Genomic DNA, 72,089 nt, shown 5'->3' with positions numbered 1-72,089 from the left:
CCTATGCACCCCCAGGACAACTTGCCTCCCTTAAAACTGTAAGTAGGCAGGTATGAGGTTGATTTGATTGATTTACTATTGTCATATGTACCGAGATATGGTGAAAAGTGTTGTTTTGTGTGCTTCACAGGCAGATTTTACCACACAAACTGCATCAGAGTAGCAGTACAGAGTACAGAATACAGTGTTACAGCTGCAGAGATGGTACAGAGAGAGAGAGAGACAGAATTAACATTTGAGAGGTCCAATCAAAAGTCCAATAACAGCTAGGAGGAAGCTGTTCTTGAATTTATTTGTACGTGTTTTCAAACTTTTACATCTTCTGCCTGATGGAAAAGGATGGAAGACAGTATAACCGGGATGGGAGGGGTCTTTAATTATGTTGGTTACTTTCCCAAAGCTGCTGGAAGTATAGATGGAGTCAGTGTGTGGAAGGCTGGTTTGCATTGGTGAACTGGGCTATGTTCACAATTCTCTGTAGTTTCTTATGGCCTTGGAAAGAGGCAGTTGCCATACCACGCTGTCATGCATTCAGATAGGATGCTTTCTATGGTGCATCTATTAAAGAAATGGTGAGTCCTTGTGGACATGCTGAGTTTCCTTCGCCTCCTGAGGAAGTAGAGGTGTTCTTGTGCTTTCTTGACCGTCATGTCGACAAGGGTGGACCAGGACAAGTTCTTGGTGATCATTATTCCCAGGAACTAGACTTTGGGGTTAAGGTAGATGTTTTAAAAGGTTTTTCTCCCATTCATCTCTTGTTTGGAGAATTAAAATTCCCTGCTACATGTCAGCATGTAATGATGATGAAAGAAGACTTCAACAAGTCATTATTTATAATATAAAAATGCCACTGCCATGTAATGGCTAACCTTTCATAGTAAAACTCAACTACATCAATTTATTCAACAGGCAATAGAAAATAAATTCCCCGTTACAGACTTAAGCCAAGCTTTGTTCCAGTTAGGGTGTACAGCAGGTAACCCACCTCCCACTGCCTGTGTTCACCACTGCCAAACTTGAATTTTACCCCATCTACATCAGTAGTCCAAAATTCGTAACAGGAAACAATATTCCGATATATTGTAATGATGAAACTCTTGTCCATCAGGTCAGTTTGAAAGAGAGAAAAATGTGTTGACAACATTTAAAACTACAGTGTTTCAGCATTTAAATTGAAAACATACGATCATTTCATAATGCTAAATACTTTCAGTATGCCTATATTTTAAATGTAAAACAGCATTTCATAATGGCACAATATGATGCTGGTATGTAAGTGTTCATAATGGTAAAAAAAAGGGTTAATATTTATGCTCAGAAAATATATCAACATTTCATAATGGCAAAACTTCAAGAGTCAATATTTATATCGGAAAAATGTACATAATATCAAATCTTGTTGCCTTTTCAAGACATACAGTGCACTATGCAAAACTTTGATGCCTGCTCTTCCTTTTGGTCAACGATTCTTCACTCTTTCCCAAGTCAGCTTCACTTATAGAATATCACCCAGTGCCTTTAGGAGGTGCAGTTTAGTTGTACAGGCTGGTTTCATGTACTGAGTGCCAGTAACAATATTGGGCCTCTTGCTGATAGAAATGCAGCCAATGAACAGTCCAGAGAGGCGTGGCTGCTCACAGCAACTAAAACAGTGAGTAGGCCTTATGCAGTTTGTATGCTTCCTATGTTACACAGAACAGGTACAGGTTAATCATGCATTATAACAGCTGCACCCTTTTCTGGGACTAATACATTTAACCCTTTTGGTAGAATCTTCCCAGACTCTGAAAGACATGGGCATTGGGAAACAAGTTGTAATAATAGGGTGTGATTGACAGTAATAATATTCTTGGCATTGAGAACAAAATGTCCTTTTTACAGCCAAGCACTGAACTGTGGGATGAGACTGTACTGGGCTGCAAGAGGCCTATTTGGAACAATTTGTATCGTTTAGCATGTCATTATGACATAGACTTGCTTCAGGTCGGATAGAAACTAGACAGCAATAATTCCCGACATCAAAGTCAGAGTGGCTGCCTGGAGATTCCATCCTGCCACTCGCTCCTCTGGCCCTCCGTCTTGCACAGCAGTCACCAACATCTCGTGTGATGTGATGTGGTGTGGGGGTGGGGGTAAAAGATACCAACAATTATACAGCACTCACAATCTCCCACTGCCTTTGTGTGACATGCTTGTGCTGAATTCATCAATATCATGCAAGGGTCCCTGTACAGACATTCCATGGCCCTCCTTGTCAGATTCCTCTACATCCTACTGTAAGGAGGAGAATACTAAAGTGTCATTTGTATCTGATGCAAATGCTTTGTGCATACATTACTAAGGACCTATTCTGTTTCTTATATTCCCCATGGGTTCAAGGGAAGCGTAACCAATGGATCCAGCCACAGTGAGGGTTATTGTTGCTGTTGTTGAGGTGCAATGAAGGTACAGAGAAATTAAGGTGCAATAGATGTGTCAGCAAGCCCAGGAACAGCAGCAACATCTAGTAGAAGCGGAACAACCTCCACAGGAAGTGGTCACAGCGGAAGGCTCCCTTGAGATGTGCAGGAACTCCAGGAGGTCCAGAGCCTCTCAACCATGATGCTATTTCCTTCAGATGAACAAGGCACTGTGTCACTGACAGATTGTTTCAGATGTCTCTTAACTGCTGGAATGTGTGAACATGAGGAGTTGGATGTTGGTGACCATCCTCTTCCGGTAACCATCAAGTTGATAGCTGTATTGAAATTTATGCAAACAATTTTTTCCAAGGATCCAGTGGGATTCTGTGTGGAATCTCACAACCCTCCACCCACGAAAAGTTTTAAAGATGCAATTTGTACAGGATCACAACACTTCATTTTGTTTCCTTATGACAACTGCTGCAGTCCAGGCACTAAGCTTTGTTAGCATAGCCGGCAGTGCCCAATTGCAGGATGCTAGAGACTGTACACATGTTGTCTTGAGAGCACCATATCATGAGCAGCTGATTTCATCACTAGAAAAGGGCCCAATTTCATCGATAAACAAGTAAACTGTGATCACTGGTGCCACATTTTATATGTCTGTGCCAGGTACCCTGGGAGCTACCCTGTTGCCTATACCATTGAGAACTCATGTGTTCTTGCACCATTTCAAGTGCTGGATGCCTTTAGAGAATTGTTACTTGGAGACAAGGGCTACCCTCTCTGATCATGGCTGATGATTCCATGACATAACTCCGTGACTGAGACTGAGTACTGATACAATGTAGCCCATTCTTCCATCAGGGCCATGGTGGAGTAGATGATACGTATCTTGAAGATGAGGTTCCGATGTTTAGACAATCTATGGCTGCCTTGTAGCATGGTCCAGGCAGAGTGTGCTACATAATCTGATCATGCTATGCTCTACACAACTGGAGCAGAGAATGAAGGATGTGATGTATTCTGAACTGCTGTAGGAGGAGGAACATGAAGACATTCAGCAGGAAAAACATCACTTACTGCAGAGATAACACAGTGTGGAGCTGGAGGAACACAGCAGGCCAAGCAGCATCAGAGGAGCAGGACCCTCTGATGCTGCCTGGCCTGCTGTATTCCTCCAGCTCCACACTGTGTTATCTCTGACTCCAGCATCGGCAGTTCTTACTATCTCTGACTTTGTGCATGAGAGAGCTTTGCAGGTCAGGTGTGACATAAGTAACACTCAGTTCTTGTCAGTGCAAGGTGGGCGCAGTGTTCACTCATTGACTGTAGATTTAGTATTGCTGTAAAGGCAAGTAGTCCCTCTCTGTTTCCCAAAAAAAAGACAGGTTCAATTTCTTTTCATTTATTCTTCATTTTGGCTGTTGGTGAAAAAAAGTGAACATTTTCAACAGTTTGAAGGCTTTCCAGTATGTGATGGTCCCATACTTAACAATGAGAAGGTTACACTGGGCATTGGGTGGAAAGTGACATTCCCTTAGACAGAGTTCTCAGATGGGATAGGGCTAAGGATGGCTGTGTAGCTTGTTTCTTAAATAGCAATAGATGTATAAATGTGGACTTGCAGTTGCAATTAAGTGTTAGCTATGTCACTAATGTGCCCTGAGAAGTGTTTCTTTTTGGCTCCTCCCTCATTATATGGACAGTGAAAAGCAATTCCTGACTGCACGATTGGCTTTAAAAATGATCCTGGCACTAGGAATCCCAGGAGCTTCTCGGAGTGGCAAATGGAAGAAAGAACAAGCGGGCACCATAGGATTGCGGTGCATAGGTAATGAGGTGAGATTGGGACAATAGTGGGATAATTTTGCCAAACCTCGTGGACAAAAACCTTACATGAAACTCGCCAAAATTGACACTTCACCGACTTCTGGTTAAGTTCAGCCTTTGCATTTTTTGCTCAGATTATTTAGCTGGAGGCAGATCCTGCAGTCTGCATTAATGTTGTCTGCTTAATTTGTTAAAATTAATAAGTAGCACGAGCTCAAGCAAATGATGAAATGTTTTGCTTTCCATTTGAAAACAACATCTGTGTGTTGGATTTCATACTTATTTGGAGAAAGGCTTGAAATTAAATTTCTAAAATCTTGTTCAAGTTAAATGCTACAGTGGTTGTTACGCAAACCAAACATACAACAATATTGAATGAGAGGGAAAATGCACATCAGCCTATATCAATTTTTCATCTGTTGCATCTTTTGTTGGGTGAAAATTGTGAATACTGTATAACTTTCAGAAAGCATATTAAGTTGAGAGAGGTGCACACGGGGACTTTCCTCGTTCAAATATAAAGTTCTTTAAAAAAATATATAAAGATAAATTTTAAAAATAGGTTTTTCAAAACACTTGATTGTCCCTTGTCTTATGTCTGTAATGATAAAATGTCAACAGTCAAAAATCTGATGCATATCAGATAAACAGATCACAAGTAGGAAAAAAGAAACTCTTGAGGTGCAGTGGTAATGTTCTTCCCTCTGGGCTAGAAGTCCCACGTTTAAGTCCTACCTACTCCAGACATGTGTCATAACACATCAGAACAGATCAATTTAAAACAAAGTGGGAGAAAAACAAAGAGGTAGAAGAACAATGCCAAGCATCCATCGCAAAACACAACATTTTGTAGATGATTTGATATTTTGGGTAGTTACAAATCAGTGCTGATCGAATGTGGAGGCTCAAAGAGTCAAATGCCATTGGCCACCTCTTGCTTCAGCCGTACTTCAGACAGGTTTTAACATAGTGTGGAACTGGAGGAACGCAGCGGGTCAGGCAGCATCAGAGGAGCAGGAAAGTTGACATTTCGTGTTTACACCCTTCATCAGGACTGGTGAAGGGTGTAAACTTGAAACGTCGACTTTCCTGCTCCTCTGATACTGCCTGACCTGCTGTGTTCTTCCAGCTCCACGCTGTGTTGATTCTGACTCCAGCATCTGTAGTTCTTGCTATCTCCTTCAGACAGGTTTTCCCTCCAATTTGACAACATTTTTCAGAACTGTCTCAAGTTGATCCTTACTGCATTTGTTGAATGCAGTTCTTTCAGAAATGTTTAATCCCTTCAACTTCAAAGTTGCTGCTTTTCCAATAGCAGTAAATATTCCCTGAATGATTTCTATGCTGAAACAGGCCTTGAAAAGTACAGCAAGATCCCAGACCAAAACCCTCACTGTTCTCCTCTGTGCAGCTCAGACCCACTGCTTTGTTATGCCATTTGCCCATTAAGTTGACAGAACTCATTCCAATGTGCTTGGGAGACTGGTTGGGTACCTGACTTATGAGTTGCATTGCTTCTTCTGCATCGCTACTATGTTTAAACATCCTCTCAATGAACAACTTACTCAACAGCTTGGCCTCTGCTATTCCAAATTGGATGTTAGAAAAGCAGTTGTGAAGTACAGTGCCTTTCTTTTCTACATTTTGATTCCTGCACCAACTTCCTGTTAAATCAGAAGAAACTCAGTAGGTTTGGCAGCACTATGGAAAGTGAAACAGAGTTACCATTTTGAGGTCAATTACTTTTCTTTGGAGCACTCATGGTTAATTCATCTTGGCCTATAATAAGGACTGGAGAGTCATCAACTTTACTTTTGATCTCCTTATAAGGTTTCATTTTGAATTTCCCACTTTGAATGAATCAAGTCTGTAATACTTAGATGTTGCCAGCAAGATGTTAATAATTGTCATGTCGGGAAATTTAAGTTACTTTCACATTTTGAAAACTTCCAATTGGATTGAAGAAATGTTGGCAAGTGCACTGAAAATGAACAATTTTTGATTTGGAATTTCTTTATCATATTTTTTTAAAGATGCGCACAGGTAAAAACTTATTCTAGTCATACATAGGTAGCCAACTAATTAAGTCTACAAGTGACACGGTCTTTTCATTTTTTTCACAATGCTTTTATGTAATGATTGGTGCTTGCCACTACTTGTGGGGTAATCCTAATTTCATTTAACAATGGGTTGGAGACAGTAAGGACTGCAGAAGCTGAAAGCTAGAGTCAATAAATGTGGAGCTGGAAAAGCACAGCCGGTCAGACAGCATCTGATGAGCACAAAAATCAATATTTCAGGTCAAAACCCTTCATCAGGACAGGGGGAGGGGAAGGCAGCCCAGAAAGAAATAGAGGGGAGGGTGTTGCAGCTAGGAGAAGGGTAGGTGAGATGGAGATAAGTGAATGGCAGGTAGGGGGTCATTGTGTTTGGTCAGTGGGAAGCGTGATGTGGATAGGTGAATAAGAAGATGGACAGGTTGGAGTGGAGAGATTTTGAAGCTAGTGATCCAGGTAGGGGGATATTGTGGTTGATCAGTAGGAAGGTTGGAGTGGGTAGGTGAGTCGGAGGATGGAGGTGAGGAGATTTTGAAGCTGGTGAAGTCACTGTTCAGGCCATGGGGCTGTAAGCTCCCAAAATGAAATATGAGGTGTGTTCCTCCAATTTACATTTGGCCTCACACTGACCGTGGAGGATGCCAAGGATGGACATGTCACCAGGGGAGTGGGAGGGGGTGTAAAGTGGATGGCAACTGGAAGGTCGGGTTGGTCGGTGTGTGCAGAGTGCAGAAGCTCCACAAACTGGTCCCCGGATCTGCGTTTGGTCTCCCCGATTATAGAGGAGACCACATTGGGAACAACAGACACAGTAGGTGAGGTTAGATGAAGCGCAGGTGAATCTTTGCCAGATTTGGAAGGATTGTCTGGGGCCTCGGACGGAGGTGAAAGGGGAACTTGGTGGATAGGTGAAAACAGGGGTTATCCTGCATGAGAGAGAAAAAAGAACAAGCAAATCCAATAGGTGAGATAAAGAGGGAAACAGAGAAAGAACTAAATAGATTAATAAAGTGATGAAAGGATTTTTTTAAGCTTTATATTACAACAGTAAAATTTAAATGCATGTTACAGAGCAGACCGCAATATGATAGGATATAATTTGTTACATTTTCAAAAGAATACCTGTCTATAATTGAATATATTTCTAATATTGACTAGTCTGCATGAAATCTAATGATATCCATGGGAAAAAGAACAATAAAGTAAAATAATAAAATTGTATAGTTAGGTGCAATTTTTCTTTCACTTGCAAGAGAAACCTTTACAAATCATTGACACCTGCAATATGCTTGAGCACATGTTGATGAAACAACAAATGGATTAGTGCTGTTATTGGTTTCATACCGTACATTTATCGTTCAATTTTCCCAGGGTTCTCCCAGTTGTCTACTTTATTTACAATTGAAGATCTGCAAAACCTTGGGAAATTGTGTAACTGTGTTGGTGCATCAATGGGTACATTTATATGAAGTATCTTACAACGCAAGTTTATTGGTGCCACTTATGAATTATCTATTTGTCTGGATTTGATATGGGTGAATGCTCTGATCTCCCACCAAACCTTTGGCGGAAATCTGGAGAAATTATACAAATGGTTGTTTCTACAGAATATCCATCAAATTACAACAGGCTGAGGAATCATGATGAAAATTCTACCTGATTATATGCATGTGCAAAGGGCACAGATTCTTCGGTACAACTAGTCCATGCTGAACATAATGCCAAACTAAACTAGTCCCACCTGTCTGCACTTGGCCCACATCTCTCCAAACCTTTCCTATTCATGTACTTATCCAAATGTCTTTTAAACATTGTAACTGTAACCACATTCACCACTTCCTCAGGGAGTTCAGAAAAAAAATTGTCCCTCATATCTTTCTTAAATCTTTCTCCTCTCAACTTAAAAATTAGCCACCTATTCTTGAAATCTCCCATCCTAAGGAAAAGACAACTACCATTAACTATATCTATATCCTCCAGTATTTTGTAAACTTCTGTAAGGTCGCCTCTCAACCTCTTATGCTCCCATGAAAAAAGTCCCAGCCTATCCAGCCTTTCTTTATAACGAATGCAAAATATCACTATGGAATACACAGAATGCCACATAAATTGACACAGCTCCAGGACTTGTAACTTAAAGAAATTGTACTAGTTAATGAATGCAACTGAAATATATTCAGGAATTGTCTGCAGCATAGCTCTGATGCAGTAATTGAACTAATTATGGTTTGAAAGCAACTCAGATCAAAAAAATATAAAAAACAAATATAGCACATATTGAAAAAATGGAAAATGAATAGGAAATTAAAGAAACCAATAAAATTAATGATTTGAAAGACTGTAATGTAATATGACACAGACAAACTGAATGCAATGAATTTACAAGATGGGAGCTCACACTGACACAATAGCAAAATCAGAAATGATTTAGGTAATCATAGATGCAATGATGTTGGAATTCAGAGTTGTCCGGTTTTAATTTGTATCTGCTCCTGCAACAGGAGAAACATATTTCTGAGCTTGGTGATGATGTCAGACAAGGGGCAGGCTCACCATCCATTTGGGAGCTTGCGGTGGTTGGAAGGTTGAGTGATAGTTCTGAATGGAACATTGGTGAAATATGGCCACAGTTTTGATGTGAGTGAGTTGGAGGTCATGTTGCAGGAGGGCAACCGATCAGTTAGCCCTACCTGAGACAGAAGGCCATGTTTCAGTCCATCCTAATTGCAAGCTGGTTTACCAACCAGGGCAATGCAGTCACTCAGATTTCTTGTGCAAATATGAGCTGAATTTTACCTGAACAGCTGAGATCCCTCCACCCAGGCTGAAGCAGAGGGTTGTTATATAATGCAGTTAGTACTTGAAAAGGTTAACTTAACATCAGAAGAACGTTCTGCCCATCAGGCTATAAATGGTTATTCCTGGGAGAAGCAAACCAGTGCTGGAGAAGGTCTCCATGTATTGACTGTGTTTCCCAACTAGTTCCTGAGTGACTGTTCTTAGAATTGACAGTAGTCACTCGATGTTGAAATGCATATTTACTCTGAGGTTGAATCTGATGAAAAGGCAGCCATCTATCTCAGATGTAACATAACTGACAATGAAGTAATATGTTACAAACCTTTACTGTTTAATCTGGGCATATCTTCTGTTAAGTACATCACATGCTTATGTTCCCTGCTTGGTATCAGTAACTTGACTAATACTATGAATAAGGATTAGTGACAGCAAATCATAATAGATGGGTGGTGCAGGCAACCAATACCACCGGAGAGGCCATCTCACTTAAGCTGGTGGCAAGAACTAAAGAGCTAGAGGAGCCAGTTGGTGGCCAGAGTTGAGTCCACCATTCTTATCACAGATGGTGAGTTTCCAGACACCATTGCCAAAGGAAACCATAGTCACTTCTGGAGTGGCATCTGCAGGATGAGGGTACATTGATGCCCAAGAAACATTGAAGGGATATGAAGACACCAGAGTCAGGTTGGCAGGCACCCATGGTGATCATGGCGAGCTGGGGGTTGTACATGTATGTGGATAGGGAGGGATAAGGTGGCCTTTGCTACTAAGGGTACACAGGGTGCTCAAAAAGGATATCACAACACCATTATATATATTGGGATGGCCTAGTTTCTCTGTCTGTTCTCCCAATGCTGAAAATAGCTCTCTTCCCCCTCAGTACTGCTCATGAAATACCTGTGGAGGTGAAAAGAGGACCTTAACTAGCCAATTAAATGGCTGAACTGCTGAACGCACATCTGTCAACTTTCCTTCTCCTGTGAACATGGCAAGGCAGCTGGAAGATGTTAAACAGCATCCCACCCACCCCTCACCAACACCTTCCCTATACCATTCTGCCAGCCCAACTTCCAATAAGCCCATCGCCAAGGGACTGGTAAAATCCAGTCAAGCAGTTAGTTTGCTGTTATCAAGAATCAGGAGGAATCAGAATTCAGTGCCTAATCCTTCCACTGGCTCATGATACAAGACTAAACAGGGAATTTTGCAGTTTTTTATATTAAAAGTACAACTTTCAACTCAAACATCATTTTCAAGTTCTAAATTTAAAATATAGCATTGCTCTGACATTTGCAAATGGTAGCCATAATATCAATGCAAAAGAGTTTGTTGTTACTCTGAAAATGTGTGTACCAGATAACTGCAGGCTGAATCTGAAGACAGGGCATGATGGGATATCAGACCAAAGAATAGTGAGACATTTTGCTTTGAAGTCAGTTTGTGCCTTGACATATCACTTAAAGCCGTATGCAGAAAAGTGATTCAGTCTGCAGGGGTGCATCTTAGGTTGCTGCAGTAAATAAAAAGTGGAATTTCACTGTAAAATTGTAGAAGTTATCACCAAAGGTGCTTTCAAGCTGCATTTGCTCAGCAGTAATCTGCTCACTGCCACCCAGTTTAGGATTTCACCAGAGCTTCCTAGCTCCTGACCTCATTCCAGGTCATTTGTGAACAAGGAGCTGAATTCCAGAACTGAGGTAAATTTAACAGCCCTTGACATCAAGGCCACAGTTGACCAAATGTGGCATCAAGGATCCTGAGCAAAACTGGAGACAATTGTAATCAGAGGAAAACTCTCCACTGGCACAAAGGAAGATGGTTGTGGTTGTTCAAAGTCAGTCATCTCAACTCCAGGACATCTCTGCAGGAGTTCCTCGGAGCAGCATTCTCAGCCCAACCATCTTCAGCTGCTTCATCAATGACCTTCCCTCCACCATAAAGTCAGGAGTGGGGATATTCACCAATGATTGCACAATGTTCAGCACCATTTGTAACTCCTCAGATACTGAAGAAACATCAACATCAAAAAAAAAAGCAGAAATCAACAAACAGTAGCTGCATTTTCTTCTCAGAACAGAAACAGAAACAGAAACAGAATCAGACTGTTTGCCATTTTAGTGTCAACAAATTTAAATCAATGAATGATTACTACACCCAGCTCTTATCTCCTGGATCATGACGCCACCACTGAATATCAAGCTGTTGTTTCCAGGACTGACACTGACCTCATGTCCTTTAGAGATCTTTCATTCACAACTTCCCATTAGCACACGCAGCTCACTTCTACCTGCTTTCCATGTTGCACATTGTAGCCCTTGTCTCCACAGTAACCATCCTTGCAAAGCATCTGGCCCTTGAAACACAGCAAGAACGTAAAGGTTCTTAAGCAAATAGACATCATGGCAGCTTCAAGAGTACTTGGGACACACTTCTATGAAGTCATATCAATGATCACAGATCACTTTCATGTTGGTGGAATGGCCTTTTCTACTGATGAAATCAGACGCATTTTCATTTGGGCCTCTCAATTTGATGTGTGTATTGTCTATCCTGCCCTACACCGCGAGAAGCCAACTGTGTGGTCAAGACCTCCTGCCCGGGCTGCAGCACTGACCTCATTACAGGGAAATGGGATGAAGTGGTGTGATCTGGCACAAATGACGTCTGTCAAGCTTTGATTTATTTGTGGGCAGATCCCACACACATCCCCAGTGGCACCTCGGACAGAGTCTGTTGTATAAAAATGCAATGGAGTTGTCACTTTATTGGCCACATACTCCCTCACGTCATGGGTGCCACACCAGCAGTTGGCATTGTTCTGAAGCAGTGTCCTAGTACTTTCTTAGTCTGCAAAGTTGCTGGAAATGCTCTACAGATGTGGCAGCATCTGTGAAAGAAAGAACAGAGTTAACGTTTTGGGCCCAGTGACCCTTCCTCAGAATTGGTTTTGACTTCACAGATGCTGCCAAACCTGCTGAGCTTTACCTGCAACTTCTGCTTTTGTTCCTGATTCACAGCATCCACAGTTCTTTCCATTTTTACATTCTCAGTCTACACTGACACTGTGCCTCACTTATTTGGAGGAAATGGAATCAAGGATGAAACCCTTTGACCATTATGTATCTCCTGTACATTCTGAGGGGACCTTCAGTTGTGAACTCTTCACAGGAGGCTGTTCAGCATCCATTACAGGTTACTACTGGTCCTGGACTTGCTGGTGCATCTGTTGCCTCTTGATTTTTCTGCACTTTCATTGCATCGCAGCATCAGCAACGATAGCCACGATTGTGCCTGGATCCAGTAGTCATGTTTGCAATGAACCTGCACTGGGGACATAAGGAACAGAACAGATCCATCATAATGAGAATGGTCAGCAGCTATGTCATTCACAAATAATGTTTAACATACTCCTTCAGACAGTGGATATGAGCACTCAGACAGGGATGGCCATGGAATGCCTCTGCATGATACTCTGACCTTAGACCTTATTTTGATGAATGAGGCACCAGCCATGTTGCAGAGAGACGGTAGTGCTGAACACTTGTCCTCCAGGTCCCAACCAAAAGGCTTAAGAGCATCTTGCATAATACTTAAAGTTCACGTTGAACAGCCTATGAGGCCTTGCATTAGATTTGTGAATTGTGGCTCATGGGTTTCAGTTTTAAGTTTGCCTCTGGTCACTTCTGCTTCAAAGAGATGGCTACCTTTAATCTGTAATGACCAATGACATGGTCGAGATTGCTTGTGACCAGCATTTGCAGCCCACAGAGTTGGACAATGCACCCTGTCACATACACAATGATGTTGTGATTGTGCATGACTCCAACCTACAAACTGCAAGTGCATGATTGATACAATTGCCTCTTGATGGGCCTCACATCTTTCAGACGTGCAGCCTGTGTTTTGGCACAGCAAAGATACACTGACTGTACCTATTCTGGGTGTGGTCACAACTATCTTCCATTCGTGAATCACAATTGGGAATGGGGAAATCACAGAAGGTAATGCAGGTCATGCTGGGCACCATGAATCCCAGGTTCAGCCTGATCATCAGATTGCCCCCCTTCTACCTGGTGCTCCCTGAGCCGCCCACCACTACTGATTGCCCACATTCTGACCCACCACCTGGAGTTATAGCTGCAGCTTGTATCCTTAGGAACCTGCCTCCTCAGCGAGCCATGTCCTGGCAATTTAGTCATGCCCAACACTGTGATGCAAACTCCTTCTGTCAAGGCTACAGTGGTGGTGACTGTTGATTAAGACTCCACCCACTACATCCCATGCACTGTCATATCCTCACCCATATGTTAGATTTCCATCTGTCACTGTGCTTGTCCTCTCTGTAGCCAGGCCACTGCCTTCTATCCCCAGCACTGAGTCCCCTACTTGGTGACCACAAGTGTGTCCCCTGATGTCCCCACCTTTACATTCATTCTGCCGATCCTCAGGACTGGACATGGCCAATGCCACTGACAGACTTGGACAATGTCCTCTAAGTTAGCAGTCCATATAGAGGCATTCCATGGTCTGTCTTTTCAGAGTTCTCCATGTCCCATTTATGAATGACTATGCTAAAACTGTCAGTTTTGTGTGCTGTAAATGCTGACTGCTCACATTACTAAGAATGTGTTCTGTTTCTGATGTTCCCTACACAGGTCATCCCATCATTTAAAAGAAACGGGATGAAGGGATTATTCAGGAAGTTATAGACAAGTCAATTGAAGCTCAGGGATGGGAAGTTAATAAAAGGAATTTCTGGGGCACAGAGTACATTTGCACTTGAAGAGGCACAAATTAATCAAGGACCATTAGCATAGATTTATTAAGAGAAGGTTGTGTTCAAAAAACTTAATTGTATTTTTGAGGAGGTAATTAGAAGTGTTAATGAAGGTAATGCATTTGATGTTGTGTGTATGGATTTTAGCAAAGTTTTTGATAAGGTGGTTCATGACAACTGCTCAAGAAAGTAAGAGTTCATGGGATTCAAGGCCAAAGTGACACATTATCTTCTGCCTCTCTGTCAATTTTGGATCTAGAGGGTAATGGCAGAGGGATGTTTCAATGCCCAGAAGTCTGTTACTGGGAGTGGGGGATGGGTTCTGCAGGGCTCGGTGCTGGGGCCCTTGCTGTTTGTTGTTTGCACTAATATGTTGAACATAAATGTAGAGGATATGCTCAACAAGTTTGTGAATGACACAAAAATTCATATAGTTGTAAATAGTGAGGAAGATAATCATAAACTGCAAAAGGATATCAATGGACTGGTCAGCTGGGTACAGCAGTGGCAAACAGAATTTAACGCAGAAAAGTGTGAGATAAAGCCATTTGGGAGAGCTAACAAGGCAAGGGATTGCACGATGTATGGTACAACCCTAGAAATTACTGAAGATCAGAGGAACATTGGTGTGCATGCCCACAGATTCCTGACATAGCAGGGAGGTAGATAAGGAGGTTGAGAAGGCATATGCGATACTTGCCTTTATCAGTTGAGGCAGAGAGCACTAGAGCAGGTAATCATTCTGGAATAAAAGATAAAATTGCTGAAGAAACTCAGCAGGTCTCAGCAGTGGTAGGGAAATGTTCAGAAAATGTTCAACGGGTCAAAAACCACGTTGACGGGCAAGGAATAATTCAATGAAGGGCAGCATGGCTGTGTTGTGGGGGGGTGGTCATGTCTAGTAGCTTTGATTGGGTTGTTCGAGGAGTTTGACTCGGTGTTTAGATGAATGAAGTTGATATTATCTATATGAAATTCAGCAAAGATTTTGACAAAAATGTTGCATGGGAGACTGGTTAAGAAGGTAAATGCCCATGCGATCCAGGGCAATTAGTAAAAGGGTCAATAACCAGAGGCCATAGTTTTAATGTAGAGGGGAGGAGATTTTGAGAGGATTTAAGGAAAAATTCTTTTACCAGAAGCAGCTGGGTATTGGGAATGAATGGCTTGAAAGGGTGAGAAAGACAGTAACAGCCATAACACTTAAGAAGTATTTAGATGAATACCTGAAACACTGTGGCATACAAGACTACAGGCCAAATGCTAGAAAGTGGGACTAAGTGCTTTATAATTGGTACATACACAATGGTCCAAAAGGCCTCTTTATGTGCTGTAAAAATCCATGACTCCCTCTCCATGTTTCAATTTTTGATTCCTTTGGAAATCTAGCATGTTGACATATTCCTCTACCATAAATATGGCTGCAAGTGTGTATTATTTCATTCTTTTTCATAGACAGTATTATTATTATTCATTTTCAAGGGTCCACATTATTCCTGATCATCTTTTTTTTCGATATAATAGCCAAATTTATCATGCTGATTTTGATTTCTCTTGACATGATCTAAATACTATTCTGATTGCCATTGTCAAAAAAAAGTGCTATTGTGTTCAGGATTAGGCAAGTAATCACTCAGTAGTTACCCATATCTAAGGAAGAGCTCTATTTTATAGCAATCTTTAAGGTGCTCACTGTTGATCTATTGAGAGTTTCTTGCTTGAATGTAATTCTGAGTAAGCAAATGGAACTTATATCATCACAACGTTGAAACAGTGCTTTAAAACATTGAGTGCTGTGACCTGCTATCAGGTTTTCTATAAATTAAGTAACCCAAGTCTCAGCTTTTAGTTTTTTCTTACTTCTGATGGAGTTGATGTAATACTGCAAGTAGTTTTATATACCAGACACAGTTAGGTGCCAGTAGGCTAGGTCTCGTAGATCACTCAGATTGAATGGCCTTTTTCTGTGCTGTAAGTTCTATGTATCAGCAAAAACGGTTCCATTTCATCCAGTGGATATTGAGTTAACAATAGCTTATGGTGTAAAGGTTAAACAGCTTCCAGCTATATTACAAACATCCATGATTCCTGAAGATCTTCTCTCTGAAGTTACAAGAGAGCTGGTATGCAGAAGAGAAATTTCACATTTGTATGTTAGAGAGCACCCAAGTAAGGCATATTGCTAAGCAAAGTAGAGAGAGCTTTATTTGCTATTTGCCTATACTACCACTGATCTGAAAATACTTAATACAGACCATAAGGAAAATCAATCCTAATTTGATGACATTGATGTACGCACCAAAATTTGTATTTTTTTCTTAAATATCCTAATTGTTATCAGCTTATTTCGGGATCCAGTAACTGATTGGGCAGGGCACAGTACAGAAGCATCCTGTCTATTTTGGAAACTGCAAGGCACTATCAACCTGTGTTACAGTAATTTGTAAAACAAATGTTGTAAGTTCTTTGTAGAACCACAGAATACATTTTTAATGCTTCTTGCTGAAGATTTTTTAATCACATTTTTCATTGAGCTGAACACTTTGCATTGAAATGAATGGAACTGAAAAGTAAGTCAAGCAGAAATATACAATTGTATATGATTAAACATATCTAATACATTTGCAGATGTAATTATTGCAAATTTGACAAATATCAAAAGCAAATTTTTTTAACTAATGATTTGAAGGATATATAAAAACTTTAAAATAATATTTTTTTAGAACAAAACTATCAAATCCACAGGTCTTCCCAAAGTTACTGAGTGGTTATTTTTATATCCATTTCTTCCAGTAAGTGGAAGCTTTGATATGAAGCAATTTATTGTCTGGAAAGTTTACTCGTCCAAAGTGAATCTCAGTGAGATAAGTGTTAAAAATTTTATTTTGTTTGTCACATTGTCACAACCAGATAGGAAATGAGACAATATCATTTCAACCCACTCATGTGATTGAATGATAAAAAATATCAAAACAAAGAGAGCAGAAAATGGAAGTATAGAATATTGTCAATAAATAAATTGCATGCCCAGGGTTCAAATTTCATGAAACTTAAACAACATTCTTCAAATTACTCTCTTTCATTGTGTTTATTATGGGCTTAGGAAACAACTTTGGGGATGGTATACACTCGCAGTTTATCCATTGAATGATATTATCGGGAAAAAGTTTAGAAAATATAAAAATAGTTAAGAAAATATGCAAAATCACAGTGTTCTTCAGAAGCTAAATACTCAGTGTTCTGTCTTCTATTGTTTTTCTGTATTGGTTCTACTTCTGATCACTTGTTTTGATCCAGAAAAAAAAACAGATAGAACTGATCTGAAAGTAATGCTAAATTTTTGATCTAACATATATATGTGACAAAATATTTGTTCTTTTTATAAATAGAAAATTAAGAAAGAAATATGTTTCAGCATTGAATCAGTTAGTATGACATTTTTAGAGGGTAATTTGGAATAAAAACCTTAATTAATGTGAGCAAAAGCAATTACTCAGATTTTGCTATGAACAGCAAACAACTATTTCAGTGATATGAAAGGCTAAACTTGTGCATGGGCTTTGCAAGGGAAATTTGGGTGGCAAGTTACTGTTAGTGGTGCAATACTTGCTAAAGAATACTTGAGACCTATTTCAAATCGGCAAGAGTGTAGATTTTTAACAATTCTGCTTAAGGAATCCTTATTGAATAACACAGAGCCTTACCCAGGAAATATAAGCTAATATAAGAATTCAATCTCAAATAAAGCGGAGGAAATGAAAGTTTTAAAAAAAGATTGGATCAAGGGAGACAGAAATAAAAAGTTGAAAACATCTATTTTCTTCTTCGAATGAAATGCTGTGTAACTGCTCATTTTCAGTGCCTGAGAGGTTGTTAGCAATAATGACATTGTTAACAAAACCACTCTCATTAATGATGACAATGAAACAAGTGTATTTTTGTCAAAATACATTTGGTATGCAATTGATTTTTGGGTACGGAAATCTGCTGTTCTTGCCTGGTCTGGTCTCTATCTGACTCCTAACACATAGTGATGTGATTCTTGACTATTCTCCAAAAAGGCCAAACCATCGAACTATTCGTATCAAACCACCATGAAAATGTCTAAAACATAAAACTGGATGGACAACTAAGTTTTAATGTAGGCGTTGAACACGACAGCAGCCAGTTTCATTAGCCTTGAAAAATCCTCCTCACAAATGTTTGGGGAGTAGTGCCAAAAATTTGGAGAGCTGTCCCAGAGGAGAATCAAGCCAAGAACGTGGCATAATCATATTCACAAAACCGTACATTTCACCCAAGGATCCATTCTCCCATTCATCTCTGAATACATCCTGTTCTACTGGCAGGAGAACACAACAGCAGACAATGAGAAAGAGAGGCCCTGGGAGACTGCAGCATTGGCTTCAAACCTCATGAGCAAGGAAGTTGTCTGCTAATACCACCTACTTATGAATCAGTGCTCCTCAATGTTGATAGAAAAAGCATAAAGCACACTCTGGGTGGGATGCTTCAATGTCCATTGCCATGGGTGTCTGTGTACCACCAGCACTGATAGAGCTGGCTTAATCCTGAAGAAGATATCTGCCAGAATGGCTTGCAGCAAGTGGTTCTGGTATGAATAGAGGAAAGCACACTTGACCATGTTGACAACAAACTACCTGACTCAAATGTATCCATGATCGTACTGGTTGGAGGGCCCACCACAAAGAACTTTCAGAGCTAAAGTGTAGGAAAGTATGTAAAGATCAGCACCAGGCGTACCTGAAAATGAAGTGTCGAATTGATGAAGCTACAACTCAGCCCTCTATGCATGAAAACAAGAGAAGCAACATCTACAGATAGACCAAAGTGACTCCGTAACCAATAGGCCAAATCAAAGCTCTGCAGTTCAGCCACATCATTCATAAATAGTAATGGGCAAACAACTCAGACCTGGAGGATGTTTCCAAAACATTCACATCCTCACCGGCAAGGAGCATTTATTGCCTATCCTTAATTACCCTTGCGAAGGTGGTGCTGAGCTGCCTTCTTGAATCGCTAAAGTAGCAGTGGTGTAGGTACACTCACTGCTGTTAGGGAGGGAGTTCCAGCGTTTTCAACCAGGGACACTGAAGGAACAGCAATATATTTCCACGACAGGATGGTGAGTGGATTAGAGGGAAAGTTGCTGATGGTGGTGTTTTCAAGTATCTGCTGTCCTTTTTCTAGATCACTGTTCTTACCTGCGTATCCAGCCCAGTTTAATTTATTGATAGATCTATGCTCTGCCTATGAAGAAATATATATATTTATAAATACGAACATACATTTTGACAAAGTAGTTGGGAAGGATTGCACATGAATTTCGTTAATGTAGCTTTGGTCTGGATTGATATTCTAAATGCACTAAATAACTTTTCTTATTCTTTGTGATCTTGGTGCTTGACGATTTCCCGACTTATGTGCACCCCCCACCCCCCGCCCCCGCTCACAATATATCCAAAAAAAACTCTTTTCATTTATAATTGTAAATATAGCCGCGCTTCAATGGATTCACGCTATGGATCTGCTCACATTAATTTGCTAAGTTTGCTTATACTAATCATTTTAGTGAAATGCCAGTTATTTCACAGAACTCGGCACAACGAACCAGATAACCTCGCTGTAAAACAATATACAGTTTGGGCAATGATATGCTTTAGTTCAAATCATTCTTCTTTAAAAAAATATGTACCAGCTCAGGTATCCATGGAAAAAAAAATCATGAATGCACTGCTTAATACAAGAATTGTGACCAGAGATTTTAGCACGGAGAACCATGTTGCTGACAAATCACACGAAACTCACATTTTGAACTGGACTGAAATGTATGTATGCAACCTTTGTTTGCTTGCACCGCTGAAATCTGACGGATTGACCACACGTTCAGACTGGGCTCTTCTCATCACCACCCGCGCATCGTTTTACATGGTCGGGAAGCCACTGAAGTTGTGAAGTTGAGGTGCTGTGTGCTGGAGGCGTTAGGACCGGAGGAGGCGCTGACGCTCTGCGCTCCCCCCCCCCCCCCCCCCCCCCGAGGAGGAGCTGACTCACACGGTGACGGCAGAAAGTCCGACAGACCTGGGAACGGGAGAAGAGCAGCGAGAGAGAGCCGAGGGCGGCGCGCAGTGAGTGCACACTCGCTCGCTGCTGGAGTGGGCAGTGCCAGGCGAGTCTTTCGGCCCCCATCGCTCAGCTGGATGATGTCTACGACGGAGGAGAGTCGAGTGGCGACGGTCACCCCACTCAAACTGACCGGGCTGGTGTGTGTGGTCCTCTCGCTGTGCCTGGACGTAGTGGCCTTACTGAGTCCAGCCTGGGTCACGGCCGACAGTCACTTCTCACTCTCCCTCTGGCAAAGGTGTTTCCGACCGGTCTCGTCCCCCGACACCGAGTGGGACTGCAAATGGGCATTGGGCAGCGGTAAGGAACGGCGAGATTCAATCCGCCCGTGCGTCGTTCGTGGGCTCTGGGACCAGACACAAATGACTGGAAGAGTGAGTTAGACAGAAACTGAGACAAGGTTGTAAGGACACTGAGAATGATTGACAGGGGAAAAAAAATCACACTGCCAACTGAGTAACAGACAACTTGACAAAAACCCAGAGGCAGCTCACTACTTATTAGCAATTCGAGAAATTGACTGAAACATTGCTGTGAGGAGTTAAACAGCAGAATGTTAGGTGGACATAAAATGAATAAATAGAGCTTTGTAAACATCTGAAAAGTCTTAAAACAGATGAAGAGTTAAGTAGGATGGGCAATATAAAACGAGAAAGGAATTGTGCACAGGCATTAAGACAACTGGGGAGAACGATTAGATAGAAATATTGAAATTTAGAACCCGTTCCTTTCACACCGACTCTTATGGGTTGAAATAGATGGGTGGAGATGGGGGGTGGTGGGGGGACGACAAGCAACGTTTGTTTTGCGGAGACATCTTAACATTTATGCTTGCATCACAGAAACACAAATGTTCAGGCAGAAACAGATATGCATTGGGACATGTTATATTCTGACAAACACAAGACACAGTAAGACCTGCTTTACACTGATAGAAGCGTAGTCGATTACAATGGGACATGGTGCATAGTTGCCGAAGCATTGACACGGATGTCGGTACTGAAACTTAACACACTTCGGAAAATGATTCTGAGATTTGTTTTAGTCTCAGACATGCTTTAGGACGTGTACAGAAGACAAAACACACAAAGAACTCCACGGGGGCAAATTATATAGCCCAAATCTGACAGAAATTAGACATGAAGATATGTATAACAGATAATGATAAACACCGGGTTACACTGATACATATTCACAGGTGGTGAAATGAGACTAAAACAGACTAACTGGAATAACTGCTATCAACTTGATGGTTGGACACAATACAGTATTAAATACGAACAAACCAAGATTAAAATTAAGACATGACCAAGTGACTAACAAACAATTAAATACCTTCAGACACAGTAGGCTTACAGAACTCAAAACACAGACAAATGATAATCATACTGGGATAAATGCTATGTAACTTTTCATCTGGACACTAATATAGACCTTATCCATAGCCTGACAGAGGAGGAGAGAGTGAGAGAAATTTAAAACAAAAAGGAGGCAGGAAGGAGATGGATTCTGCGAATGGCACTAATCCAGTATAAAAACTCACAAAATAAAACTGTAGAGGTTGAAGGAAGTACTTGGAATGGAAACGAACTACAAATGGGAGAACACTTTAAATGGGGAAATAAAGAATGTGGGAAAATTCAGAAATCTAAAAGAAACAAACTGCAAGATGATTTTAAAAAACAGTTTGAGAGAAATATAAGTAACAGATATTGAAAACAGTGAGCAAAAATAGAATAATGAATAATAAAATAAAAACACTGGTGCCAGATGATAAAAATGGAACTAGAAATAGAATTAGATAAATACAAGAAAAAAATAAGTGACGGAGAAATACCGTGAAAAGATGGACAAAGTAACAGGAGATGAGTGCAATTTGTGTTATAGGATCTTGTACTAATGTGAGCTGGTGTGAGGGTCCCGGTGCTGTTGGACTTAGTAGTTTGCGAAGTTTTTTTAAATGTAAACGCAGAAGAGAAAATGTAAATACAGGTTTAAGGGATCCTTCTGGCAGTCTTATTTGTGGGAGGCGACGTAAAAGCTGTTCCAGAAGAAAGATAGAGTGGCTGATGTCAGGAATCCAGAAAAAAGAGCAATTGCTGGCAATAACATGAAAAGATATACGTCACTACAGCTGCTGATCTGGTTCTGTATTTGTTTTTACATTTTAAAATATTTATTGTAGTCAGTTGTCAACAAGTCGTTATAAAATACACCCCGTGCACGGGAAGTTATTCAGTTTCGGTGGCTCTGTTCTATCTTGCTTTCATTTCGTCTTTGTGTTGTTGGTTAAAAAGTGCCTTCATCAACAACAATTTATTTGCTTCTAATCGTTGATCGGAGCTCACGGGAGAACAGTGAAGGTCGCTCAGAGTCCGATCAGCTGCGATTTTTACTTTCCAGGTTTGCTGGGGAAACAGTTGCCGATTTCTCTGAAGCTGTCTGGGCGTTCGAGAAACATTAACACAATTATGTGGGCTTTAGCCCTGACAGTGCGGCGTGCTGCTCTCGCTGTGGCTGTCTTTTAACAGTTTGGCTGTTTTGTTTTGTTTAAAGAATCGTGTTTGATGATTATCTCCTAAAGCTTGGCGGTTAGCAAGTTTGTGGTGCCTTTGTGGAATATGGATCATGCGCTCTTCCGAGATTAAAACTTTCAACTGTATATGTGGGGAGGAGGGGTGAGTTGAAAGGAAAACAATTGGCAGCGTTTGTTTCACAGTTTATTCACTAATTGCAATGAGCAGGGGAACAGTCAACCATCTCTCCAGCCTACTTGCCAGAGACAAGCTCCTGACAGCTCCTTTTAAAGGCATATTATGTGATAGCCACATAGTGCTGTTTGCACGGCCCTTTCTGTTGATGAATTTTTAAAAACTGCAGTGGGGAAGGAAGGTCTCAGAACGAGGACGATGCGACTCGCGCGAACTCTGGTGCTCAATTGGGCACTGCGCCTATTCTTAACAATTCGCGCATGATGTTTCAAGGATTAAAAAAAGTCTTGTTTCCGTATTTATTTTAATCATGTGCAAATTCGAAAAAGGGAGAATCCACGAACTTTATTTTGTACAAGAAGATGTTTTTATTTAACCAAAGTCATATTCCTGGTGTTTCATGACAATTGTATGAAAGATAAAAGGTGAACATTGTGTTGGGCTATGCATTATTGTGCATTGGACCGGATATAGAGTCTGCTTCACAGGTTTCAGATGTTTTACTCAGTTTCCAGTGAGATTGGGTTAGCAATCCAAAGGCCCAGGCTAGCGCTGCAGGGACATGAGTTCAAATTCCTGTTAGAATTTAAACATAATTAATGATTCTGGAATTGAAAATTGGTCCCTGTAGTGTCCTGAAACTATCGTAGATTGTTGTAAAACCCATCTGGTTCATTACCGTCCTTGAGGGAAGGAAATGTACCTCTCTTTACTCGGTCTGGTTTACTTATGACTGCAATGTTGCAAATGTCTCTGGCCAGGTCAGCATTTGTTGCCCCATCCAAACTGCCTTTGAAATAGCCTGGCAACCGTTTTAGTTCAGGGGCAATTAGGGATGGGGCAACAAATGCTGACCTCACCAGAAATATTTACAACCCATGAAATGAAACACATCCCCTGTATGTAAATTAAGTCATTTCATACAAATTAACAGTCCCAGATGTTTCAGTGATACGGATAAGATCACCAAACATTAATGTTATTCTTCTGCAGTCAGCTATTTACATACATTAGCCCTGAATTTGCCCTGCAGAATTCAAGCTTAGGTACAAAGTGGCACTCTGGACAAGTTCTGTGTTCGAACTTGCCCATCATCATTTTATTCTTCAGTTGTAACATGAGTTTTGTAATGTATTTGAGTAGGAACTGTTCCAATGTTCAAATGTTTTATATCAGTATAGACTGATGCTTTTAGAATGACAACAAATAACACTTTTTTACCTGTCTACTGTTGTATTAGCTCACATTTTTGAGTTTGTATGTCAAATAAGATGTATTACAGTTTGGTTTGTTGCAACATTCATGTAGAAGAGGCAACGTAATAAATAGAGGGTGCAAAGGAAATGAAATATTCCATAATTCCATCATGAATGGTTATTTTAAGGCTGTTTTAGTGGGCAATATTTTCTGTATGTGAGGTTTTCCAAGATCAATATTTTATTTAATGTTGTGAAACATTTAAAGTTTTCAACCATTTTTAATGTTGTCAGGTGCATGTTTCTGGAATCAAACATAGAAACATAGGAGCAGGAGGAGGCCATTTGGCCCTTTGAGCCTGCTGTGCATATATCACGATCATGGCTGATTGTCCAACTCAATAGCCTAATCCTCCTTTCTCCCCATAACCTTTGATACTATTTGTTCCAAGTGCTATGTCTAGCTGTCTGTCAAATACATGCAATGTTTTGGCATCAACTACTTCCTGCAGTAATGAATTCCATAGGCTCACCACTCTTTGGACATCCTAAATGGTCTACCCTGAATCCTCATACTGTGACCCCTGGTTCCAGACAGACCCACCGTCAGGAACATTCTCCCTGCATCTACCTTGTCTAGTCCTGTTAGAATTTTATTAGTCTCTATGAGATCACCCCTCATTCATTTGAACTCCAACAAAAACAATCCCAACCTAGTCAATCTCTCGTCATACGTCAGACCCGCCATCCCTGGAATCAGCCTGGTATACCTTCGCTGCATTCCCTCGAGAGCTAGAGCTTCCTTCCTCAGAGAAGGAGACCAAAACTACACACAGTATTCTAGGTGTGGCCTCACCAAGGCCCTGGACAACTGCACTTTTGTCTTCTTTACTGCCTGCTGCACCTGCATGCTTACCTTCCGCGACTGGGTGTCCTTGTGCACCAGGTCCCGCTGCACACTCCCCTCTCCCAATTTACAGCCATTCAAGTTGTAATCTGCCTTGTGTTTGCTTCCAAAGTGAATAACCTGACATCTATCCCAATTATACTGCATCTGCCATTGATTTGCCCACTCACCCAACCTGTCTAGATCATGTTGAAGGATCTCTGCATCCTCGCCACAGTTCACCCTCCCACCCAACTTGGTTTCATCTGTAAACTTTGAGATGTTACATTATGCTCCCTCATCCAAATATATATAGTGAATAGCTGGGGTTCTGGCACGGATCCCTGTGGCACTCCACTAGTTACTGCCTGCCAATTTGAAAAGGATCCATTAATTCCTACTCTTTGTTTCCTCTCTGCCAACCAGTTTTCTATCCATCACTATACACTTCCCACAATTCCATGTGCTTTAATCTTGCACAATGAACTCTTATGTGGGACTTTGTCTGAAAGTCCAAATATGTCACATCAATAGGCTCTCCTTTGTCAACTCTACTAGTTTCATCTTCATAGATTTCCAACAGATTTGTCAAACATGATTTCCCCTTCGTAAATCCATGCTGACTCTGTCTGATCCTGCCACTGCTTCCTAAATGCTCCGGTATAAAATTCTTGATCATAGATTTGTGCATTTTCCCCACTACTGATGTTGGGCTTACTGGTCTATAATTCCCTGTTTTCTCTTTACCTCCCTTTTTGAATATTGGAGTGACATCAGCTGCCTTCCAATCTGCAGGGATAATTCCAGAGTCGAAAGGATCCTGGAAAATGGCCACCAATGCATCCACTATTTCTAGAGCCACTTCCTTAAGTACTCTGGATGCGGATTATCAGGCCCAGGGGATTTATCCACTTTTAATCCCACCAATTTGCCCTGCACCATTTCTCTACTAGTATTGATTTCCCTCTCACTAAATCTTGCATTCTCCAACATTTCTGGTATCTGATTTGTGTCCTCTTTTGTGAAGACAGAGCCAAAGTATGTATTCATTTGCTCAGCCTATTATTTGTCCCCTATTATACATTCCCCCGTTTCTGTCTGTAGGGAACCTACATTTGTCTTCACCAATCTCTTTCTCTTCACGTACCTATAGAAACTCTTAGTGTCAGTCTTTATGTTCCCTGCAAGCTTACGTTTGTACTGTATTTTCCCCTTCTTAATCAGTCCCTCGGTCCTTCTTTACTGAATTCTAAACTGCTCCCAATCCGCAGGCATATTATTTTTCTTGGCCAATCTGTATGCCTTTTCCTTGTATCACATATATATCTAATTTCCCTTATAAGCCATGGATTGGCCCTCTTACCCATTTTGCTTTTGTCCCAGACAGGAATAAACAGTTGTTCCAGTTCCCCCGTGCATTCCTTGAATGTTTGCCATTGCCTATCCACTGTCAACCCTTTAAGTAACTCTCCCCAGTCCATCACGGCCAACTCATGCATCATATCTTCATAATTTCCTTTATTAAAATTCAGCACCCTTGTCTCCAAATCAAGTACCTCATTCCCCATCTTGATTAAAAAAAAATCTATCATGTCATGGTCGCTCATCTCTAAGGGGTCTCGCATAGCTAGATTTGCAATGATTCCCTTCTCATTAAAAGTACCTGGTCTAAGATGATCTGCTCTCTAGTTGGTTTCTCCTCCTATTGGCCAAGAAAACCATCCCGTATGCACTCCAGGAATTCCTCCTCTACTGCATTATGGCTAATTTGATTTGCCCAATCTATGTGCAGATTAAAATGATCATTGATATTCCCTTTTCACACACATCTCTAATTTCCTGTTTAATGCCATTCCAAACATCACTGCTGTTTGGGGGTCTATATATGACACTCACTAATGTTTTTGCCACTAGGTATTTCTCAACACTACCCATACAGACTCCACATTGTAACAGCTAATATCCTTTCTCACTATTGTGTTAATTTCCTCTTTAACCAGCAATGTCTCTCTAGCACCTTTTTCCTTTTTGTCTGCCCTTCCTAAATACTGAATGCCCTGGGACATTCAGTTCCCATCCCTGGTCACCCTGCAGCCATGTCTCTGTAATCCCAATTATATTGTACCAGTTTAAATCTATTTGGACGATTAGTTCATCCACTTTATTGCAAATGGTTCATGCATTAAGGCACAAACCCGTTAAGCTTGTCTTTTTAACATTGCTTGTCTCACTCTTATTTTTCTCAATAGCCTTGTTTGGATTTTGTCCTTGGTTTCTCTCCCTATCACTTTTCTCATTAGCTTTTCTACCTTTTTGTTTTTGTCCTTGCTTCCTCCTCCTCTGACTCCTTACATAGGTTCTATTCCCCTGGCACATTAGTTTAAACCCTCTCAATCACTCTAGCAAACACTCCTCTGCCGTGGACCACCCCCCCGCCCAAACCCAGGTGTAACCCGTCCAATTTGTACAGGTCCCACCTCCCCCAGAATTGGTCCCAATGCCGCTGGAATCTGAAACCCTCCCCCGATACCATATTTTCAGCCACATATTCATCCAATATATCCTGTTATTTCTACTCTGACTAGCACACGGCACCACTGGTAATCCTGAGATCGCTACCTTTTTAAGGTCCAATTTCTTAACTTTCTTCCTGGCACCCTGTATTCTGCTTTTAGGACTTCATCCCCTTTTTTACCTGTGTTATTTGTACTGATGTGTGCCACAGCCACGAACACTGGCTGTTCACCAACCCCCCCACCCCCACAACCTCCAGAATGTCCTGTACCCGCTCTGAGACATCCTTGACCCTAGCAACATACCATCCTGGAGTCTCGTTTGTGGGCATAGAAACGCCTGTCTATTCCCCTAACAATTGAGTCCCCTATTACTATTGCCGTGGCAGACTTTTTACCCCTCCCCTCTTTCGCAGAACCAATTGTGATGCAGCGATAGTAAGAACTGCAGATGCTGGAAAATCTGAGATAACAAGGTGTAGAGCTGGATGAACACAGCAGGCCAAGCAGCATCATAGGAGCAGGAAGGCTGACGTTTCGGGCCTCGACCCTTGGCTGCTGCTGGTTTCCCCTGTTAGGTAATTCCCCTCAACATTGTCCAAGTGATATATCTGTTTTGCAGGGGAATGGCCACAGGAGTTTCCTGCACTACCTGGCTATCTCTCTTTCCCTGTCTGGTGGTCACTCATTTCTTCCCTGCAGAGTCTGAGCTTGCGGTGTGACCATCTCTGTATACCTGCTATCCACGATACTCTCTGCCTTGTGGATGCTCTACAGTGTCCCCAGCTGCCACTCCAGCTCTGAAAGTCGAGCCTCCAGGAGTTGTAGCTAGAGACACTTCTTGCATATAGGCTGACCCAGGAGATTGGAACTGTCCCCAGCCTGCCACATGGAGCATGAAGAGCAACCCAAGACTTTGAGCACTCCTGCCATGGCTTAATTCTTTAATCTAAACCTTGAAGAGTACTTTATATTAGATTAAATCAAACCCAGTTATCTGTGGCCCTTCTTTCCTGTTCCATGTACTACCCTTATAGATTAGAAGCCAAAAAAGCAATGGAAGTTGTCAGGAATTACCTACCTTACCCACTACTCACCAATCAGCTCCCTTCACAACATTCCTTCCACAAAGCACTGTTTGAGTGTAGTGGCTGTGCCAATGCACATCTTCGCTCTGATCGCCAGTCAGCATCGTTGCAGCCCTCTGCTGGACTATGCAAAGGAGAGAAGCGCTTGACAGTACCGTGTGATAGCATTAAACACAAAATTGCACATGGCAGCTGTGCGACAGTTTTCAGTGGGTGATATTTAGCAGTTAACAGAGTAAACAGCAAAAAATAATTTCAAGGAGTTGCGAGCTCTGAAACTGAGAGAATCTATGAGTAGCATTAGGCCTGTCTGTGAGTGGACCTGAATCATGAATTCAGGTGTCTTAGTTTGAAGCAGGATTGAAAAAGACATGGGAGGTTGTGCTGCTGGCTAAAGCCAGCTTACTTGCGAAGAAGGAATGATGTTAATGAGGTGTCATGCTGAAATTTGCATTGTTTGGTGAGCACTAGACCAGTGTTTCACCTGCCTTAAGTAAAAAGTCATAGCTAACCCACTTATGTGACATGCTGAAATTCAATTGCTAAAACCAAGTTACTGCGAACAAAAATTAATTTTTTTGTTGTGCGTGGTGCCATTTTGTTAACATTCTTCACCATATTTTCATACAACCAGTTGTTGCTGCAAATATCTTGCAGGAAACAAAGTGATGAGGATAGGCATTCCTTTGAGGTTTCCTGTACTCATGATTTAAATGAGGAAGATGAATCCACAAGGGGATGATGAATGCAAGTAGAATGCAATGTGAGGAATTATGCCAGCAGCAATCACCACTCTGGGACTTTCACTTACAGATGCTGGTAATTTTAAGTAGGCATGTCAGTGGAGAGCTGTCTTCACTGCCTTCACTTTGCATGAGAGGCTATCACTGAGTTATGCCATATGCTCCAGATTGACCTTCAGAAAACTGCTGGAAAAAGGAGGTCTCTTTCTATAAATATAAAGGTTATTAACACAAGAAGGTTTTATGCCATTGAATTACTCCAAGTCACAATGTGTCCGATCACCCATGGTGTGATGCAGTAAGCATCCACAGATGTGTCAAACAGGTGACAGATGCTGTGTGTGCATAATGGGCAGCATGCTCATTAGTTTTCCTGTGGAAATTGGCATAAACTAAAGGGAGAAAATGACAGGCTTTACAAGAGTGCAGTGTATGGTAGATGGCACCCATCTGGGCATCAGAGTTACTTGCATCAACCTGGCGACTTACATGAGTGGAAGTGACTTCAACTTAGTTAATATGTCAATGCAAATGATTATCTGTTATTCAAGGTGCCTCCTTTATGCAGAAGTCAAAGATGCCTGCACTATTTGACAGCTCAAATATATTGGATGAATAGTTGCTAGGAAACCATGACAATGCTTAGCAGTTGTAGTTGATGCTTTACCAAACTCTGTTAGGGTATCTTGTTTGTTCACTTATTAGACATGTCAACGCCAAAATGTATTGCCCATTCCTATCCCATATTGCCCCACATGAGGTGATGGTGAGCCACCTTCTTGAACTGCTGATGCACATGTAGTGTAGTAATACCTATTGTGTTGTTGGGTAGATAGTTCCATGATTCTGACATAATGACAATAGATGAAAAACGATATATATTCAGAGTTATCATGGTACGTTGGTCAGGAAGGAACTTGCAAAAGGTGGTGTTACCAAGTGCATGCTGCCCTTGCCTTTATGGATTGAAAGGCTGCTGTTTTGGATAATACTATTGAAGAAGTTTTGGTTAGTTGATTAAGTGTGTTAAAGAGATGTTTGGGATGCTGATCAACTAGGTTGTGTTGTCCTGGATGGCATTGAGTTTTTTTGAATATTAATGGAGCTGTATTCATCCAATCAAGTGAGAAGTATTCCCTTGCAGTCCTGACTTGTGCCTTGAAGATGATGAGGTGGTTTTGAGAGTCCAGGAGGGGAATTATTCACCTTGGAATTTCCAGCTTTGACTTGATCTTGTTGCTATAGTATTTATATAGATGATGCAGTTTGGACTTGTTTCATGAAAATCCTGAAATCGTTGGTGGTGAGAGACTCAGTGACAGTTAACATGACTCAATGCCACTGAATATGAAAGGGAGTGATTAGATTATGTTTTGTTGCTCACTGCCTGGCTACTGTTGGAGATGATTGTTACTTACTAACAACCGGTGCCCAGGTGAAGATTCACGTAGGTGTGTCTTGCTTCATTAACCACGGTGTTGCAAGACATACCATTATTTTCCTTTGTGCTAGGTATGAGGAGTTTCTCCCCATTTCCATTGACTCCAATTTCATTAGTGTTCCTTGATAGCACACCTTGTTATGCTTGAAATCAAGGGCTATCACTCTGAAATTCATTCTACTCAATTGTTAGCATTGAGTTAGGTAGCATTGTAGACCGTGAATAATAATAGCATAAAATCACAATGGGACATTAATAGACTAATTGGGAACAACTGTAGCAGATGGAGTCCAAACTAAGCAAGTGTGAGTTTGTTCATTTAGGTCCAAAAAAGAATAGGTAAGGGTACCTTGTAGACTGTATGAAGTTTAATACAATGGCTGTCCAAAGAGACTTGGGGATCCAGGTGTACAGGTTTTTGAAATGTCACAAATAATTGCAGAAAATAATCAAGAAAGCTATTGGAATGCTAGACTTTATATTGAAAGAGGTAAAGTACAAGAATGCAGCAGTTATGCAAAACCCTTTTGAGACCCCGTTGGAATCCTGTGAATAGGTGTAGGCATCACATCCTAGGAAGGATATATTGGCCTTGGAGGGTATACAACTTAGGTTTACAACAACGATATCTGGACTTCAGGGCTTAATTTATGAGGAGAAATTATACAAAGTAGGCCTGTCTTCTCTAGAATTTATAAGGTTCAGAGGTGATCTGATGAAAGTCTTCAAGATATTAACAGGAAAAGGGTGTATTAAGAAAAACTATTTCTGCTGGTTGAGAATTCTAGAACTAGGGGGGATTGTCTGTCAGTTAGGACCAGAGCATTCAGGAGAGACGTTAGGAAGCACTTCTACACGTAAAGGTTGGTAGATGTTTTGAACTGTCTTCTATAAACAGTAGTGGATGATGGATCAGTAGTTAACTTTAAATTTGAGATAGATCTTTTCTTTGTTAAATAAACATATTAAGGAGTATGGGCCAAAAGCTGGTTTATGAAGAAGGGTCCAGACCCGAAAAGTCAGCTTTCCTGCTCCTCTGATGCTGCTTGGCCTGCTGTATTCCTCCAGCTCCACACCTTGTTATCTCAGACTCCAGCCTCGGCAGGTCCTGCTATCTCTGGTATATGAAGTTAGGCCGCAAATCAGCCATGATCTTTTTGAATGGCAAAACAGGCTTGGGGCTGAAAGGCCTACTCCTGTTCCGATGATTTTGGCCTATGTTTAGATTAGGGCTGTAATGAGGTCTAGAGCAGAGTCGTCCTCACAATAAACAAACTTGAATGGGTTATAGTTGAGTAAGCGCTGCTTGACAGCTCTACCAATGACAAATTTATCACATTCTTATGATTGGAAGTAGACAGAAGAGAGATAATTGACTGTATTTCATTTATCTTGCTTTATGTAGCAGTGCATCTGTGGGTAATTTTTTCACTTTATCAGGTAAATATCAGTGTGTCAGCTATAAGAATGTCAGAAAAAGAAGCAACACTATGCCATACAACTCACTGATGTGTCTTTGCCATTCAACATAATCACGCTGGCCTGATTTTGCCCTTCACTCCAGTCCCCCTCCTATTCTCTGTAACCCTTGATTGCCCTATAATTTAAAACTAAGTCTATAAGTCATCTTGTTCTGAAGTACACGTTTTCAGCACTGCAGCTTGTTATGCCTTACTAGGGCAGACAGCTGAAAATCAAGCCCCACTGGTCACTTTCCAGCATTGTCAAAGATTTTGAAAGTACATAGAATTCCCAATTTTACCTGTCTTTTACATTTGGGTTGACTAACATGGACCAGATTTCTGTACTTAACAGGAATGACCATTTATTACAAATAGACTGTAACTGCAATATAATTAGAAGCCATCAGCATACAATTGTAATTGTTAAAATTCTAACTCACTTATAAACTTTCCTTTACACACACATACATACACACAGATGGACACAGACAGGAAACAAATAGGTGTTATGGGAAAAGGGCAGACCTGGGAAAGCAGTTCAGTGGTCCCTGTTCAGAGGACTAGCTGAGATGATTCTTGTTGCTGATTGGAATATTGCTTCTCGATCTTCTTTCTCCAGATTCTTTCACTTATTTTCAAGAGGCATCAGGTGACTTTTCACACTTACAAAGATCTCTGACCTATTAATCAAAAGTCACAGCATATAGCAACTGCTGAAGGGAATTTCTTTTTTGTCCTTCAGGCTTACAGTAGTTTTTAATGCAGAGACCAGAGATAGCTCCTAAGTCTATGGAGATCTGATGGCTTTTCACAATCTTCTTCACAGCCCCAAGCTGTTTAACAACCTGGAAGTCAATCACATTTTTGTTGATAGGCAGAAAGTCTTTGGTCTGTGGACCTGATCAATTGTCAATCACTTATGTGTTGCCAGCCAAATCTCCCACACACTCCTTCGGCTGCTCTGCAAGCCACAGGAACCAGCAGCTGTGTAAATAGCACTTACTTTGATTGTCATGTTACTTCTAAAAAGTTCTGTAATCCAATAGTCCTTGGTTTTTGTAAACAATTTTTATCCCTTTTCAGTCCACAATTTAAAACACAGAAAATGACAAAATGACTTACTGTATGAGCTCATAACCTTTGCTGCATCAAGAGTGCACAGACATTTTTGATGTCGTGTAAAATGGATTAAATTGTCTGAAAATTTGCATCTGTAATGCTAGGGTGATCAGAAGGAAGCATTTGGCTGAAGGTAGTTGCAAGTAGCTCGACCTTGAGTATTGTACTTTGGTGCTGAGCTGCACCTCTTAGTGAATGTGGATGTTCATCCCTCTATTTGTTTACATTTCCACCTCCAATCAGACTCTATCTGATAGAGATGCAGAGCTTTGATATGATCTACTAGTAGTAGGATGACTGAACTCTGTCATTAGCGTGCTTCTACTTCTGTTCCACATTTTATCATTCTGTATTACTGACCACACTTTGTGTTATAATGTGGTGTGCAGAGTTTATACAAGTTGCTTGCATTGGTGTTGGATAGCCTTTAGCACAGAATGTAAAACATCCAGATGATATAAATTGGCACTGCTCACATTTTGCTAGCCCTGGTGCACATAACATCTGTGGAATGTAATCTGAAACCATGTGCATGTAGATCCTGGGGACAGTGCAAATCTAGTAAACCCCTTCCAGTGTTTGTGTCACTGCAATGCATTTATATGCCAATCAAAAATTAAATTGCGCACTTTTACTGCAATCACATGGAAATTTATAATGTGTATTTAGATGCATTAGGTTGGTAGCTTGCTGTGGGTGCTGCAGCTTATATTTTTGACTGATCTGATGCATATATTACCTGACATTAATGAATTGAAGAAAGCTGTATGGTGAATTTTCAGCATTTATCAGTGTTTAGGCTGTACTGACCTGTGTCATTTTATTGCCTCTTCTATCCATCAAAATGTGCAGCTTGCATTTTTGATTTCATGAAAGTTTGGTGCTCTTCTCCAAAGTATCTGTTATCTTTGCTGCATCTCTTGCATGAAGAACTCCTGTGTCTCCTCTTGTGAAGAAATTCCTGTTTTCCTGTACTCCATTGAAGTTTGCACAAAGACATTTCACGGGAGTTATGTAAACCAAAACTCCCTATTAAGCAAGTGGTATTCCTTTAAGACCTATCACTATCAAACTCTCCCAGTGCTTTCCTATGAGGGAGGACTTAGGTCTAATGTGTCGATTTGCTGTAAAATCAACTGCCCCTGTGGCAAATTAAGGGCCTCTTCCTACCATCAATGGCATTTTAAAAGTGGTACATCTGTTCTCTGCAACATGGGCAAGAACAAAGAACAAAGAAAATTACAGCACAGGAACAGGCCCTTCGGCCCTCCAAGCCTGCACCGATCTGGATCCTCTATCTAAACCTGTCGCCTATTTTCCAAGGATCTGTATCCCTCTGCTCCCTGCCCATTCATGTATCTGTCTAGATACATCTTAAATGACGCTATCGTGCCCGCCTCTACCACCTCCGCGTTCCAGGCACCCACCACCCTCTGCGTAAAGAACTTTCCATGCATATCTCCCTTAAACTTTTCCCCTCTCACCTCGAAATCGTGACCCCTAGTAATTGAGTCCCCCACTCTGGGGAAAAAGCTTCTTGCTATCCACCCTGTCTATACCTCTCATGTTTTTGTAGACCTCAATCAGGTCCCCCCTCAACCTCCGTCTTTCTAATGTAAATAATCCTAATCTACTTAACCTGTCTTCATAGCTAGTGCCCTCCATACCAGGTAACATCCTGGTGAACCTCCTCTTCACCCTCTCCAAAGCATCCACATCCTTTTGGTAATGTGGCGACCAGAACTGTACACAGTATTCCAAATGTGGTCGAACCAAAGTCCTATACAACTATAACATGACCTGCCAACTCTTGTACTCAATACCCCGTCCGATGAATGAAAGCATGCCGTATGCCTTCTTGACCACTCTATTGACCTGCGTTGCCACCTTCAGGGCACAATGAACCTGAACACCCAGATCTCTCTGTGCATCAATTTTCCCCAGGGCATTTTCATTTACCGTATAATTCGTTCTTGAATTGGATCTTCAAAATGCATCACCTTGCATTTGCCTGGATTGAACTCCATCTGCCATTTCTCCGCCCAACTCTCCAATCTATCTATATTCTGCTGCATTCTCCGACAGTCCCCGTCACTATCTGCTACTCCACCAATCTTAGTGTCATCTGCAAACTTGCTAATCAGACCATCTATACCTTCCTCCAGATCATTTATATATATCACAAACAACAGTGGTCCCAACACGGATCCCTGTGGAACACCACTGGTCACAGTTCTCCATTTTGAGAAATTCCCTTCCAGTACAACTCTCTGTCTCCTGTTGCCCAGCCAGTTCTCTATCCATCTAGCTAGTTCACCCTGGACCCCATGCAACTTCACTTTCTCCATCAGCCTACATGGGGAACCTTATCAAACGCCTTACTGAAGTCCATGTATATGACATCTACAGCCCTTCCCTCATCTATCAACTTTGTCACTTCCTCAAAGAATTCTATCAAGTTGGTAAGACATGACCTTCCCTGCACAAAACCATGCTGCCTATCACTAATAAGCCCATTTTCTTCCAAATGTAAATAGATCCTATCCCTCAGTATCTTCTCCAGCAGCTCCTCCACCACTGACGTCAGGCTCACCGGTCTATAATTACCTGGATTATCCTTGCTACCCTTCTTAAACAAGGGGACAACATTAGCAATTCTCCAGTCCTCCGGGACCTCACCCATGCTCAAGGATGCTGCAAAGATATCTGTTAAGGCCCCAGCTATTTCCTCTCTGGCTTCCCTCAGTAACCTGGGATAGATCCTATCTGGACCTGGGGACTTGTCCACCCTAATGCCTTTTAGAATACCCAACACTTCCCCCCTCATGCCGACTTGACCTAGAGTAATCCAACGTCTATCCCTAACCTCAACATCCGTCATGTCCCTCTCCTCAGTGAATACCGACGCAAAGTACTCATTAAGAATCTTACTCATTTTCTCTGACTCCTCGCATAACTTCCCTCCTTTGTCTTTGAGTGGGCCAACCCTTTCTCTAGTTACCTTCTTGCTCCTTATGTATGAATAAAAGGCTTTGGGATTTTCCTTAACCCTGTTTGCTAAAGATATTTCATGACCCCTTTTAGCCCTCTTAATTCCTTATTTCAGATTGGTCCTACTTTCTCGATATTCTTCCAAAGCTTCATCTGTTTTCAGTCACCTAGACCTTACGTATGCTTCCTTTTTCCTCTTTGCTAGTCTCACAATTTCACATGTCATCCATGGTTCCCTAATCTTGCCCTTTCTGTCCCTCATTTTCACAGGGACATGTCTGTCCTGCACTCTAATCAACCTCTCTTTAAAAGCCTCCCACGTATCAAATGAGGATTTGCCCTCAAACAGCTGCTCCCAATCCACATTCCCCAGCTCCTGCCGAATTTTGCTGTAGTTGGCCTTCCCCCAATTCAGCACTCTTCCTTTAGGGCCATTCTCGTCTTTGTCTAACACTTACGGAATTGTGATCACTATTTCCAAAGTAATCCCCTACTGAAACTTCAACCACCTGGCCGGGCTCATTCCCCAACACCAGGTCCAGTATGGCCCCTTCCCGAGTTGGACTATTTACATACTGTTCTATAAAATCCTCCTGGATGCTCCTTACAAATTCTGCTCCATCTAAACCCCTAATACTAAGTGAATCCCAGTCAATGTTGGGAAAATTAAAATCTCCCCTCACCACCACCCTGTTGCTCCTACATCTTTCCATAATCTGTCTACATATTTGTGCCGCTATCTCGCGCTTGCTGTTGGGAGGCCTGTAGTACAGCCCCTACATTGTTACTGCACCCTTCTAATTTCTGAGCTCTGCCCATATTGCCTCACTGCTCAAGTCCTCCATAGTGCCCTCCTTTAGCACAGCTGTGATATCCTCTTTGACCAGTAATGCAACTCCTCCACCCCTTTTACCTCCCTCTCTATCCCACCTGAATCATCTATATCCTGGGATATTTAGTTGCCAATCTTGCCCTTCCCTCAACCAAGTCTCAGTAATAGCAATAACACCATACTCCCAGGTACTAATCCAAGCCCTAAGTTCATCTGCCATACCTATTACACTTCTCGCATTAAAACAAATGCACCTCAGACCACCTGTCCCTTTGCATTCATCATCTGCTGTCTGCCTACTCTTCCCCTTAGTCACACTGACTTCATTATCTAGTTTCTAACAGGCTTTAGTTACTATCTCCTTACTGTCCACTAACCTCCTCATTTGGTTCCCATCCCCCTGCCACATTAGTATAAACCCTCCCCAACAGTGTTAGCAAAAGCAGCCTGTAGGACATTGGTTCCAGTCCTGCCTAGGTGTAGACCGTTTGATTTGTAATAGCCCCCACCTCCCCCAGAACCGGTCCCAATGTCCCAAAAATCTGAACCCTTCCCTCCTACGCCATCTCTCAAGCCACTCATTTATCCTGCCTATTCTTTCATTTCTACTCTGACTAGCACGTGGCACTGGTAGCAATCCTGAGATTACTACCTCTGAGGTCCTACTTTTTGACTTGGCTCCTAACTCCCTAAATTCTGCTTGTAGGACCTCATCCCGTTTTTTACCTATATCATTGGTGCCTATATGCACCACGACAGCTGGCTGTTCAGCTGTCAGACTAAAAAAGTTTGAGAAACCAGGCAGGTTATTTGGAAAGCAGGAAGGAGAGACCTCCTGATTGTGCTCTGTGTGGAAGAGCCCTCCGGTATCAATGACAGCATCTGCACAACAGCAATCTCCTTGACTTCAAGAACCAACTCTATGCCCTACCAAGGACTGCTTCAGTGGTACTGGCAATCCCCAGCCCAACTTCCCTCGGGAGAACCGACATCCATCAATGAGTCTTTCAGTACAGACCCAGCAGTGATAATCTCTCCCAGTAGCACTGTTGGCTTTCCAATTAGCTGAGAACACCAGAAGGGAGAGTCCATTCCTTGCAATGTCAGGAACCCCATTGGGAACTCAGCTGCTAAATTGTTATAGAACCTGACTTGGACACCCCCAAATGACCAAGGATGGTTTTTCCAATTTTCTAGCCAGTCGTTGGGTTTACTGTCACACTGACAAAATCCAGCCCCTCTGTATGTAGCCAATATCAATATGTTGTAGTCAAAGCAGCATTATAATTGGAAAACACGGTGCTTTGTGAGAATAAGAGTTCTTTTATGATTCTTCCCAGATTATATTTGACTTCCTATCTGAGCTATTTGATTGCCATACTAACCAGTGTCATCACTGCATTTGATGCATTTGGTAGATTTTTTTTTGATAATTACAACTGGTAAGGTAGATAAAAGAGAACAACTGATGTAATTTACTTGGATTTCTGAAAAAAAATCAATGAGGTGCTGCACGAAAAAAGCCTAATATATAAGTTAAAGGCTCATCGATTTGGTGGTAATATATTAACTTGGATCAAGAATTAGTTTATTGACAGGAAGCAAAATGGGGATAAGCAGGGCCTTTTCAAATTGGCAGCCTATAGCTAGTTGAATGCTATACAGATCAGTGCTAGTGCCTCGACCATTTACAATTTATATAAATGAATTAGAAAAGGAAACAGTTTACTGGTGATATGAAGCTAGGCGAGAATGCAATAAAAATGCAACATACTGAAGAAACTCAGTAGGTCTGGCAGTATCTGTGGAATTTTTCAAGCAAGTGTCAGTTTGGAATCTATGTCAACTCTTCTGCTAACAGATGCTGCCAGACTTGCGCACTCAGTTTTATTTCAGATCTCTGGCATCCAAAGTATTTTGTTTTTATTTAGGAAAGAGTGCAGAGTGTTAGAAGGACACAACGGTGCTGTAAAGTGCCATAAATAAGAATTTTGTAACACGGTAGGTTTAAACCATCACTGTAATTTAAAATAAAACTGAACAATTTGAAAAGGAGGTTGGTAAGAGGTTATGTGTAATTCTGCCCGACAGTAGGCTGGGTTGTTTGGTTACCATAGGGACAAGCGAGGACTTGCTAAGCAATGTGCACACCCCTCACACCCAAAATAAAGGAAAAAGTAGCTGGGCAAGCTGTATAACTCATAAATTTAACATACCAAGTAAGTAAGAGAGAGAAAGAGAGGAAGGAGTCTCATGGTAACACAAAACACTTCAGAAAATGCGGTCAGCAAAGAGGAGACTGTGTCCTTTTGGAAAGCTACCAAGCAGAATGTGGGAGGGAGCATGGTCCAAGGGAGCACAAAGATTCATTCTGCTTTGCTGGGGTTAGGATGGAAGATCACCAGAAGAGGCTTTAATATGGTAATCAGGACTTACTGCTGGTAATCAGGTTGATGTTCTCCAGAAGTTGCTGGTGCTTCAATGTTACGATTCAGCAAAATTTGAGAAAACCAACCCAATGGAAGCAAGGAGGATCTTGTGAAAACTCTCATTCTGTGGCAAGTGAAATAGTGTGGGATTTTCAAATGTCTTAAAAGGTAAAGTGGAGATGTTTTTCCTATAGAGTATTTGTTGCCTACTAACTATACTACATTACTAATCTAACCTGTGACTAGTGGGATGTAAAGGATAATTATGGTGTGGAATTTTTGGTTGTGTTAAAAGGTAATATCTTCTTGTAGTTTTATAGCCTACACAGTATTGTTTAGTTAGTTTTAGTTTTAGTTGGCTTGTAACTGGAAAAGTGCTAGACCTTTAATTTTCAATTGGAGATTTGAATGATCTCTGTCTCTCCAGGGATTATAGCAAAGTACATATGGAAAGTTAAAATTGAAAGCAAGGTGACTGATGGAGTACAATGTGGAAAAGTGTGAGATTATTCCCATCGGTTGTAGGAATAGAAAAGCAGGATTTTTTTTAAAAAAACTTATAAATGTCAACTTTTGGAGGGACTTTTGTGTACTTGTATAAAGAACATAAAGTTATTCGGAAGGTTCAGCAAGAAATAAATAAAACAAATGACATGTTGATATTTATTGTAAGGGGGTTAGATTAAAATAATAAAGTTTTAAAATAAAAATGTTTTGCCAGTATTGCGCGGAGCTTTGGTGAGACCATACCCGGAATTCCATTTGTAGTTTTATTTTCCATATTTAGGCAAGATAATACATACACTGGAGGAGAGACAGCAAAAGTTCACTGGGATAACTCCTGGGACAGGAAAGTCTTGAGCAGCTGACTAAATTGTGTCTATATACTCTGGAGTTTATAAGAAATGAGAGGTTGTCTCATTGAAACACAAAAGACTCTGGGCTTGACAGGATAGATGCTGGCAGATAGTCTCCCCTGTCTATGGGGTCCAGAATGTAGATGTACAGTTTCAGGAGAAGAGACAATCACTCATGGCAGTGATGCGGAGAAATGTCTTCTTTCGAGTTACGAATATTTGGAATCCTCTACCTGAGACCATTATGGATGCTTCATTGTTAAGATTGAGGTGCCATAGTGCACTCATTATTCCCAAAGCCATCACAAATGTGAAAGTCTGATTTGACCTCCAAATGACCCAATTTTACTGAACTGTCAATTCAGGTTGAAAGAATATGTGAATCAAGTTTTTAATTAACAAGAAAATTACCACGTATTGTAATCAAAATGTTTTTAACCAATGACAAGAAAGAAACTCTACACAACTTAAACTCCACTCCTTTTTAAAATTCCCGTACACGTACAAAAAGATATAGGAAGAGATGAAATATAGGAAGGGAGGCTCTTAAGGATGAAGAAGGGTATAGGGTATGTTTTTGGTGGGGTTGGGGGGAATGGGGAGAAATAATTTGCCAGTACCAATTCAGACAACAAGAGTCCATGAGTTATTTGTTTTATTTTTTCCCATTTTTGTGATGAGGGTGACACGGTAGATCAGTGGTTAGCAGAGCTGCCTCACAGCACCAGGAACCCGGGTTTGTTTCCACCCTCGGGCGACTGTCTGTGTGGAGTTTGCACATTCTCCCCGTGTCTGCGTGGGTTTCCTCCGGGTGCTCCGGTTTCCTCCCACAGTCCAAAGATGTGCAGGCTAGGTGGATAGACCATGCTAAAATTGCCCGTAGTGTTCAGGGATGTGTAGATTAGGTGCGTTATAGGGCGATGGGTCTGGGTGGGATGCTCTGAGGGTCAGTGTGGGCTTGTTGGGCTGAAGGGCCTGTTTCCACACTGTAGGGATTCTGTGATGAGGTTACTTGTATCTGACGTTGTCTTTCATTCACTGGTTTAGCAATTGCCCCTTTCAGTATCTCTGGTTTACCCCTTTTTCCTTTGAACAGACAATTTACAGAGAGAGCTGTTTAAAGGAAAATACCGTGCATAGTTACTGGGATATTTCCAGTTACTCCATCTAGTAGTGAGAGAGAGATTGAAGTGCTTTCTCCTTGCAGGATGGATGGTACTACAGTTGTCCATGTACAAGGCTGTAATCACTTACCCAGGAACCAATAAAATGATTGTTACTATGCGGAGTCCTTCTGAATCCACAACAGTGGATTAATTGAAAAATCAATCAAAGGACTATCTCTGGGCAAAACTGCGCTGAGTGTCACACACAAAGCCAAAGTGTCTAGCATCCGTCCCCTGTTTATGCTTGAATAAACATATTGTAGATACAACTCAGTTCCATTAAATTGTTCTTAAAACTGCAAGAGTTTCTTCATTTAAAAGCAGTATACTTTCCAATTCTTTTAGTCCAGGGTCCGAAGAAAGTGTCTTTGCACAGGGAGTCGGTAGATATAGGGAGCAGGCTTGACAGATCCTGTGATTGACTTCTGTTCCTTTTTCTTAGGTTCTTATGAGATGTCAAATCAGGGATGGGCAATAAATGCTAGTCTAGCCAGTGATGTCTACATCCCATGATTGAATAAAAACAATGCATAATTCTTGTAAGAACTAATTTAACCACCATGCCAACTTTTATTTCTAATACTATGGTTGTTTTCCTTAATTTTACCATTTTCCTGTCTTTTTAATTCCTCTGTCAACTAATGCATCATTCTCAGACTGAGGTGGAAACAATTGGCTCCAAAGGACATGGCAAAGCCCCTCCATAAGAAGCCCCCAGGGAACTGCAATAAAATGATTCAGGTGTTTTCATCTTTAACTAAATCTGTTAGCCATGGTTCAGAACCTTGGTGTGTATTTTAGCTGCCATGTTTCTTACATCACAATAATAACTACAGTTCAAAAGTACTAATTTGCCTATATATTGCTTAGTAAAGACCTGATGTTTAATCCCTACCCAATGTGCAACATTGTTCTGAAACTGAGTCATACAATTCTCTGCTGCAGCAAACTGAAAGATCAAGAGTTAAATTGTAAACCAACTGAGATATATTTTGTAATAAAGCAAAGAACTGCGGATGCTGGAGATCTGAAAGATACATAAACAGAAGCAGCTGGAGAAACTCAACAAGTCTGGCATTATTTGTGGAGAGAAATCAATTAAATACCACCTTTTCCTAGCTTCTTCCAGTTCTAAAGAGGGGTCATTGGACTCAAAATATCAAGCCTGTTTTCTCTCCACAGATGCTGCCAGACATGCTGAGTTACTCCAGCAATTTGTGTTTCAGATATCTTTTAGTCTGTCCTTTTTATGAAAATTTCTCCACTCTTTAGATTCTACCTTGTGTCATCAGACATTCCCTGGCTGAGATGGAGGACAATTTGCAATCACTGTTAAGATACTGCAAAATACCATTAAAGTTTAAAGAGAAAATCAATCACCCCTTTACTAACAGACAGAACTACACAACAGCAAAATACTTAACATTTTTATTCAGAAACATATTCTTTTGTATGTTTAAAAGAAAGCAAAAAAGCAGTGAAACATAACACTATTGTTTACAGCTACTGAGACTATGAACTCAGTTCTTTTTCCTTTCCCCAAAGATTTCTCTTATACATGTCAAGAATCTTAAAGGTTTGTTTTGTCTGGGACTAGTCCAATGTATGCCACAGCCCTCCAGAATTTTTTAAAACTTTTCCTCAGTATTCTAACTTTCTCCAAGTACAAAATTTCTGGACAGGCCAGGCAGCATCAGGGGAGCAGAAAAGTTGATGTTCCGGGTCGGAACTCTTCTTCAGAAATGGTGAGGGGGGAAAAGAGAGAAGGGGTGGGCATGGGGAAGGTAGGTGGGATGGTGATAGGTGAGTGGTGGGGATTGGTCAGTGGGTGGGTGGTACAGATAGGTGGGAGAGAGGATGGACAGGTTGTGTCACGACAAGGAGGCGGGGATGAGAGGGAGGGTTGGACATAGGATGAGGGCGGGATGTGGGGAGATTTTAAAACTGGTGAATTCTATGTGTAGGCCATTGGGCTGTAGGCTCCCGAGGCAGAATATGAGGTGTTGCTCTTCCAGTTTGTGGGTGGTGTCGTTGTAGCACGGAAGGAGGCCCAGGATGGACATGTCACCCAGGGAGTGGGAGGGGGAGTTACAATGGTTGGCAACCAGAAGGTGTTGTCGTTTGTCACGTACAGAGTGCAGATGTTCTCTGAAACTGTCTCCGAGCCTACGCTTGGTCTCACCGATGTAGAGGAGGCCACATCCAGAGCAACAGATACAGCAGACCAAGTTGGCAGATGTATAGGTGAACCCTTTCTGATATGACAGGTTTGCTTTAGGCCTTGAATGGAGGTAAGGAGGGAGGTGTAGGGGCAGGTGTAGCACTTCCTGCGGTTACAGGGTGTGGTGGGTTTAGTGGGGAGTGTGGAGCAGACGAGGGAGTTGCGGAGTGAGCAGTCCCTCTGAAAGGCAGATAGGGGTAGGGAGGGAAATATCTCTTTGGTCATGGGGTCAGATTGTAGGTGGCAGAAGTGGCGGAGAATGACAAGCTGGATGCAGAGGTTAGTGGGTTGATGTGAGGACCAGGGAGATTCTGTCTTTATTTTTCGTGGGGTTGGGGAGGAAATTTGAGGGCCCTCAAACCTCACTCCGCATCTGCCAACTTGGTCTACCGTATCTGTTGCTCCCGATGTGGCCTCCTCTACATCGGTGAGACCAAGCGTAGACTCGGAGACAGTTTCGTAGAACATCTGCGCTCTGTACGCAACAAACGACAACACCTTGTTTTAACTCCCCCTCCCACTCTCTGGGTGACATGTCCATCCTGGGCATCCTTCAGTGCCACAATGACACCACCCGCAAACTGGAGGAGCAGCACCTCAAAATTCCACCTCGGGAGCCTACAGCCCGATGGCCTAAATGTGGAATTCACCAGTTTTAAAGTCTCCCCACACCCTGCTCTCCTCCCATGTCCAACCCTCCCTCTCATCCTCACCTCCTTGACCTGATACAACCTGTCCATCTTCTCTCCCACCTATTGAACCCGCCATCCCACTAACCAATCCCCACTACTTCCTACCTGCACTCACCTAACACCATCCCACCTACCTTCCCCACCCAGCCCTCCTCTCTCTCTATTTATTTCAGAGCTCCCTTCCCCCTCCCCATTTCTGAAGAAGGGTCCCAACCCGAAAAGTCAACTTTCCTGCTCCTCTGATGCTGCCTGGCCTGCAGTGTTCCTCCAGCTCCATACTGTGTCGTCTCTGACTCCAGCATCTGCAGTTCTTGCTATCTCAAGATTTCTGGATTTCCTTCCTTAGCTTCTAGCTAAGTGATCCTGCAACATCTTGAAAATCTTGTTATTGTGGATTCCTCAGCTGCCTATCCTGTTTGCTGACTGCTTTCTCATAATTTTCCAAACTAATTCTGCCAGTTGCTTTCTGACAAGGCACTGTGAGAATGATTGTTTGCTTCTTTATCTAATTGCAAATTAGGCATCTCTTTCAACTTTGTTCTTCAGAAATTTCAGACTGATTTTGAGCCCCATCTGCATTCTGCACAGTGACTGATAACTTTAGTATTTTCTTTGCTTAAAGTGCAGGTGCTTGAATAATGATCATCTCCCATTGCCTCTCTCAGTCCAGTGAGGTACAGTGTCCATGAAGCTAAGAATTACAACTGCTTTGGTTGTTCCCAAATTGAGCAGCTTTATTCTGTCCATGAACACCATAGACAAATTAAACAAAGGGTGTAGGTGTTCCAACACCCATACTCCTCTCTACAGTAAAGTAGCGTGCAACACAAATGCAAACCAATTATATTTTACCCTCAACACAAATATTTGATTCCTTGACCCATACGAATAACTTACAGACTTACACAAAATTCCCGTTTCCAGACTCTCTCTAGTTCCATTGAGAAGCCCAGAGATGCATCACCCATTATTTAACTTCCATCTGTGACCTAGTAAGATAAATACTGTTTGTTTTACTATTTACCTTTCAATTTTAGAAATTAAAGTCGTCTAAAATGTGAATTACGGACTAGATTTTCTTCATATCACTAACCGCACACTAAGTGTAAGAGATGAAGGTAATGTTGAAGTGACAGATGTGCTTGGGAACCACTGTGATTTCCTAAATAAAAACCAAAAGAACTGCGGATGCTGTAAATCAGGAACAAAAACGAAGTTGCTGGAAAAGCTCAGCAGGTCTGGCAGCATCTGTGGAGGAGAAAACAGAGTTAACGTTTCGGGTCCGGTGACCCTTCCTCAGAACGTTGTTGTTGTTGACTGTGATTTCCTATCTGTAGTTTTTGCTCTCAGCTTCCCCACCTAGACAACATTGTTAAGATCGATTTACAATGGTTTTGGACGCAACCATTGTGCGCTGTACTTTATTGTTGTTTTTAACAAATTGTGGAAAGTTTGTATAATTTTTATAAAAGCACGAATCCATTGTTCACATTTTTGTATTTTGCTTGCTAGTTACAGAGTTTCTTTTATATGTTGGCTCATCATAATAGAAAAATAGAAAAATGCTTGCTTTTCTTTGTATTTAATAACTTGAGCGAAAATAAGGTTTTAGAAATGGAACTTTTTCAATTCCATGATTGGTTTTAAGATATTTTCTAAGTTTTCGATAATGCAGGAGTTTCTGGTCTCAGTTAAAAAGCAAGTCTGAGAAAGGATGAAAGTCACCTTAAGTAAATGGACAGATTAAAATATTCTTTTTATCAAACAGTTCACAACAATAGTCTGAAGAATAATAACACATTTTCAAAAGTTAATTTAATTGATTAATCAGTGGATAATACCTAATTCAGTTTACTTATGGAAAAGTACCTTGCAACTAACTTGTGATTTTGGTCACTTGTGGATTCTGTGTCTTTTCAAATCAAAGTTTAATCTACTTGCAGTCACTTAAATGTTAGTACGCAGACCCATAATATCATAGCTTTTTACCTGGCCTGGTATAAAATCAGATCAAATTTTGATACTTTGCATGCTGTGGAAATTCCTGTTTAGTGAATACCAGATTCATCCATGTTGGATTACATCCCAAAAGTTAGATTTGAAATTAGGTAATAGATGTTTATATTTTTAAACTGCTCCTCTGCTTTGGAATTGTTGACCCCTGCCAAATGCAGGAAATAATTCTTGTCAGATTTTGCTGTCTTTTCATGTAATATATGGGCAAAGTGCCGTTGTTTTCTTTTTGCATTTTACAGATTTGAACCTGCTGTTCAAATGTTACTTTTTCATACACTGATTCATTTGTACACTTACTTTGTGAATATTGGAACATGACAGTTTTATGTTATGTGATTTTATGTATATTCAGATTGTTCCACTTTTATGTTCTGTGTTATAGATTGGGAGATTGCTACAGTTGCTTTGCTTCTGGCTGGAGCAGCCATCATTATCATTGCCTTTCTGGTGGCTCTGATCTCAATCTGCCAGGGAACTCGTCGGAGATTCTACAGACCTGTGGCTGTCCTGTTGTTTGCTGCAGGTAATTCATTAATCAGTCTGAATCCTATACAACTTGTATGCTCATATTAAGTATGAAGAGATGTTGTAGAGTGTGGAAATGATTCTGCTGCATGCAGTCTTTTAGTTCTTTGTTGCACTACCAAGTTTCAGCTGCATATGTTTTTAAAAAAAATGTTGATTTTTAGAAATGTGAAATAGAAAATATGTGGAAAGAAAATTGGTCATAAGATAAAATTAGTTTGTTTTTCACTTCTGTTCATGGAGCATGGGTTCACAGGTGCTGATGACATCCTTGACTAAGGAGCCATTCATACAATGTGAAACAAGACAATGAGCACTGGCGGATAATCAAGTGTCAGAGAATCACAGCTAACTCCAATCCTGTCCTCACTCAACATAAACCCATGCTCTTTTGCAATAGTGATTGGGAGCCGTTGTCAACTTTCAGAGCTAAGGTCTGTGATGCTGTGTTGCTCCTTTCTTGGTCAAGAATTCAAGTATACACTGTTATGTCTGCAAATACTACCATCTTCAAGCTCCCCTCTAAGCCCTTCAGCATCCTGCCTTGGAAATATATTGTAATTCCTTCATTGTCGCTGGGTCAAAATGCTGGAATTCCCGCCCTAGTGACATTGTGAATCAACCCACAGCAGGTGGATTGCAGCAGTTCAAGGGGGCAGCTCGCTACCGCCTTCTCAATGGCAACTAGGGACGGGCAGTAAATGCTGGCCAAGCAGCAATGCCCACATCCCACAAAAATGAATTTTAAAAAAAAAATTATTTGGAACATTATAGTGGGAATTCCTCTTCAACTTGTGAAACATAAAACTGTCTGAGCTAATATATTTGTTTAATAGGCACCATATTATTTGTAGGACCCTGGCAGAAAGTTGCTACTTTTCATTTCACACTTGTTGCAAAATTGTCGCACAAATATTGCACAGGATTACGGTAGGATAAGTGTTGAGCTGTTACTTGTGTGAAATTCATGATGTACCTGCAACGTACTTTCTGTGTCAGAAATACGTTCAAGTACTTGTATGAAAGATGTCAGAGCGTCTCATTCAACAGCCCACACGTCAAAAGTAACCCTGCAGGTTTTTATTGCTGAATTTTCAATGGCATTTGGCTTCATCTAAAAGCCTACCAATATTTTTCTCCAATATACTGTGCCATAGTGCCCTGTATTATCAGCCCCAGTGTGAGTCCTGTATAATGCACATCGATGAAATAGAGAGTTTCCATCACCATTATGGATTTTGGGTCCTTTTTAATGTTGCTTTTTAGCAACATTCAGCAAAGCAGAAGCATGATAATGCTACCCTCCCTCCCCCCGCCCCAGCACACTGTCAGGAGAGCTGTGCAGTCAAAAAGATACCAAACAAAGATAAATGGAAGCATTGGCCAGAGATACAAACAAAGGAATAAGGGCAATAAAATTCAAGGAAAGCACAATAAAGGACAGATATATAGAGAGAAAAACTGTTGATGGAACCAAAAAGATCAAAATGAGAGTGAAGGAGCAGCAAAGGTTGAAGAAACCAAAGCAAATATTACGTAGCGTGAGACAATGGGAGCAATTTTAACTTTTGGGACCAGTACAAATATATCAGATCAAAACTCACATGGCACCAGGTTATAGTCCTACAGATTTGTTCAAAATCACAAGCTTTTGGAGCTTTCAGGTGCAGTGAGAGGACAGCACAGAAACACAGTTTTTAGGCAGAGAGATGAAGGGCAGAGAGATCAAAGGTGTGAGTGGAGTGAACAACCTTAAAATGGCTGGCTGACTGCCTCCTGTTGAATCTTTAATCATTCATATGTTCTTGCATTCTAAAAATTGCAGAAGCAGGGCATGGAGAACTCTGTTAGAAAGGAGACACAAGTTTCGATCGATTAAGATGCAAATTCCAGAGTCTGTTTCAAGTCACTGCCCGGGATATTTAAAGGTTTCATTAGGGTCTGCTTAACTTTCCAAACTTCAAACAGGCAGAGCGATAAGAATACACAGTAGGTGACATCTCAGGTCAGACACTGAATTGTAGGTGCGAGGCCTTGTCCAGAAATGTCTCAGAGTTTTAACCTGGAATCAGGCTGGTTTTATTCCGAAAGCAGGAATTTATAAAGTGCCACACTGACTGTGACAAAATAGAATGTATCTGCAAATAACCAAAATCTTGGATGAAATGATTCACCCCATAGGTTTATGTGTGTACCTGTGTGTGCTTGAGAGAGCGTGTGTGTTTGAAAGTAATAATTAATCCAAAACTGTACAAACTAATTAAGGTAGAGAGATGATAACAATTTATCCAGGTGATGGTGTCAAAACAGAACAGCAAGGAAGATTTTAGAGATACAGAACAATGTGGTGGGGTCACATGTAGCATGATATGAACTTAAGATTACGGTTGAGGACGTCTTCATCGGTATGGAACTTGGCTATCAGTCTCTGCTTGGCGATTCTGCGTTGTTGTATACCCTGTATACCACAACAGGGTGGAGAACATGCTTCAAAATTTTCATATGCAGTTTTGGAGACCTAGAAGTTGCACAGGAAGAGAAAACCCTTTCGAGAGACACTGCAAAGGCAATGGGAATAGAAACCTGTTGAGATTGATGATAGCAGTATGGCTCAGAGAATTCAGATGCAGTGCGCTCGATACTGTGCAGGTGGGGTAAAACAGATTTGCAAGAATATGGCTGCCCTGGCCCATAGGAAGTACCTACATAGCCTCCTTTCATAATCCAAGTTTTCTAAGGCCCTGAGAATCTAGTCAGCGGGTGTTGACGATAACAGTACAGTTAAAATGCAACTGCATGGCTTTGTTAAAGTATTTAAATATACAGTTACCTCAGGGACATGGATTGGTTGCCTGTCACCCAGCTCACTTGGTTTCAAGCAGAAGGGGACCGGTTATGTTTTTTTTAATATTTCTAAACTGCTATCCCATTCTAAGGGGAAGGGGAGGTATAAATCAATCCCTTTGCTTTCTCCTCACTTAACATGCCTTTTTCCACATGTATCTTTCCTCTTGCTTTTATTCTTCATATTTTCTAAATCCTCGTTGTAAATATGTTTCTATTCCTGTCTTATCTCATCCCTTCTATAGTGTCTGGCCTCCTGTTCAACACCAGCTTTGCATTATTTAAGAGGCTTTTCTATCATGTTTCCATTTCAACTTTTAATTGTCAATTTCTTTTTCCATTGTGTTTAGCCTGATATATTCTTTTTTAAATTATTGAATCATTTCTGAAAGGTGTTTTGCAGAAAATGTGGCTGTTTGCACTCTTATTCTTCCATATATGTTGTAACCTTGTGAACTGTTAATTTTATTTTCAATTGCCATTTCTATTTTTGACTGATTTAGCCAATGTTATTATTTAAAAATAACATATAATATTAGAATAGTGATAATACAGAAATGATTTAATGATGACTAAATATGAATGAATAAGCATTAAAATAATAAGTGAATAATATCACATTAGAAATGTTACAGCTTCTTTGCAATTTTTTTAAAATTGCAGAGTATGCCCACTGTGTTTTCTTCTGGCCTGAATTGGGCAGCATTTTACTTTTCACAGGCACTTGTACCTTGCTAGCTGTAAACTTGAACAAGACTACTCCTTATCCCTGTGCTGTGTTTTGTATTGAGAATTCAGCTGTAAGACAGGAACACCTGAACAAGCAGCTGCTTTAAGTGGTTGGCTTTGAAACAGTGGACAAGATATGCTGGGTGGTGAATAACTCATTACTCAGCTGTTTAATGACCATTTTTGTTTCTCGATGACAGATCACCTGCTACCAATGCAGTATTCAAATTAGCTATCAGTGAAGTTACAATTTACAAGTAATTGAAATAGATCTCCGTTTCTTGTATTCAACCCACTGTTCCATGAGGTAGAAGGTACGCATATTTTGAATCACAATGTCATTTACATTTCAGTATGGATAGATTGAAAGTGGTGGCACAATTCTGAAGGATATGATCAATTTAGCATTGTAGTCATTATCAGTTATGACTTAGGCTGTGATCTTTATTGGAAATTTCAAACCATTTTTAAACATTCAAAAAAAAACAGATAATTTACCTCTAGGCTTTGACCATGCAGATGATAATGTTTCTCAAGTTACCCAACTCATTTGCAGGAAAAAAATAACTTACGGGATGAGTAAAACTATTCTAAAAATTCTCAAGCTTAAAATAATGTCTGAAAATTGATGTGACCACTGCTGGAATATTTCTCCATGCTTTCTCCTCATGCACCTGTGAGATTAACAATAACAATATGCGATACAGACGCGAAGGAAGGGTACAAACGTAAAACTTACTGTAACTTTATTCTCTCAACTTATTGCTTCTTCTCTTTCCAGGTACTACTAGTACAAATTGTCTGTGTTTGAATGGATACACCAGCAGATAATTATTTGTTTAATATTTTATTAGTTTAGGCCGAGACTATTTCATTTCATGTCTCCCCGAATAATTTAACCAGCTTTGTTTAAGTGCCAGTATTCATTATGTCTGAAATAAGTACTTTTTAAAATATTCACTTAACCTTTCAAGTTAATGATGTGTTAGTGTGGAGAAGAGTAGAGAAAGGTACAAAATTTAACTGTGTACAGTGGAAAAATTACTTGCCAGTGAAAAATTGTTGCCTTTAGTCCTGCAAGTTAAGTTTTTCTGTAATCCAAGAATTAACTAAAGTGCCATTTTAATTTGCAAATTACACATTTTAGCAATTCATATTTTTGAGTGAAATGATTTTCAAATTCATTTTTTGTGCAGACGGGATATTCCTTCAGGTGCTGCCCAGCTCCTGGAGACATTTTGTGTTAACCTCTGAAATGAGGATATAAGCCAGCCGAAGCAATACTGTAGTACCTGTGAGCAAAAGAGTTGAGTTGCAGTCGTTAAGTAATTTCACTTTGGATATTTCTCTACAACAGCAGTCCTGTTTACACCTCTCCTGATTGAAATCTATGTCTTGGGGCATACCTCGTAAGCTTGGAGTACAGTTGCTGATGGTTGCAACAGATCCATCATTGTCTGAATATGGCACAGGTTCAGTTATTGCTTTAAAATGGCAAAGTTACTAAAGCAAAATGATTTGAGGTTAAAAAGGTATGTAGTTCATCAATGCTAAAAGAAACATCCCATTACTGTGACCATATGGTCAAGAACATTACTGAGTAGCCACAAAGCACCCAGAGAGTGGAAGATAAATAGCCAGCATTCATTTTCCATATCAGTACCCATGACATTTGTGAAAAGGGCTGTGGTCAGAACTAAAGTTAATTAGAAAATTAGCAAGCTGGACCTCAAGTAGTAAACTCCATATTCCTCCCAATACTATGGGTGAGTGTGAAAATAAGAGGAAAAAGCAGTTGAATGCGTGACGAGTAAGATGATGTAGGAGGGAGGGCCTTAGATTCTCAGGAAGATGGAATTGATACAAACCAAATGGGTTTCACCATCACAGAGCCAGAACTGAGTTTCATTGTGGAAAATGATGTTAATGCTACTGGGGAAGATTTGAACCAACTTGGCAGGGATGTGGGAACCAGACCATAATATCAGACAGGTATACCAAGGTTCAGAAAATATTGGGAGCAATAGACAGCTCTTGAATAGAGAACAGTGAGCTAACAGGAGGGGTCAGAGTAAAGAAGAAATTAATAACGTTTAAATCTGGTTACTGTACATGCATGTGAAAGATGAAGTGTGCTAAATAAGAATGATGAATTATAGATGCCCACAGCCATCTGGAAATATGATGATGTGCCTACAATAGAAGCAATTACACTGCTCAACGTAGTCTATGCCAACGAGAAGGAAGAATGTTGGAGAACAATTTTGCAAGAATTGCAAAAATTACAGAGTAGATATAACGGGGGACTTAAGTTATCTGAATAGAGTTATGATAGTAATATAAAGAGCGGAGAATGTTTCTGGATTATGCTCAGCAATATTTTCTACAGCATAACATTTACAATTCAACAACAAAGAGCAAGACTTGGTTCTTGGGTTTAAGCTTAGCCAATTAGATTTAATGTCTGTAGGAGAATATTTAAGAGGTATTGATCATTTTATCAAAAGATTTAGGCTGACTAAGGAAAAGGACATTGCAGAATCTACAGTAAGAATAATTAACTGGTAGAAAGCCAGCTTTGATGGAATAAGAATGAATCTAGGCCAAACAAATTGAAGTCAAAGCTTAGCATGAGAAACCGTAGAAGAAGAGAGAGTTTACGGACAATGAGGGTATATTCCCTTGAAAGTGAAAGGCAGAGCAAACAAACCTAGAGCATCGTGGATTTTGAAAGGGATAGAAATTAGGATGAAGAAGAAAAAGTGTGCTAATGACAAGTCAAGTAGAAAATCCATTTGAGAACCATGCTAAATATACAAAATTCAGAAAATAGGTGAAAAAAAAAACAAATAAGAGAAATCACGAGATTCAGGGGCAGAGGTAAGTCTAGTGGCCATCACTAAGGAGGAAATGTTGGGAATGTAAAAACGTCTGAAGGTGCATAAATCACCTGGACCAGACAGACTACACCCCAGGGTCTGGAGGAGATAGCTGTGGAGGCATTGGTGGTGACCTTTGTGATCACTGGAGTTAGGAAGGGTCCCAAAGACCTGGAAAATGGCTAATGTAAGAAGGGAGGAAGACAAAAAAACTGGAAATTATAGGCCAGCTAGCCTAACCTCGATTGATGGTAAGATTTTAGAGACTATTATTAAGGATGAGATTGCGGAGTACAAGTGCATGGCAATATTGGGCTGCGTCAACACGGCTTTGTCAAGGGGAAGTCATGCCTAACAAGTCTGGTGGAATTCTTTGGCGAGGTAATGAGCAGCTTGGACAAAGGAGAGCCAATGGATGTGATCTATTTGGACTTCCAGAAGGCTTTTGACAAGGTGCTAAATTAGACAAGAGCCCATGGTGTTAGGGGCAAGGTACTGGCATAGATAGAGGATTGGCTGACTGACAAATGACACAGTAGGGATAAAGGGGTCTTTTTCAGGATGGCAGCCAGTGACTAGTGGAGTTCTGTATAGGTCAGTGTCAGAACCACAAATATCCACATTTGTCGTTAACAATCTGGACAAAGGAACTGAAGGCATTGTTACCAAGTTGGCAGATGGCTTAAAGATAGGCAGAGGGATAGGTAGTGTTGGGGAGGCAGGAAAGCTGCAGATGACCTTGGAGAGGCTAGGCCAGTAGGCAAAGAGGTGGAATATAATATGGCAAAGTGTGAGGTTAGGCACTTCGGTAGGAAGAATAGAGGCATAGAGTATTTTCTAAATGAATCTTAGTTCAGGATTATCTTCAGGTTAACATGCAGGTTCAGTTGGCAGTTAGGAAGGCAAGTGCAATGTTAGCATTCATTTCAAGAGGGCTAGAATATTAGAGCAGGGATGCACTGCTGAGGCTGTATAGAGGTCTGGTCAGGCCACATTTGAATATTGTGAGCAGTTTTGGATTCCATATCTAAGGAAGGACATGCTGCCTTTGGAGGGGATCCTTTGGAGAGGAGGTTTATAAGAATGGTCCTGGGGATGAAGGACCTGTCATATGAGAAGGCATTGAGAACTCTGGGTCTATACTTGATAATGTTTAGAAGGATGAAGGGGGAGCTTATTGAAACTTGCAGAATACTGAGCAGCCTGGATAGAGTTGACATGGACAAGGTGTATCCATCTTATGAGTGTGCAGAAACATGAGTCAGAAAGCTCCATCTTCCTCAGTATCAGGAATAATGCCAGAGAACTGGAGAACTGCAAACTGTACATTCATGTTAAAAAAAAAATTGACAAGATAAACCCAACAGCTACAAGCCAGTCAGCTTAACGTCCATTAGTGACGGTGGAACTTCTAGAAACAATAATTTGGACAAAATGAAAATGGCATAAATGAATAATTTGGACAAAACAAATGCAGGTTAATCTTTACTTCTTTTCAGACAATGTTTAACGAGCTCTCTGTCATTTTTTTAAAAGGTAACAGAGGAGGGTTCAGCAGGATGTTGCTGCTGGTGATATAGACTTCCAAAACACATTTAATCATTGCCACACACCAGAACTGTGGGCAAAGTTATAGTTTATGGAATAAAAGGGAAAGGTGCCATGTGGAAATGAAATTGGCTGAATGACAGGAAACAGAGAATGATGGCTAATAAATGTTTCTAAGATTGGACAAAGGTACAGTTTTGAAGGGGATGCAGAAACAGAGGGACCTGGATATGTATATGCATGGTGGCTGTAGTGATTGAGGGTGGTTAATAAAGTAAATAATATCCTAGACTTGATTAATGTGACCAAGAGTACTACAGCAAGAAGGTTTTATTTAACTTACATGAAATACCATACAATTTGGGCAAATATGTTTACTAAAAACAGCACAGGTGTTGCACGTCAGTATGATACATGAATTCTGCAGATACTTATCAAAGTACCACCTGCAGGAGTAATGCTTACTTCAAACAGTTAACTTTCAATTTATTGTGAATCCAAGTACTGAATGTGAAAGATATATACTCAAATAGATAATGGTATGCTTATGGTGAATCAGATGGTACCATGATTTCTGACATTGATGTGACGCACATAATGGATTCAATTACAATGTGACTGATTTACTGTGATTGGGGGAAAAAATACGTGATATGAGATTAAACGCTGTGACTGTCCATTTTTGACTGAACTGTAAATTTATTTGCCTGGTGTACTGTGTACTTTTACTGGCTTCAATTATATCGCTTACCTTTTAAAAACACCAGAATTACAATAACATTACAGAAAAAACAGATGATGATTTAGGAGTGGTGAAGTGATTGTAGAATATAGACAGAAGTAGTGAGTTCCAATGTTGTGATTAACTTAGTCAGAGTCTGGCAGCAGAAAACCAAAGCAAAATCCTTTACACTGTTATGCAACCAAACAGATAAGTCATCCAAAACGATGCTACCTACATCTTAACTCGTGCCAAACCCATCACCGTTGTATTCAATGAGCTACCTTCTGAGGAAGGGTCACTGGACCTGAAACATTAACTCTGATTTTTAGTCTTTCTTATCTCTGTCTTCAAATCCCATCCCAGCCATACCTATGATATCTGTTATCTTCTCCAAATTTATAGCCCTCCAAGATATGTACTCCCTTCAATTCTGGCCTCGTATATCCCAAATTTTAGACGGACGACAATGGTCGGTCATACCTACAGCTGAGAAGGCCCTAAGCTTTAGAATGATCTCCCTAAATCTTGCTGCCTCTTTTCCACTCTTTCCTCACTTAAGACATTCTCTAAAAACCTATCTCTTTGACCAAGATTTTGGCCATCCATCCTATGTGGCTTGATGTCAAATTTCTGCACCCTCACCAGCTCAGATTCTGATACCTTGGTGGGTACTCTAGCTGGATCAGAGTGGGAGCACATGCTGGTGAACAGATCACTGCTACCTCTCTGCAACTGTCTGATAAAACGCCTCATGTCACTGGCATTCGGAGGACTGCCAGAGTACAGGGATCTGCTCAGCCCCAGGTCAGAGATAATCTTGCAGTGCCAGCCATTAGCAACTTCATACAACTGCACAATCAGACACAGGAACAGCAGGCACATTTGTTGGTGGCATTGGGAAAACAGACTGAAAGTTTGGAGGGCTCCACCAATGCTTTTTGTATTGTCCTGCCTCTGGCATGAGAGCATCTTGATGCCTCAATGAACAGGTCAGCAGCTGCACTGGAGAGCCAGGTCCAAAACCCACACTGTCTGATGATTATGGACATAGGTCTGCACTCTGTCAATCTAGCTGTTGGGTGCTCAGCACACACAAAGACCACCACAGCTTTTGTGCCTGGATCCATTGAGGATGATCCGATGAGCCTCTGTGGGCAATATCAAAAACAAAGCAGCTCCTCAGCACTTGCAATACACTTGCAAATAACATTTGGAAGAGTATACTCCAAACACTGGCACATGGAAACACCTCATATGGAGGCAGACGGGCTGCTTCTACATGTATGTTGCACATTGTATCAGAGTCTCAGAGATCTATTGCTCAAGGCTTTTGGTGCACATCCAATCAGAGATTATTGCTGCCACACATAGAAGGAGGACTTCTCCCACTCCCAAACCCTACTGTACTCAAGAGAGACAGTATTACACATAGGATAATGGTGTGGAGGTTTTATGGCCAAGGTGTGAAGGGAGAAACACCCGTACAGTGTGACGGCGATAGCACTGTGTAACTTTGTTACTCTGACAACTCGGGTGAAATTTTCCAGGATGCAAACCATTGCTTGCACTTCCCAGCAATTGGTAAGATTGGTTCCTAATATTGAATAATGTGGTCAAGTGTTCTTGGGCCAGAATCTTTAGCCAACATGAAAAGTCAATCCTTAAAACTCTCGGAACATTTTGTGCTCATCCATGATTTTCATTAGATAGAGGTCTGTTTCATGCTATTGTCCTTTTGAAGGGCCTCACATTGATATGAAACTATACCAATTCCCTCAGAGAATGAAAAGTTTTTTCTGGCCTCTCTGGCTATGGTAGCAGCCATTTTTATTTCCATTGTGTACTTATGATTTGGGTGAAAATGGAAGGAAACTTGACTGAATCCACTTGGAGCCTTGACTGCTTTCTTTTTCAAATGCATTTTGCTTTCATTTTACAAGTTATTTCTTTGTTTTGCAGGTACTTTATGGCAGTTGTTAATAAAGTTTGACTTTCTACAAAGTTTGTGTCAGTTCTTATCTACAATTCTGAACAGGTTTATGATCATTGAATGAGTCAGTTGCCATATCTCCAGTCACAAACGTATGTGTCTAAACAGATCTTCTTGCAGTTTCCCCAGTGTGTGACCCATGCAGTAATCTGCAGATTCCTGTCTGATAGTTCCTTTCTTTCAGCTAACATCTGGCTCTGATAAAGCTGTTTGAAATTCTCCAAATTCGTCTAGCCTGGAACATTGATTCATAAGTAAATCTCAAACTACGAACTGCTCCTAAGAATGACAACCTGCCTGATTAAACCGGAGATCTCAGGAATTGAAGATGAATCTCCTGCACAGTCATTTGAACAATATAAAGGAAAATCAGAAAGACCCAGAAAACTGTGTGTTTAATTTAATTGCAGTTGTGTGCTTACATTTATTAATAATAAATATTTTGGAGAAGTTGGGGGAAGACTATTTGACTGGTAAGGTAGTTGGATGTATGGTCACCTGCTGAAATATCCAGGAGTAATTCCAACACAATTAGCAACTCTAGCTGTTTCCCCTTCCTTGTTAAAGAATTGCCTTTGATTTACTCTGTCTCTGTTGCTTTCTTTTTTTTTAATAACTTGCCAGATCCATGTAGCTAGTGTCAGCCATCTTCAGTTGCTTCATCAATGAGCTTCCCTTCATCTTTGGGACAGAGGTGGAGATGTTCACTGATGATTGTCCAGCACCATTTATTTCTCCTTGCACGCTGATACATTTCAGGTCCATTTACAGCAAGGCAACATTTGGGTTTGGAATGCGAAGTGGCAAGTAATGTTTAAGCCACACAAGTGCCAAGCAATGACCACAAGAGAATCTAACCATCACCCTTACTCCTTGACAGTCAGTTGCATTACCATTGCTGGATTCTCCTTACTAGCAAGCCTGAGGGGTTACCATTGACCAGAAACTGGACAGTCACACAAATACTGTAGCTGCAAGATCAAGTCAAACGACAGGAATTCTGTGATGAGTAGCTCACCTCCTGACTGCCCAGTACCTTTTTGTCATCTCCAAGGACTGGCGTGCAATGGAATAGCCTCTCTGGATGAGTATAGCTCCAACAACCAGCAGGAATGTCTGCACCATCCAGGACAGAACTGATTGGCAGCCTATCCATTACCTTCAACATTCACTTCCTTCACCGCTGACACACACAGGCAGAAGTGCAACATTTACTAACTCAACAAGGTACCTTTGACAGCACCTTCCAAACCCAGGACCTCTCCCACCTGGAAGGACGTGGTTTGGAGCTGTTCCTTCACTGTCATTAGGTCAAATTTCTGCTTGTCTCCAGGGCAGTTGGGGAAGGGCAATAAATCATGGCCCAGCGAGCAGCACCAGCATCCCATGAATGACTTAAAAAAACAATCAACTTCAGGAACCTAGGACAGAAACAGAAATAGCTGGGAAATCTCAGCAGATCTGGCAACATCTGTGGAGAGAAAGCACCGTTAACATTTCAGGTCCAGTGACCCTTCTTCAGAACTGAATGTTCTTCTTTTGAATAGGGCTTTTTTCTTTACATCATTTGAAATACTGACTTACATTTGAGTAATAAAAGCAAATTGGCATCAATATGTGGGTGTGTTAAATTGGCATTAGTTTGGTTCCATATCTATGTATATATACATAGAAAAAGGCAGGGAACTACAGACTGGTGAGCCTGACATTCATGGTGGGTAACTTATTGGATAGTGGAACTGTAAGGAGCTGCCAAACGAGGCTCATCAAGTTGCTGCAGTGCATCATGTATGTGATACATACTGCTGCCACAGTGCAGCAGTGGTGGAGGAAGTGGATGTCTACCCTGGTGAATGTGGTGCCAGTCAAGCATACTGCTTTGTCTAAGATTGAATTTAAAAAAAAAACACTTTCATGAGATGTGGACAAAAAGGACAACGGCAGCAGCAGCATGGGAATGCCATCAGCTGCAAGTTCCCCTCCAAGTCACATGCCATCTTGTCTTGGAGCTATTTCATTGTTCCTTTGATATCACTGGGTTTAGCTTTTTGAAGGTTGTTGCAGCTGCACTCTTCCAAACAAAAGAAGAATACTCCATCACATTCTTGATTTATGCCTTGTCAGTGATGTGGATAGGCAATGCATTAAATTTATGTTCAAAGGAAACCTTCAGGAGGTTGATGGTAGAGGGTTCAGAAATGGTAATTGAATTGAATGTTAAGGGGAATTGGTTAAATTTTCCAATTAAAGACAGTCAATGGCCAGTTCTTGTGCAATCCAAAAGTTCCTCCTTAGTCCAAACATGAATAGTGTTTATGTATCATTTGCATATGGGCAATGACTGGTTCATTATCTGTGAAGTTATAAATGGTGCTTAATACTACACAATATAAGCAACTTCCCCACTTCTGACCTTATCCTGAAGAAAAGTCATTGATGAAGCAGTTATATACTTTGTGCTTAGATTACTATCCTGACAAACTGGTGCAACTATGACTTGGGGCTTGAGATAATTGTCCTTCAACACTCACAACCATATTTTATTATGCTGGGTATGACTCCCAACCAGTGGAGAGTTTTACCCTGATTACCGTTGACATCAGTTTTGCTGGGACTCCTTGATGGCACACTGATGCTTTGCTGTAATGATGTTTGGAGCCAAGTTGTCTTGATGGAATAGAAACTGTGCATCAGTGAACGGGGTCATTGCTGAATAAGTGTCACTGATTGCATTGTAGATGACGTATTCTGTGATGGATGCTGATGGCCGAAAGTAACTGATGGGGCAGTAGTTGGCTTGTTTGGATTTGTCCTCTCTTTTGTAAACAGGACATAGCTGGGCAATTTTCCACAATGTCAAGTTAGAGTCAATTCTGCCTTTGGGTGATGCTGGGTGATTCCACACTGTTTTATTTTTATTTGACTTCCGATGCTCACATAACTGGCTTGTTAGAGACTTTTGGGGCAGTTAAGTGTCAGCCCCATTTCCATGAGTCTCATTTAGATTAGATCATGGAAGGATGACAGAATTTCTTCTGTAAAGGGTATCTGTGAGCCGGGTGGGGATTTACAACAATCTTGTAGTTTCATGATTACTGTCACTAAGACTAGCTTTATATTCCACATTTATTTAATTAAATTTAAATTTCCCCAGCTGCCATGGTGCAATTTGAATTCATGTGCCCAGCCCATCAATCAGGAATTCTATGGATTATTAGTCCAACAACGTATATTACAACAATACTCTCTCTTCCTTGGAAACTTTGAATATCTGTTGTGATTTTTATATTGGTGAAAACAGGGGAAAAGTTTTGTAATTTGCTTATTGGAAACATTCTTTCAAGAATATGTTGTCGAATTGATTCCAGAAGAAAAAATTCAAATTATAAAGTCATAATGATAGGTTAGGGAACACATCAGATTACAAAGATACTGCTCCGTCGAGTAATTGAAAGATTCTTCACGTCTCTGAATCCACACCCAACAAATTCAGTGCTGATCCAGTAAATAAAAACAGGAGGAGCCTGATAAACTTGAGCTGTCTCCTTAAATGCATCAGTTCTGTCATGCAACAACCAGATGTCGACTGTTGAATTAGAGTTCAGGATCGATGCTAATTTGGGAGCAAGTCAACTCAGTGATGAAAATAGTAGGCCTAAGAGAAACAGGACTCAATCTTAATTCTGAGCAATGTGGGATTTAAAGGAAACTGTTGCAGGGACAGGGGGTTAGTGTTGAAACAGTCGAAACTGACAGTACTTATGTTATCTAATGAGAAGATATTTTCAAATGTGAATAGTATGGTGATGTATAAAATGCTGTAAAACTGACATCAGCAACCACATCCACTCAAGTAACTATACTAGACAGCTATAGTCTATATTATGTATAATATTCCACACATTCAAGAGTTTACTGGAACACCAAAGAGACAGATAAGTCACTTTTAGGTAAGACAGATGAAATAACTCCTCTGAGGCTGGTGTCCCATCACCAAGTCACCCCTTATTTTCATGTGGAAAGTCCTCAATATTGATCCAGCTCCCTTGAAGCCAGCTGTCCAACTGAGCAGAATCTCTGACACTCCTGTTTATATCTGTCAGCGAGGCTTCCTGATTGGACCAGATTAACAGCTCCAATCAGGGAACTCATCCAAGAGGTCCACCTGGTTGACCTTGTTTTAATCACTTTGGCAGAGAGAGAGATGTAGGTGACTCAGAGTAGGGATAGTACAGTCTCAGATATACCAAAGATTTTCAAAGAAATTTCAAAGTTTTAACCATTTTTCCTACATTTGCACCTGGTGCTACCTTTATGGTTTTAGTAGAGGTATATAAGGAACTAAATTGACTGCTCTGCTTTGACCAATAAGATGCTTTCTTTTATTCACTCATGGGACGTGAGCACCACTGGCTGGCTGGCTGGTAGTTCTCCTATTACACAATAGTTGCGTCCTTGCATGACCTTGCGCTATAGAAAATCACCATAGAAAATCACGTTATAAGAAAGTTACTGTATCTGTACAGCAGAAAGTTTGTGTTATCCATATAGTGTCCACTATTCATCAATTGTGTTACAGCCAATTTGCAATAACAAAATATGCATTTTAGCAGAACTATCTGTATTGCCTGTCCCTCGCTGCCCTTGAGAAGGTGGTGCTGAGCCACCTTCTTCAACTACTGCAGTCTACTAGCTGTAGGTTGACCTACAATGCCCTCAGGGAGGTGTGCAGATAGGCCTTAGATATGGTGTATAAGAAATGAAAGCCAGGAGGTCTGGGTAACGGCAGAGGCTTCTCCTCTTTGTGTTCCCCAAGAAAGGTGCTTGTGAGCTGGGTTGCATAAATATTGGAAGGACTGGATGCCTTGAGCCTCACTTGACAAAACGTTTTAACTGAAAGGGGGAAAGTTCCACCTAATATGTCTGAGGCTGTATGTAGTTGTGAGCTTTGTGACCTGCAGAAAGCTATCTTTAGTCCTTTGGAACTCCCTGGTATCCTGTGGTCCTACAAGAAAAGATGTATAAGTGCAATGGGATGTACTCATGATGGAAATGCATGAAACCACTTAAGGATAAAGATACCCTAGACTTAGGTGCAAATGTGCAATTTTGAAAATTGTAGATGACGTAAAATTTTGAAGTATTCTGAACTGCAAGGAAGATCATAATAAAACTTCACGAAAATGAAGACAGGCCCATATAATGACACTACAATAGACAAATTGTACTTAATCCAGAATTGCAAAGTGATTCATTTTGTAGCGGGAATGAGGAAGGCTGATATGAAACAAAGGGCACAAGTACAAGGGAGTGAAGGAGCTGAGGGATCTGGGCATATGATATATGCACAAATCATTGAAGGCAACAGGGCAGGTTGAGAAAGTGGCTAATAAAGTATAGGAGATCATGGGTTTTATGAGTAGGCTAATGTTATGGTCTCAGCTGATGTTATTACTGGAAAAATCAGATCCCAAACTGATATATGCTTCAATAGAGATAGTAAGAACTGCAGATGCTGGAGTCAGAGATAACACAGTGTGCAGCTGGAGGAACACACTGTTTCTGAACAAGGGTCCCGACCCCAAACGTCGGCTTTCCTGTTCCTGTGATGCTGCCGGGCCTGCTGTATTCCACCAGTTCCACACTGCGTTATCTCTGGTTCTGTAGAGTTTTTTTTTGTTTTAATGAGTTGATCATATGCTGAAACACGAATATGCAATGCTACAGATTTGGCTTTAGTGATAAAACCAAAGTTTATTTCACAAAAGAAATGAAGATAAAATAGTTAACCAAATTATTTACACCTAACACAAATGTAAAGAGTTTGAAACACATGGTAAAATGCAATCGCATTAATCTCAAAGCACTCTTTTGCAGTACTCAAATCAGAGAGAATTCCCTTCATTACCCCAGATCGGGTTTGACTCACCTATGTTTCACTTCCCAGTCTTGAGCATCAGATAGCCTCTTCCTTGATTCTCATGTAACTGAGCATGGATTTTCTCACTTCTGGTATGGAGCATTCAAACTAAACTCCTTACACTAAAGTAACCTCTTTCATAATGAACCTAAACCGCCTCCTTTTCTCAGGAGCAACTGTTTTATACGACCAGCTTCAACCAAGATCTCTGAAAACTGCCCCCATCTGAAACAGAAAAACTTTTTTCCCCCCAAGCTATGGGTGTTTCCCCTCATCAACAGAGAAATAAAAAAATCAATCCTTGATCTTCAAATGCACAACTGGTTATTTTCTTCGGTTGTAAAAACCTCTCGGTGTAAACAAATTCCCATTAACCTGCCAGAACATTCTCCCTCAGACTATTTAAAAAGAAAGATAAACTACTATGGCTACAGAAATACCTGCAAGTTAATCATTGAACTCTTTCAAACTTACAGAAAACCGATGTACAACTAGGTCAAAATTCTAAAATCCAAAATAAATGATATTGAAACATGTATAATTCATATACCTTACATTATACTATATGGCACAAATGCAAGAAATTTATGATAAACCAGTTTAAGGAACTGGTTTCATGTCCACTGGGTAATAAGCATAGTGCTAGGTAATACGCTTTATAAAGGATGTGAAGACATTAGAGAGAGTTCAGAAAGGATTTATAAGAATGATTCCACGAATGACAAACTTCAGTTATGTGGATATAATCAAGCAGCAGAGGTTGTTATCTTTGAAGATGAGAAGTTTAACAGGAAATTTGATGGAGTACTTCAAAATTGTGAGGAGCTGGAAAAGTAGATAGGGAGAAACTGCTTCTGTTTACGGTAAGATCTAGAATCAAAGGGTAGCGATTTAAGGTGATTGGAAATAAAACACAAAACTAATATATACAGCATGAGTTTAGGATGTGGAATGCACTGCCTGAGCATGTGGTGTAGGAAAATTCACTTGTTGTTTTTGAAGGAGAATTGGACAATTGTCTGAAGAAGGAAAATTTGCAGGCTTTGGATACAGGCTAAGGAGTCAGATTAAGTGAGTCGCTGTTTTAACGTGCTGGCTGAATGGTCTCCTTATGTGCAGTACCCAATCAATGATTGTGTGACCTATTGATCTTATGAATGATGCCTTAAAGAAGTTAAAGCACCTGTAATCATCTAAAATTAGGAACTATCTTCTTGAAATGTACAGAATTAGGCGCACAGTTGATTCCTCAAGTTCAAAATCCCATCTCTCTGTGATAGAATTTTTCTTTGGCATGATTGCATTTCACTGTTTGGCTTGTGTACAGTTACATTTCCCAAATGATGTGTGCAGTATGTATAGTATATGTACTCTGCTTGATTTTCAGATCAAAAGTGCATTTGTATTCATGACAGTATACATTTAAAGATGCGGCATTTAAAGAAGATTCATTTGTCCCACATGTTGTAATTTTTAAAAAATCAGTTCTAGGCATTGCATATATACAGACATGGACAAAGTAAATTTTAATTTATTCCTAATCACACTATTTGTATATGATTACAATGCAATCTACATGGACTGAACTATATGGACACAAAAGTTCATAGTTGAAGAACTTATTGTGATTTAACCATCTCAGATAGGGCAGCAGTGGGCATCATAAGTCGCTTTGACATTGTTGATTTAAGGAGCAGTCCAATTTCACATGGGTTTCCATGTTTGGTATCTCTTATCTGTTTTTGCACATTTGTTTGCTGATTGACAGCCAGATTGGATTCAGAAAGATGCTTTCCTGGGGTTTTGCAGCCTGTCAGGTTCACAATCCAGATTGATAATCATGAGAAATAGAGAAACATAGAAAATATGTGCAGGAGCAGGCCATTCAGCCCATCAAGCCTGTGCCACCATTCAATATGATCATGCTGAAATGATATATCTCAGCTTAACTAAGCACTTTCAACAAAAGCCTGCTTTAACACAGCAAAATCACTCAAAATGTTTCTCAGAAAACCTTCCTAATAAAATTTGATAGCAGGCTATAACAGGAGATGTTGGGTACACGAGAGGGATGTTGTAAGGAGCAACGTAATGGAAGAAGGTGAGAAGAAATTCCAGAGCACAGGCCCTTAGCAATTGAAGGTATATTCACCAATTGTAGAATGCTTATAACAACGTTGCTCAAATGGCCATGATGGGAGGAATGCAGATTTCCCCCAGAGACTTTTAAGACTGGACAAAATCAGAGGCAGATTTAAAACAGAAAAATGGGACCTTCAGTCTACACTAATGCATGAAAAACACATGGATCCTGATGAAGATTGTTACCAAAAAACACATTCTATTCGGTTTGATGACATCATTCATCTGGTGCACAGCTCTTACGAAGGACTGAGATGGTGGTCATATAACATACAAATAAATCAGATAATGAAAATCATCTCAATAGTCTGAAAATGCTCAAACAATGACACTTGATGTGCATTTTATGTTCAATGCATAAATTTCTAATTTTAAATGTATATCTACCTTGAGATGAGTGGGTAAGAGCAGAGAAATTGGACTCACTAGAGGTTATTATTAGATTTAGCAACTCTCTTGAAACAAATGGGTAATATGAAATAATAACTATGGAAATTGGTGTGTATTTAATGTATTTAGTGATCTCAACCCAACTGTTATATTTAATAGAATATATACAAGTGGGACAAAGACCAGGTGGCACCTGAAATAATGCCTTGAACATTTTTTGACAAATTACTGTAATGATCATGATATTTCAAATTCTAAGATTAATTTTTAGCCTTTGAGTGAAAGGACTGCAACTTTTCACATTGTGTTATGCACCATAGAGTACTGAAATAACAACACTAAAACATTTCTCTATTTTGTTGCTGAATGTTATAAATAAAATGTATGTGGTTGAACACAAAGTAGAGACCATAGGGTCTGCAATATCAAAATATTCCACTTTTCTTATTTGTAGCCAAAAGACAGGTGGCTGTTGCATTAACCACATGTATTTCTGTATAGTTGTTCTGCAGGTATGTGGACTCATTTTGTACCCAATCAAATTTGTGGAAACAGCTACCATGCGAACATATCATGAATTCAACTGGGGATACGGCATTGCCTGGGGAGCTACCATCTTCTCATTTGGGGGAGCTGTGCTTTACTGCTTAAACCCGAAGAACTATGATGACTACTACTAGAGTAGAACTGATTCCACTGACATACTTAAAGTAGAGCTCACTACTTATGCTTACTTGCTGTTCTTTCAGTTGAAGTGTGGCATTTAACCTGCTCTATCAATGCATTATCCACTTTGACTTCAACGAAGATAATTGCTTTAACTCCTGCACCAGGCTTTAAAAAAGTTCTGGAAAAGTTATAGCTGTAATGTTTGTACATTGGCAGTTTTACATATGGAGAGCTGGAATGCAGACTTTTGGTAATGTGTCATTATCTAAGAAGAATCACAGAAGAGCTTGGCTTATAGTGAAGAATATTAAACAAAAACCACAGCTGCAAGATGTTAATTTCAATCTGTCTGCAGAGAAAGAACTTACCCTAAGTATGATAGTTTTGTGTTCCCTGTATTGAGGCTGGGAACTTATGCTTCATTTTTGGATTTCGTTCAGATAAAGTAACATCTGCTGATTGCTCTGTGGTAACAAGAAAAAGTGCATGCTTGTATCCATTTACCATTATTCAGCAACATCTTCTGTAAACTTCTTGTGTCCTAACGCAAAGTAGACCTCTATTACTCTTGTTTATAATTATTGCAATGTGTTTGGAACAACAGTCCGACTGCTGTGCTGAAGTTCCATTTGTATTGTCAAACTAAAATTGCGGCATTTTCTCTATCATTTTCTTATGCCTAAAAATAAATTTTATGAAATATCTTTAAAGATTAAAAAACAACACATGTATGTATACCTGGAAGCCTCTTGATTCGAAACCCGGGTGAGCATTTTGGTGAGTTGGATTGTCAGAAAAGAGCTTGTATACTATTCTAAGCATTCTAATTTATTTGAGCAACTACTGTATTTTTATATGGACCTCTGCACACAATTTCCTGAATCTTGTATAGTGTTCCTTAAACTGTGCCTAAAAATACTTATTTTGACTTACGTCCAAGATAAATATCATATTTCCAGCTATTTGTTACCTCTTTCTTTCTCTGTAACTTTCCTTTTAAGAATAAATATAGATCCATAAATATGTTTACTTATGATAAAAAGACTATTTTGGGAAAGTAAAGATTTTTTGTTTCGGCTGTAAAATATGGCATCGATACAATGAATCAATAAAACTGTGCAGAATAAAAGGCCTACATACTTAATTGATCATTTTATTATTATTTTCTAATGATAATTACATATGATATTTTACAGGTTTGGTTCTATGACTTATTTTAAAACTATTCTTATGTGTATAATAGAATATGCTGCATGTTTAAACTCCCATCAATATTTCCTTCAGTTGTGCGTTGCAAAATTGATGGTCTCAGCAACAAGCGTTTCCTTGGCATACACGAACTTCAACAAACAGGACACATGAAGTAACCAATAAATGCGCTCCAAGTTGCAACAACAGTGGATGCTGCCATACTTTTTATAATGTAACATAATTATGCTCATATCACTGGCAGGAAACCTGCCTTATGGTTTATTGCAATCAGCAACTGGTAAAATACTAGCGTTGCTATTTGTTTGAAGCAAGAGTGATAGTTTGCAAAGCAATTTCACCAAATTAGTCTTACAGGAACAGGAGGTCCAACGAGATTGTTCAACCATTCAAATCAATGCCTGAACTGTGGTCTTGTTGTATTTACCCACTTTTGCCTCATTTCCTGTTAAACCTTTGTTTTTTTCTCATCAATCAATTTCAGATTTAAAACTGAACACCTGATCCAGAGAGAATGTTAGAAAAACAAGTGAGAAGATGAATAGGCAGGATGGGAAGGGGCATAAGGTAAGAAAGTAGGGTGGATGAGGGTAGGTGGGCTGCTTGGCAGGTGGATGGGTGGTGGCTGGGTAGAGTTAACAGGTGGGTCAGGGCATGAAGTGGTAAGTGGCTAACTGTGTTTGGGATGAGCTTTCCGGCGAGGTTCTAGTCAGATTGAATCAGGTACTAATTGAGTTGTGAGGCTAGTCAGGTCTATTTGAAGGGGTGTCGTTGAGTTGTGGAGACGAGTCAAGTTCTGTTGGCGGGGGATGTTTATGGAGTTGGAGATTGGGAGAGCAGTCATCTTAGGTTGGGGGTTGTCAGGAGTCTGGGGATGCTAGGGAGCTAACAGTCTAGTCAGGGACTTGATATTGAGTCAAGTGTTTGAGATAGTTACTGTCCAGTTAAGTCTACTGGAACTGTCAAAGTCTCCAGCATTTCCAAAGATTCCAGGCTACAGGGGAATTGTTCATCAGAAGTTCAAATTTCCTGGGCAATTTTTAAAAAATTCATACATGGGATGAGAGCATCATTGGCTGAACCAACATTTATTGCCCATCCCAAGGAGTCAACCACATTGTGGGTCTGGAGTCACATACATGTTAAACCAGGTAAGGATGACAGTTAGCCTGGCACATTGACCATGTGGTTACCTCAGCCTCTCCTGCTGACACCTCCGACGTCGTCACTTCCACCAACACTGTTTACATCACTTCCTGCTGCTGCTGACCATACTGCTGCTACCACCGATATGGTCACTTGGGCTCCTGAGACAGTCTCCACCCCTGCTCCCAGCTCTACCTGTACACCCAGCCCCAGCCCCTAATGCTGCTGGGTCTTCACCATCCCCCTCAGACCTCCCCCTCACTGAGGACGAATGATCAGTCCTCAGCAAAGGGCTCACCTTCATTTCCCTGCGCCAACACGTCCGTGGATTCTGTTCATGTTTGGATGTTGAACTCTTTTTCTGCCACCTCTGCACCTATTTCTTTAACTGCATGTCTAACTCACCCTCTGCCAACCCCTTCTCCCGCTTCCAACAAACACCATCCTCCTGGACACCACCCTGTGGCCGCCTACCCTCCCTCAACCTCTTTGTCTCCAACTGCTGTAGCAACATCGATCGTTTCAATCTCTCCATCCCTCTCACTCACTCCAACCTCTCCCCTACGGAACGTGCAGCCCTCCGCTCCAACCCTAACCTCACCATCAAACCCACAGATCAAGGGGGGGGCGCACAGTAGAGGTATGGCGCACTGACCTTTACATCGCTGAGGCTTGGTGCCAACTCTCTGAGTCCTCCCCCTATTGCCCCCTTGATTATGCCCCACTCCTGACCACCAAACCATCGTCTCTCAAACCATTCATAACTTCATCACCTCAAGTGACATCCCACCCACAGCCTCCAACCTCATCGTTCCCCAGTCCTCCATCACCCGTTTCTATCTCCTTCCCAAAATCCACAAATCTGTCTCTGCCTCCTCCTGCCCCACTGAACTCATCTTGGCTTACCTTGGCTCTGTTTTTCTCCCCCCCCCCAACAGTCCAGGAACTCCCCACCGACGTCCGGGACACTACCCGCGCCCTCCACCTCCTCCAAGAATTCCAATTCCCTGGCCCCCAACACCTTATCTTCACTATGGACATCCAATCCCTGTACACTTGTATCCCCCACACAGATGACCTAAAAGCCCTCCGCTTCTTCCTGTCCCACAGGCCCAACCAGTCCCCCTCCACTGACCCCCTCATCCACTTAACAGAACTTGTCCTTCCCCTGAAAAACTTCTCCTTTAACTCCTCCCACTTACTACAGACAAAGGGGGTGGCCATGTGTACCTGCATGGGCCCAAGCTATGCCTGCCTCTTGTAGGATATGTGGAACAGACCCTTTTCTGCTGTTACTCTGGCACTATCCTCCACCTCTTCCTCCACTACATTGACAACTGTATTGGCGCTGCCTCGTGCTCCCACGAGGAGCTTGCACAGTTCATCAACTTTACTAACACCTTTCACCCCAACCTCAAATTCACCTGGACCATCTCCGATACCTCCCTCTTCATCCTGGACCTCTCTGTCTCCGTCTCTGGTGACCACCTCGACAGTGACATCTATTTCAAGCCCACTGACTCCCACAGCAACCTAGACTGCACCTCCTCTTACCCATCTTCCTGCAAGAATGCGATCCCCTACTCCCAATTCCTCCACCTCTGCCACGTCTGCTCCCAAGACAGAGCATTCCGCTCCCAGACATCCCAGAAGCCCTCCTGTTTCAACAACTACAACGTTCCCCCTCTGGTGCACTCAACCACATCTTTTGCATTTCCCGCACTTCTCCCTCAAAACCCTTCCCACAACACAAATAAAGACAGAGTCAACCTGGTCTTCACATTTCACCAACCTCCGTATCCAGCGTATCATTCTCCACCATTTCCGCCACCTACAATCCGACCTCACAACCAAAGAGATATTTCCCTCCCCACCCCTATCTGCCTTTCGGAGAGACCGCTCTCTCTGCGACTCCTTTGTCCGCTCCACACTCTCCACTAACCCTACCACACCCGGCACTTTCCCCTGCAACCACAGGAAGGGCTACACCTGCCCCTACACCTACCCCCTCACCTCCATTCAAGGCCCAAAGCAAACCTTTCACATCAGATCATTGGTTCACCTGCACATCTGTCAACTTGGTCCACTGTATCCACTGCTCCCGATTTGGCCTCCTCTACATCGGTGAGACCAAGCATCGACTCGGAGACTGTTTTGTAGAGCATCTGTGCTCTGTACATGACAAATGACAACACATTCAAGTCGCCAACCATTTTAACACCCTCTCCCACTCCTTGGGTAACGTGTCCATCCTGGGTCTCCTCCAGTGTCACAATGACACTACATGCAAACTGGAGGAGCAACACCTCATATTCTGTCTCGGGAGCCTACAGCCCAATGGCCTAAACATAGAATTCACCAGTTTTAAAATCTCCCCACCCTCGGCCTCATCCCATGTCCAACCCTCCCTCTCATCCCTGCCTCCTTGACCTGACACAATCTGTCCATCTTCTCTCCCACCTATTGGCCTCGCCCACCCACTGACCAATCCCTGCCACTCCCTACCTGCATTCACCTATCACCATCCGACCTACCTTCCCCAGCCCCACCCCTCCTCTCTCTATTTATTTCCCAGCTCCCTTTGCCCTCCCCATTTCTGAAGAAGTGTCCTGACCCAAAATGTCAACTTTCCTGCTCCCCTGATGCTGCCTGGCTGGCTCTGTTCCTCTAGCTCCTCACTGTGTTGTCTCTGACTCCAGCATTGGCAGTTCTTGCTATTTCTGAGTGAACCAGACTGGTTTTTCTGACAATCAACTCAATTCTGACTCTCAATTCCAGATTTTGGTGAATTCCAAATCCACCATCAGCCATGGCAGGTCTCCAGAACATTACCTAGGTCTCTGGATTAACAGTCCAGTGATAATACCGCCAGGTCATCACCTTCACATGGAGGTTAGTACATTATGAATTCCCTGGGTTTCAATTTTGGATCATACACCTGGCTTTGAGCAATTCTAAAACTGGAAGACCTGTGCCATTACTTTTTGGAATTTAATGC

The 72,089-nt window shown here is 41.1% G+C and overlaps 1 protein-coding gene across 1 annotated transcript; it reads left to right on the top strand.

The window, feature by feature from the left end:
- Positions 1 to 19,939: 19,939 nt before the first annotated feature.
- On the top strand, positions 19,940 to 67,880 carry tmem47 (transmembrane protein 47). Its single transcript, XM_048603333.1, has 3 exons — positions 19,940 to 20,312; positions 46,759 to 46,899; positions 66,569 to 67,880. The coding sequence occupies exons 1-3, from the start codon at positions 20,090 to 20,092 to the stop codon at positions 66,745 to 66,747; spliced, it is 543 nt and encodes a 180-aa protein (XP_048459290.1). The 5' UTR covers positions 19,940 to 20,089; the 3' UTR covers positions 66,748 to 67,880.
- The last annotated feature ends 4,209 nt before the right edge of the window (positions 67,881 to 72,089 follow it).

The sequence above is a fragment of the Rhincodon typus genome, chromosome 11, assembly GCF_021869965.1.
Source record: "Rhincodon typus isolate 14 chromosome 11, sRhiTyp1.1, whole genome shotgun sequence".
Lineage (NCBI taxonomy): Eukaryota > Metazoa > Chordata > Chondrichthyes > Orectolobiformes > Rhincodontidae > Rhincodon > Rhincodon typus.
The sequence above is the reverse complement of the archived record's forward strand: the minus strand, read 5'-3'. Positions and strand labels throughout refer to the sequence as shown.

Coding starts and splice junctions, on each gene's coding strand:
- tmem47 (XM_048603333.1), top strand. CDS start 20,090: ATGATGTCTACGACGGAGGAGAGTCGAGTGGCGACGGTCACCCCACTC. Junction 20,313..46,758: donor CAAATGGGCATTGGGCAGCG/GTAAGGAACGGC, acceptor TCTGTGTTATAG/ATTGGGAGATTGCTACAGTT. Junction 46,900..66,568: donor TGTCCTGTTGTTTGCTGCAG/GTAATTCATTAA, acceptor ATTTCTGTATAG/TTGTTCTGCAGGTATGTGGA.